The 70,627-nt window shown below is 48.0% G+C and overlaps 2 protein-coding genes and 1 long non-coding RNA gene across 4 annotated transcripts; all 3 read right to left on the bottom strand.

Moving 5' to 3' along the window:
* Window positions 1-9,980: 9,980 nt before the first annotated feature.
* LOC116497559 (solute carrier family 2, facilitated glucose transporter member 5-like) lies at window positions 9,981-26,025 on the bottom strand. 2 transcript variants are annotated; one of them, XM_032201378.1, is made up of 12 exons: window positions 24,898-26,025; window positions 18,320-18,418; window positions 17,681-17,841; window positions 17,072-17,196; window positions 14,923-15,075; window positions 14,710-14,835; window positions 14,281-14,468; window positions 13,836-13,946; window positions 13,533-13,634; window positions 13,057-13,132; window positions 11,888-12,015; window positions 9,981-11,263 (listed from the first exon to the last, which is right to left on the bottom strand). In XM_032201378.1, exons 1-12 carry the CDS (start codon window positions 24,952-24,954, stop codon window positions 11,027-11,029), a joined length of 1,563 nt encoding a protein of 520 aa, XP_032057269.1. In that variant the 5' UTR covers window positions 24,955-26,025; the 3' UTR covers window positions 9,981-11,026. The 2 variants fall into 2 exon arrangements, with proteins under 2 accessions (XP_032057269.1, XP_032057268.1); XM_032201377.1 differs by lacking the exon at window positions 24,898-26,025 and adding an exon at window positions 19,969-21,596.
* A 1,169-nt stretch (window positions 26,026-27,194) lies between these two features.
* Window positions 27,195-39,518, bottom strand: GPR157 (G protein-coupled receptor 157). The gene is made up of 5 exons (XM_032201379.1): window positions 39,031-39,518; window positions 32,910-33,123; window positions 30,848-31,039; window positions 30,113-30,376; window positions 27,195-28,080 (listed from the first exon to the last, which is right to left on the bottom strand). The coding sequence occupies exons 1-4, from the start codon at window positions 39,405-39,407 to the stop codon at window positions 30,155-30,157; spliced, it is 1,005 nt and encodes a 334-aa protein (XP_032057270.1). The 5' UTR covers window positions 39,408-39,518; the 3' UTR covers window positions 27,195-28,080; window positions 30,113-30,154.
* Window positions 39,519-45,344: 5,826 nt separating this feature from the next.
* On the bottom strand, window positions 45,345-48,593 carry LOC116497701. Its single transcript, XR_004254127.1, has 4 exons — window positions 48,536-48,593; window positions 46,608-46,706; window positions 45,821-46,027; window positions 45,345-45,417 (listed from the first exon to the last, which is right to left on the bottom strand). It is a non-coding gene; the product is annotated as an uncharacterized LOC116497701 (long non-coding RNA).
* Between the last annotated feature and the right edge of the window lie 22,034 nt (window positions 48,594-70,627).

Genomic DNA, 70,627 nt, shown 5'->3' with positions numbered 1-70,627 from the left:
TTTGCAGTCTTGGCCATCATTTTGAAGTGAACACAATTTTACTCTTTTGCTGTGGATACTTACTTGAACTTAGTCTTTAAATGAACATGGTCCTTCTCAGTCAGTCTCCTATTATTGAAGAATTTCTGTGCTTCCTTTAGAATACAAAGGAGGCTGTGTGCTATTCTATTTCTTGCCTTTTAGTTCAGCCTCAGGAAATTCTTCATAACAAGTGTGACCCCTTTTACTTTCTTACTTTCTTATGCGTGCTGTCACTTTATTTTTTCCTGGCAGATAGTGTGCTAATCCAGCTGGGAGACTGGTATTTGACTTGGCAGCTGGTCTCGTGAGCAGGCTTTTCACGCAATTGGATTTTCAGGGAAAATTGATTTTGTAAACCTGCCATTACTCTGGGCATCCTAGGGGTCAGCCCCAAGCCTTCTGAAATCTGTACCTGGGGTTCTTTCACTTGGCCTCAGTGGTCCTTTTGGAATAGTGCTTGGTATGCAAAGGGATTGCGCGATCCCGGGTCAGAAAGTGCCTGCTTTCAGTGGGCAGGAGGTAGGCTTCAAGTTTGGAGGAAGTAATAATGCAATTATTTGTAACCCTCTTTCCTTTGACCACTAAATTAGGCTTTCTTCAGAGCCCAGCCTGGGGTTCTGTGGCTCAGTTCGTCTGCCAGGGAAGTGATTCAAGCATGAAAGTTTGGTGAGAGGAGCACCTGCCACAGCAGGTTCCTTAGAGCAGGCTGCCCAGGTAGGTGCCCACATGGGCCTAAGATACTGAAGAGTTTTTTTTTAAAAAAAAATCTGGTCTAAATAAAATAACTTGTATTTCCTTGTCGTGTGTACTGGGTGGGGTAAAGACCTATTACTTAGCATTTTCTCCAGTTTATTTACCCTCTGAACAAGAGGATGAAGTTGTTTAACCACTGCATCTTAACTTTGCTTTTTGTTTTTTTTATCTGAATTCCAGTCTCCATTGTTAATTAGCACCCCTTTTGCAAAGTCTTTCTCTATCCAGGAAAGGTGGTTTGTTGTTTTTTTTCTGGTACAAATGCTCTTTCCTCCCTCTACTGGCAAAACTGAACTCAGTCCTAGGAATTTGTTGCTGATGGGTTTTGTCAGGCCTGTTTATTTATAATTTACTTTCCCAACATGATCTGCAGTCTTTGAGTGGCATTTTCCCCTGGAGTGCATTTTGTGGCATGTCTAGAGCTTTTTCCTTTGCTCCTTCCCTCGTGATTCTTCCATATTCCAGCGCGGAAGTATCTGTTTTAAGCAGACTTTCTAAAGCTCTTCACTTGGAAGTGTGGCCAAAACTCCTAATTTTACAGACAGCACGAGACTCTGGGAGCAGAGGTAGAGAGATAGCTTGTCTAAAGGCAGAGTCAGGAAAATAACCCATTGCTCCTTTGATTTTGTTCCCATTAGTCCATTCTTTTCCCATGATTTCGGGGGGACGGGTCCCTCCACAAACAGATCACAAGTGTTGAACGTAAGCAGAGCAACAAAGGAAATATCCCCACAATCCAGGGAAGTGATTCTTACTCCTTATGGACACCTTTTTATCTGTACATTAAGAAAAAAATCTCCCTCATTTAATTTCTGAAATTCTACCCACTCTGGGGTGGGAGCTGGGCTGCTGAGCTCCTAACTGGGGTCAGGAAGATGTCTCTTTGGTAACACGAGGTCAGGCCAGCACAGGCGCTTCTGTAAGCTGCAGCTTCAAAGTGACACTTTAGCAAAGCATTCTGTTTTCTTTGCCAGCTGCAGCAGCCCCTTAAAAAAGGGGAAAAAAAAAAAAAAAAGGGAGAAAAAGGGGCAAAATGTCAGAGAAACAAGGGCCAGCTTTGGAAGGAAGATGAAAAAGGATCTCACGTTTGAATCCACACAGCCTTTGCTGGCTTCACCCATGGGCTGGGGCTTACCAGGACTAGCTGCTTTTTGCCCTTCATAACAAGGCAGCTGAAAATCTTTACTCAGCCAGCGGGCTGAGCTCTGTTGGAAGAGGTTTTCACCTAATTTGTGAACACGCTGATGGCCGGGTTGAAGCTCACCTGTCTGCTTCACCTCCATCTACTCAGGAGCGATGCTGTGGCTGCTGGTTCCTGAGGCACTTCAGTGCCATCTCCAGCACCAGCACGCTCATGGGAGGTTTTATTTCCAACCCTTAGCACAGGCTGATGTGATTGAAGTGCAGACAAGGGACAAAGCCTGTCCCCGATGCCACCCGTGCAGGCAGGGTGACAGACGGCTGCAGGGGCTGGTTCCTGATGCCTGTTCACACCCTCGTGTGCTGCTGTCTGGAATCCGGGTGTGCAAACAGCTCTAAACCCCTGAAATTTCTCCCTCAGCTAATTTCAAGGCTTATTTACCCAACTGGATCCACACGGATTACGGAGTGCATTGCAGGGGAAGTTTGGTTAGCTCAGTCCTGCCACAGTTCAGTGCAGCTGTCAGGATAAATGACTTTTTTTGGGGAGAGAAGGAGAAATATGCATTTGCTTAATTAACTCAATACTACAGCAGTTCCCAAACATTAAACACACACTGCACAAACCACCAAACCAGGAAAGGCCTTCTATGGCTGGTATTTCTTGGCCAATTCATAGGTTGGGACACATTTTCAAGGAAATCAAGTGTCTGATGGTGTATAGAGCAACTACAGAAACCCACGAGAGCCTTCAGACATCTGACACCTCTTAGCCTCTGATGGGAATTCCTGTAAGTGTTCCAAAAATCAGGGCTTCAAGATCTTGCATCCTGCCTGCGTCTTTTAGCAGAGTAAATAGCATTTCAGAGCTCTGATTTTTCCACAGGTTTCAAATCTCACACACAAACCCAGGTTTTCAGAGATGAGGGAAGGTGTTGAAAGCTAAACACCTTGAAATCCTAGACCAGCGGGTGTGGAGCTTCTTGAAATCTGGCCTCAGGAGCCAAGTGTCTACAATTCTGACTTCTAATAAGACTGGGAAAGCCCAGCACTTTGGAAAACTGGTCCCTAAACTCTGTGTGTCTTGGATCATTTGTGCAGAGTGCCCCCACAAAATATCCCTGTGGCATTGTTAGCTACAGCTTTTGATGGGTGAAGAGCAGGGCAGGATGGGTGCTGGAGGGACCAGACCAGGAGAAAATTGGTATTTATGCCTCCTGAGGGTTTTTAAAGAAATGTGCTCTCCTCTTTGGTCCTGCAGGTGCAGCGAGAGATGCGTGTCCCAGCTGCCCCACTGCGCCTGCTGCTGCTACTGTGCTTGCTGCTCTCACACCGTGCACTGGACGTACAAAGGTAACAAAAATGAGGCTGCTTTGGGATCACTGCTGCCTGCCAACTTGCTGAGATGCTCTCATTCTGCAGAGGCAACACTCAGCTGGACACTGCTTTTGTTCGTGAGAGGTCTCCAGCAAGCAGCTAATTTATTCCCCTTTATTGATGACTGCGTATCTTGGAACTGGTTTTCCCCAGTGCCACCTCTTTGTGCTCCCCTATGCAGTGAGGACACATGGTCAGGGCTGGCAGACCCAAAAGGTTTGAACAACAGGGAAAATCTTTGCAATGTCTTAGAATAAAAGCTGCCCTTTGGATGATCCTGAAAGGAAAACCTTTAAACACTGCTTGTCCATTATTTTATTGTCGCATCCTATTCAGAACAGGTCACCAAAAAAAAGTGCTCCTCTGTGTATTTATAGACCTTGTGAAACTTTATTTGATTTGTAATTGTTTCAGGAGCTTGTTTGCAGAATTTTCTGAAGTAAATGGCAGTTCTTTTACACTCTTCAGTGGGCTGGGACTCAGGCTGAAGGAAAGGCTGTTGCTGAGTGGATGCAGTCCTGCAATTAGCCCACCAAGCGGTTTGCAGAAGTCCTTGCTGGATTTCCTTCTGCCCTTTCCTAAGCCCTCCATATTTATTCAATGTCAGGAAATAAAATGCCTGCAAACTTTAATTGCTTAAATGAAATAAAAAGAAAAGAGTTGGCAAATGGTAACAAATCCCCAGCTGTGGCTGATTGTAATAATTAGAAAATTAGGGAGCTGATGAAATAGCTTTGATCTACTTTCTTTTTAAAACACTCACCTCTCCTCCCAGACCATCTCTGCATGGTTTGCACTCAGCAAATATAAACAGCCACGTGCTGGTTATTCCTCAGCTCTAGCTTTGTTCGTCTCAGACGAGTCTCCGTTGATCAATATATTGCAGTTTGAGGGAGGGATGTAAGCAGAATAAAAGGTTTCCATAGTGGCTGTCTGTCACAGCCATGACAGAGATAGCATCAAGATTTCTACTTAACCTCAAAGTCTTAAATATAGCACTATGGAGAGCACAAATAGCCTTGATGGGTTCAAGCAGCAATTAGCAGTTTCAGCAGCACTCAGACCTTGCAGGAAAGATGCAAATTGGGGTTAAGAGGTTTTAAAGCCATTGGAAAAAGGACAGTATCCAGCATGCCAGGTGTCCTCTGCATTTGCTTCCTCCATGGACAGGCACAGGAGGTGGGTGCAGAGGGCTCTTACTGCAATGCAGGTCTCATGTTTTGCAGCACAGTTGTCCTGCAGACAAAATAATGTATATTTTCAGACTGCTGAGCTAGCAGCAGCTCCTGCCCCATCCTAATGACCTGGTTTGCTTCTCTTCTGCAGAGGGCGAGCTGGATGAAGAGCACCGGGGGCAAACACCAGTTTCCCATCGACATCCAGAGGAAGAAAGAGGTGCACAACCCCCAGCTGCTGCAGCTGGAGCTAAGTGGTTACAACGAGCCCTTGCAGGGGGACTTCAAAATGACCAACAACGGCCATTCAGGTGAGGCTGGGGGGAGCCTGTTTATCTCCTGCCTAAAAAGAGGAGCTCGTTTCTGGCAAAGGAGCAGACATACAGCTCATACAGCCCCCTTCAGCCCCATTTTGCAGGCTTCAGTGGTCCCTGACCCACAGCACGGTGCATGCACCATCCCTCATCATGCAGCATCAGGACCCCCTGTGCTGCTGCCATGACCGTGGGCGATGCTGGCAGCAAAGCCAAACCTCACATTTTTGAAGTGCAGATGTTGGTAACGGTAGGGCTGGCCTGAAACCCCAGCCTTTTGCCCACACCTCTTTGTTAGCACCCTGCACCATCCCACAGTGCATTTATTGGAGGAAATACAGACCTGAGAGCATCCTGCTTTTAAGTTGTAAGGCAAGCTGTGGTCTGTCTTCTGGAGGGTTTGTCTGGGCAGCGCAGCATGCACTCATCACTGGAGTATAAAGGAGATTTTAAGAGTTCAGATATGTATTTTCCCAGCACAGGCAGGGTGCAGGAACACCTTCCACGTGTCTATCTCTGCACCCTGCCATTATCACATATCCCCCCACCAAGTCAAGGCCAGTGCCACCAGTGGGGGTGAATGAGCCAGCATTGCCTTAGGGGTAGAAAGTATTTTTTTCTTCGCTGGCTGGGCAGTTGCCCTGAGAGGATGTCAAACTCATGCCATGGCAGGAATAGATTATTGGGTTTAGCTGATTGAAATGCTGTTCACAGACAATGTCCTTTTTGTTTTCTGAACTTGACACACTTGGCCATCTCACTTCATTCTGCTCTCCTGGTTGTGCTGTTTTCCCCAATCACACAGAAAAGCTTTTCAGAAACCCATATGTAAACCAGAGAAATAAGAATTAGTTACATTTCTGCAAGATATTTTCTGTTAGACATTGAAAAGGGATGAAAGGCAGCAGGAGCATGACAGATCAGCTCCTTTTTCAGCAGACTTGACAGCTGCAGGACTGTAGGAGCAAGTGACATTCGAGGCATACCAACTCCTCTCTGCATTCACAAAATGCATCTTTTGCCCCTGTGTAGTGAGAACGAGAAGTGATGGGATGGGAGAACCGTAGCTCAGCAGTGAGCTGGCAGCTGATGGTTGGTTAGCTGAAGTCACACAAGGCAGAGGAGGAGCCCTCCTTACGGCCCTCAGGAAGGGAAGCTGAAGCACAGCCCAAGTTAAACACCTTGCCTTCAGCCGCACAGCCTCAGAGCAGGGCTTCTCCTTTACGAGGTCCTGGATGCTCCTGCTGCAGGTAATGAATTACCTAAATAATTCATCAGCTGCTGCTGCTGGGGTAATGCTTGTAGACTACAGATGAGCAGCGAGAGAAGAATTTCCCAATAAGTGCTGCAGGGGGATGAGTATTTTCAAGGCATTTGGAACATGAAGAGCCTGGTTGCTCTCTAATCCCCCACGCCAGTCCTTTCTTCTCTCTGCAGCAGGGAGAAAGGAATATAGAGCAAGAACAAGGAACTGAAGCGATGAGAGACGCCCTAAAGGAGGTCAGCAAATGGATTAATCCACGGGGAATCTCTGCTCGAGCTCTCAGGTGCTGAAGAACAAGTTTCTCACCTAAGAAACCAGCTGCACTTTTGGCACCTGATGTGCAGCATCCATTAACTCCTTACCTCAACCCCTTGGAGGCCGGAGGTGGGAGAAGACCCCGGCCCCGTGTGCTGTTCCCCTGCTGAACCCACATTGTGAGGCCACAAGGCAGGTCCAGCTCAGAGCAGTAACTCTCTCCCCCCTTTACATGGAGATCCAGGGCAAGAAGCAGAAGGAAGCTGGGCTGTTAGCAGCAAAGCAATTACACAAAATGCCTTTTGGAAGATTTAACCTTCCCCTAGACTCAGAACACATCTCACTGGCTGTGTTTTGCAGAAGGTAGAAGCCATAATGAGGTACTTGAGGCAAATAATCCTAATTATGGAAGGCAGTCAGCAGGGATCTTACATAAAAAAGTAAGGTAGGTGTTTATTTCTCACTGTAGATGCTTTGGGATATCACAGGGAAACAGGTTCTCATCTTGTCTGGCTGTCAACACTTTACAAACAAAAGAAACTCTCTCCTCTAACCCAAGCTCTGACTACTGAATCACACGGTGCTACCTTTAGCAATGAGAGTTGCTATTTTATTTTACAACATGCTCTGGGCTTTCACTAGGATGAAGCAATTCTCCATTTTAAGCCCTAAATTCAGCATATTTATTACCCTAATATATAATCTGTGGCAGTACACCAGCAGGAAGACCAATGTTTCATAGCCCTGGTGTGAATGCTCCCAGCAAAGCGAGACAAAGGGCTCTGTCTCTCAACCCCCCCAGCTCAAACGCAGCTATTTCAGATTTGCAGGGCTCTGGCCCAGCATGCCCGTCCCTAACAGCCACAGAGCCCAGAACATGGAAAATGATGGCAAAGGGTTAGGTGAGGCTGGTTGCTTTGTTATTTCTGACCCCCTCCTCTTCTCCGTGGAAATAACGAGATGAACAAACGCATGCAGAGCCCTGCAAGATGTGATGTGCGGTGCCAGGCACAAGCATTAAACCATTTTTATAGGTGCCTAAGGAAAAACCCAGAGCTGCCCAGCTGGGAAAAACGCTGCAGAATCAGCTCTGCACTCACTAAATACTCACATAAATACTTTTTGGTGGGGAAGGCACTAGTGGGCGCTTGTGAGAAAGCAGCAAGCCACAGAACACTTACATCTGTGCATACCACCGAGTCAGCGTTAAAATAACTTCTTTCAGGCACAATATCTTCACCATGACTTAGCTGATAAGAGCCTCAACAGGCTCTTCCCTTCCCTTGCTAATGCTCAGCAAGAGACCCTGCAGGGTCCCCCTGCCACAAGCTGCTGGGTTTAACCCTGAGCACTTCTAGGCCAAAGCACTGACCCTGCTGCTTTAAAACAAAGCTTTTCCCCAAACCTCCTACAAACCAGAAAGCAGGAGAGCTGCCACGTGCAGGTCCTGGCTTTTGGTAAGTCCAGCTGTCTGATTGCTCTAGAACAATGTGCCAGCCAGAAGAGCTCAGCCTCAGACTGGAGCAGATCCAGACGCAGCTCCAGGACATGAAGAAAGAGTCGCTGAATGGAGTGAGCCACGTGGGTAAGAAACATGTCTATTCCCAGGTCCAGCTTACCTTCCAAGGATGACGAGCCCATGCCTGCTGTTCTCCATGGCCTAAATTGTTAACAGGTTTGGTATTGACATATACAAGTAGAATTTTGTTCCATATCAAGGCCAATTGGAGGAGTTCCATGAGCTGCGATATCATTACATCTAGCCCCAATCTAGTTACTCTCACAGCAATCGCAGCTTTGTCCTGCAACATGTAAGCACATTTTTACAAACAGGGAGGATTTTAAGCTCACTGTTCCCCCAGGGTAAATAATTGTCTCCATTTTATAGAAGATGAGAACAAAGAAAGAGAGGGGAAAAGTGGTTTTCCCAAAGCAGTTTGGTGTCAGAGCTGAGCTTTTCATCATTTCAAGCCGCTCTGCTGTTGGTACGACGTGCCAGGAACTGTGGCTTGAGACAGCAAAGGCTGCTAAGCCCTGCCAGCTCCTGTGGGTGCACTCTGTAGGGTTTGGGCTGATTTATAAACAAGTAAAAAATGTAACAGCTGGCTTTTTGGTTATTTCAGGTATTAAATCCAGCACTTTCCCAGCTTTCTACTTCCCCGTGGAAAACATTGAGAGCTTTGTGACTGTTCATCCCCTCCATGAGATGTCTCTCCAAGCCTTCACCTTATGCTTCTGGACAAAAGCCCAGCACGTTGGCAGTCAGACTGTTCTTTCCTACTCCATGCAGGAGAGGGATAATGAGCTAGTGCTGACCGTGGGCACAGATGTGGGGCTGTGGATAGGAGGCCACTTCACCAGCTTCCCCCTGTACCACAAGGCACAGGAATGGCAAAGGCAGGAATGGCTGGAATGGCAAATTTATGGCTCAACGGAGCTGCCGATAAAGCAAAGAGCATCCAGAAAAGGCAGGTGAGCCAGGCTGGAGGGACACTTGTACTTGGGAAGGACAGAGACACTCTTCTTGGGGCCTTCTCCAACAGATTTGCAGGGTGGATGATGCATGTGAACCTGCAGATGTCATAGCATGGGGAGAAACCTCCATGACCCTCTTGGGAGGAGTGGTTCTGGAGTCGGACACCAGCTGTCAGTGACCCTCCCACACCCCCCTTTAAAAAAAAAAAAAAAAGGAAACAAAAGAATGCAAACAACTTGCTAGAGAAAATGAGAAAGGAAGTTTGCTCCATTTATTTGTTTTAGATTAATTGCTTGTTTCTCCTTCTGCTTGCTCTAGGTTCACTAGGCACCTTGCTTAGTTTTTCCAAGTAGGCATAGAGGGGCAAAGCCTCCATCAATCAGTAGGATAAAGGCAAAAAACAGAGAGCAACTCAGCACAGTCCAATGCCTTGCATCATCACATCCCTCCTAGGAGTCTGGTGTAGGGCCCCATACACAGAGCTCCTCATATGCCAAAGTGCCACTCTGGTTAGAGGAACCCCTTTCTCAGGTAAAACTGCTTTCACATCCTTCACCTCAACTCCGTTTCTCACCATCTTCCCTGCATGCATCCTTTATTCCTATTTTCACCACCAAACCACCACCCCTTCCAACGCAGAGGTATCAGACAGTGAAGGGTGCACAAAGGACAGCGCGGCTCCTACACGGTCATTGCGCTTTGCTCAGTGATGTGTCCTTTTTGTAAATTGATGGTGAGACTGAGTGTGGAAGCAGCTTCTTTCTCAACACGTACACATCACAAGACAAGACTGAGGGCATGTAGGACACTCGTCTCCTGGGGTTAAAGACGTACGTCATGGGAAGGATTATTGCCAGCATCAACACCAAGTCCGTGCCAGGCTGTTGAACAATTCTGCTTTTCTCCATGCACAGGGCAGCAACCTTGCACAACAATTGTGTAAATTTCCACATGTTAAGTTATGCAGCAATGAATCCTCAAACCCCTTAAATAAATACTTAAAGAAATCCTCTGTTTTTATCAGCATGCCATTTGCTTTCTTCCGTGGGCCAGCATCAGTCCTTCAGCCTCAGCTTTTGCAAACCATTTTAGCCTTTGGGTGGAGCTGTGCCCTTAGGGAACACAACAGAAGGAAACCAGTAGTAGGACCAAGCTCTAAACCCTTTGAAGACTTCTTCAAGAAGGTTCAGGTACCCAAGAGATGATTTTTTTTTTGAAAACTAACTTTAGCTTTTCACATTGAGTTTCTTAAAGACAGGTTTGACCATGCTAGGAAGCAGACCCTGCCCTCCAGTCGTTGCACAGGCATCCATCAGCCTGAGTCTGACCCCAGGAGCATGGCACCGAGGTTCTCACTGAGCTCAGGACCATCTCTGGGGAGTGAACGAGCAGCACCTGCCTCATGCCTACAGAGCATGGATCTGGGGGTCACTAAAGGATTAAGAGAGGGACTGCCACCCTTGGGCAACTGAGGTGTAAACGCCAGAGAGTGCAGTGAGCTATTTCCAAAGACTGGAGTGCTGCTGGAACAAATGGTTATCAACCAGCTGTGAATAAGCATCAGACCACTGGAGGACTCCTAACCTCAAGAATAAGGCTCGGGGAGGACTCGATGGCAACAGCTGAGGGCTGAGATGTGAGGGAGAGCCTGGTGAGCAGAGCGGGGTGAGATTGAGTGATGTGTATTCCTACTTTTATGGTCCTTTGAAGCACACAAAAGGACAGTAGGGGACAGGATCAACACTGCTATCAACCCATCTAGCAAGGCATCTCAGCACAACTGCCTCTCCCCTCAGAGAATACCAAGCACTGAAGAGCTGCCATCACTTATTCTGGACCCTCAGCTACATGAAGGAGGAATCTGGTGCACTCCTTGCACGTGACTGACCAAAACCCAGCCCAGGTGCTGGTTTGTGGCACTTGTGATGTGTCAGGACGTGAGGGACATACATCGTACTGCGGCATCAGTTCCTTGATGGCAGGAACTGAGCTGGCTGCGGGCATTGCCCTTTCCTTGCGACAAATAACCAGGAATGGGGAATTTTCCTCAGCAGTGCTGTGCCGTGAAGCAGGGCGGTCCTGCTAATCACTCACAATGAGAACACTCTTTAAGACACAATAATGGCTTATTTAGAAACTCTTGCTGTAGGAAGTGTGCAGAAAGTCTGGATGAAAGATCAGTATCAAGCCACATTCTCCCACTGAGCAGGTCCTGAAAAGTGCCTGGGCCAGGCCAAACGTTGGTTTGTGTTCACAGATTGGAGCTATTGGAGATTTCTTTCTTCTCTGCCTGCCCAGCTTGGATAGTGTGGATATCCATGAGCTCTTCTTTCTCCGTCTGAATCTCCACCTTGTTCCTCTTGGCCATGATCTTGTTAATTTCCATGAAGGTTTTGTTCTTCGTCTCAGGAACAACAAAGAAGATGTAAACCATGGTGACGAGGCATATGGCACAGAAAATGAGGAAGCTGTAGGCTCCAAGTCCAGCCTAGAGCAAGAAAAGAAGACTGAGCAAAGGCCAGGACAAAACCCCAGATGTATACATGACATGATTTGGACATGCTGAACCCTGTATCACCTATGAAAGGCAACCACAGTGGTGTGCACGTACTTTAAGTTGAGCAACTGGAAGCTAGGGGTGGTTCTGGATTCTGTCTCCTGATATCACCGCCATGGATTTAGTGGAAAAGGTCTGCTACATAAATCAAAGTAAACTCATCAGCTCCCCCTGCACAGGCTAAAATCAATCAGTTTATGGGTCGCAACTACTTGGGATCAGTCTGAACGGGTGACCTGCAGGTGGCTTTCTGAGACATCCACCCCGCTATGGAAAATGGGGAATTTGCTGTCTTTTCTATGGCCCTGAATTGAGAATCAGACATTCATATGGAAAAATAACGTTATTTTAAAGCATTGCCCAACAGATGTGACCAAAGAATTGCTGATTAACATCACTTTGTTGCCCTTTATCTGTAATACCCCTAATCCTGCTTGCAGGTACTGGCAACCAACCTGGGCAGGCACAGTGCCCAGGCTTAAAAAGGCTCTCTGTAGGAACAGGGGTGAAGATACTAATTTTAAGCTGAAGGCCTGTCCCATCCCCTGCTCTTACCTCCATGTAGAGGAACAAGAGCCCCACAGCGAAGTTGCACAGCCAGTGCACGGACCCACCGACCATGAAGGCAGCCGGCCGGGATGACTGCAGGAACATCTCGGTGATCATCACAAAGGGGATCGGGCCTGGAAGAGAGTCGCATATTTGTAAATCCCAAAGGCAATCCCTCACTCTGAATTCCTAGATTACATCGCTTATGTCAGTAGCTTACTAAACAAGTTGTGTTTAGAAACGTCTGATAAATCCAAGAGGGAAATCAAACAAAAAGCAGGGCAGCTGGCTGACTTGCCTAAGCTCACACACAGCAGTCAGCCTCTTCGCTCTCCTATGGCTTTAACCACGAAAAAATTGTCAAGACTGATAAATGTGAAATGCATCTCCAGAGAGCATCCTACAAGCAGCATCTAAGCAAAGCAGTGCTTCTTAAAAATAGAAAAAAAAAAAAAAAAAAAAACAACACAGCATATGCAGGTGCTGGGAAAACAGGTGCTAGTGGAACAAGCCGCCAGGCTCGCTCACAGCACTGCCCCCTCTGTGAGGTGAGGGAGCAGGTACAGATAACGTTATCACAACAGGGGTCAGCATACATGGAGAAAAGAGAGGTTAAATGTAATTCCATCTACTAGTGAAACCTCAACAGGAGTCTCCAAACTGCATTGCTGCATCCACCAAGGACCTGGCCAGGCTTTCCACACTGAACAGGCAACTCGACTGCTTTCAGAAGCTGTCAGATCAGGCAACAGCCTTTCCAATATCCTCATCTACAACACCAACTCCTGGCTGCAAAGTGACCTGTAGTGCCACACATGTACTTCGAGTTGTTCTAATTCAATTTGTTGCCCATGGATGCAAGCATGCAGAATCTCTGCCCAGCCGCTGGGACTCGGCATCTCAGCACAGCTTTGCTCCGGATCTAACGGGTGCATCCCAGGTATGATGAGCACAATCATGCCTTGCTTTTCCTCTTGAAAGCTGGATGCTCCCCTGCCCGTGGACAGAGCCCGCTGAAGCATAAATCGAGCTGACTGTCAGCAAGGTGCATGGCTGCACAGGGGAAATGCAATCTCCCCTGGATCAGCCCCACAAAGCTTTTGATGTGAAGTTCAGCATAATACTTGACTTAAACCAAATTGCGGAGGAGACTGGGCAAGATTATGTGTACTTACTGGCTCCAATAGCGTGTCCGATGATGTAAAGAATGACACACACTATGCTGAGGTAAGACATCCAGGAGACGGTGTTCTGTGAAGGATTTAATCACAGGTTAGAGCCGGGTCCTGCCTGGAAGTCAGCAACACACTCAAGGCACTATTCACAGTGAGATTTGAAGGATTTTCTAAAGCAGTGTCCTCCTCTGTTCCCAGCTATGCCCCCACAGACATACCTAGCCACTAAGCACGTGGTCCATGTAGGATCTTTGCTTCCAACAGATGGATGCAAAGGTATGAACACGATGTGCTGGGAGAGGTATCCAGCCAAGCAGGACTGTAGCTCTTGTTGGGTTTACTTTAGGCAGATCTACAAGTACTGAGATCTTCGGTACTGCCCCCCTCCCAGAGTGCAGAAACCAGTCCAAAACACACCAAGGGTTTGTTCCCCAGTAAGTCCCAGGCCAGGCCTACCGAGCCCCTCAGCCACACACCTGGAGGTTGAGCGCCAAGGTCAGCACCGCACAGGAGCCACAGCACAAGCCAAAGCCAGCGAGGAGAAGGATTCTCCTCCCTAAGGACTCCACGATGAAAACCTGGAAGAGACAGAAAGGGATGAGAGACCAGATCCCTGGGGCACAGCACTTCATTCCAGCAAATTTTATTAAGGTGGTATTTAGCAAGGGACCATGCAGAACACGTACTGCACGAAGCATCTCATGGTGTAAGTGACAACCTCGGTCACACATCGTGAGAGCGGACAAGTGAGAACCCAAAGAGCCCCAGCAGACACTTACAGCGAGGCAAGTCATGACGACGTTGATGGCACCTATGGACACGGTGACATACTGCACGTTATTGGTTTCCACACCTGCTGACTGGAAGATCCTGTCTGCGTAGTAGAAGACCTGCGGCAAAAACCACAGTTGTGTTTATATGTGGCCAAAGGCAGAGCACAACAACCCCATCTGGGCTCCTTCTACCTCCTGGAACTGGTGCACAGGAACCCCCAAATTATTTCAGAACTGGAGATGTTGGTGTTTAAATCCAGGAACAAGCATCTTACTCCAAAAATATCCAAACCATCCTTGCAGGATGCTGGACTCTGGACCACGTGTGTGCTTGGCTTGGCACTGGCCCAGGTGAACTTCCCATAACATCTTACAGAACCAATGTCCCTGATGAAGGGGGTATTTGTGTATCTCATCCCGTTACTGCTCACCCCTCTGCCTCCCCACTCACCGCATTAACCCCCGAGAGCTGCTGGCCCATCATCATGACAACAATAGAGATGAGCTGCCAGCGCAAGCCCCTGAAGGCGCAGAGGGTGAGTACAGACATCTGTCCTTCTTCCTTTTCTGACTGGTCTTCAAGGCGCATTTCTTCTATCTCATCATCCACATCATCCCAGCCTCTCAGTCTCTGCAGGGCTAGTTGGGAGAGGAAGGTGAGTTACGGACTCCAGAAAGCTTCCCTGCTTCCAAGCACAGCAGCACAACACAAACAAAGGGATTCAAATAAACAGAAAAAGAAGCAAGAATCCCATCCACCAGCAACACATCAGTGAATAATTTCACACTCTCCTGCTTCATTGTTGGCTGCTGGCAGCCACATCCCACAGCCAGACCTATCCCATTCCACCTCCCCTTCCAGTAAAGGATGGTGCTGTACCTTGTCGTGCTTGCTCTTCGTTGCCCTTCTGTATCAGCAGATATCTGGGACTTTCAGGGAAAAAGGGCAATGTGAGGAGCTGAATTACTGATGGGATCCCCGTGAGCCCCAGCAGCACAGGCCAGCCTGCAACAAACGTGACAAGATGCTAATGACTGGGAGGAATCTTTCCCCAGCAGAGCCCATAGAAAACTTCCCAAGCCAGGATTTTACCTTCAGCATTCCCAAGGATGCTGTTGAGACCAAGGATCTGAGCTATGAGGATCCCAATGGTGATGAAAAGCTGGGGCACAACCCCAATGGCACCTCTCAGATTTTTGGGGGCCATTTCTCCCAGGAACATGGGAACCACGTTGGAGGCCAGACCTGGTAGGTAGAGAGCAATGTTAGTTATGCAGCTTCCCGACCTCAGCACGCTGAGCAAAGTGTTTTTAGGAGCCTGAGAAGGCTGAGAGGAGCTCGCCTACAGAGCTGGCAGACAATGTGGGGGCTCTCAGTGTCCCTTCTTCACCTTCCTTAAAGCAGCTCCCTCCCAACACGGGGTGCAGAGGACTTCCACAGAAGACACGCAGAGAAACTGGGCGTGCTGCTTCCCATTTGGAATCACAATCAAAAGGTAAGGGAGGAATTGCCACTTGCTTTCAGCAAGAAATCAGTACTCAAACAAGCTGATGCAAGGGTGGCGGGATGGGACCCTTACTTGCTCCTAGAAATTCACAACTCCATTAATTGCTCTGTAACAGTTGGCAGAGAGCATTGATGGGCTGAGATTTCTCCTACAGGTAGCATGCTGGAGCAGGTATTCCTGTTCTACCAGCACACTGAGGACAGGTTGTTTTACAGAGCACAACATTGTTAGCTGTAGTAACCCCTGCGAGCTGCCAGCTCCCATACTTCGGCTGTAAATCTTGGCATGTAAACCCTAAAGTCTTGAAGTCAAATGACCAAACCGCTCTTATCTTCCATTGCTAACAAAGTTCCTAGCATTCACACACTTGGGGCTAGAAAGGAGTTCAAGATGTTATCTGAAGGCCAAAAGGCATAGAAAAAAAGAATACTAACACAACTAGAAAACATTGTAAAACTGAATTCAGGAGGTGGAGTGTCTGATGTTGCCACTACAACCATCCTTAAAAAAAAAAAAAAATCAAAAAAAACATGCTAGCAGTTACTTGTAGTCTGGTGCATTCAATTAATGGTGGCTTTTTAACTGTTCAAAGCTATGCTGATCAAGCCCTGCCACAGAGGGGCTCTCGATGCTGCTCCCAGCACCAAAGCTGCCCCTTTTGCTGGGAGGAACCATGCCTGGATCCTGAGAGAGCCCGAAGCTGGCTTGGTCCAGCAGCTTCCCTTCCCTCCCCATATGCAGCTTCCCCACTGCAAGGTCAGGACAGCCAGTCCTAACTCTTCTGTCAGCAATAACTAGCTGAAAGGAGGGATCCCTCTTTGCAGATCCCTCTGTAGCAACTCGGAAAAGCAAAGCTAAGAGCAGCTGACAGGCTTACAAGAGTGAAAAGTCAAAACAAAACCAGCCAGACCAGACATTTCCTGCCTTACCTCACTGGTTGCAATCGCGTGTTATAGATAGCATTGTTTTCCTGTGCCAGTTTGTTTTCTCACTTTATCCACAGAGGATATCCAAACTCACTAATAAATCATGGAGCACGTCAGCCTCGCTAAGCCAAAGCCAATTACTCAGGTCCGAATGTTGTCAGGACACTTATCAGCCTGCCTTGGCAGGAGCCCAGCACAGCAGCACGTGGGGCACCAGCCCTTTGACACTTCCTTGGTCCACGTTACTGCAGCTCCAGCACCTCACAGCCGTCCCCTGGGCTCCCCAAGAGCCTTGCAGTAAATCCTGTGGCCCTGCACCCTTTACCCTCGCTCAAATATTTATTTTCCCCTGCAAGAAGGACAACCAGTTCCAGGAATGGATCTGGCATTGTCTTCCATGACTTGGGCTTGGAAGGATTACTCTGTTTTTTATTATGTTTAAAAAGAAAAAAAAGAAAGTGCCAGCCTATCTGCTTTAAGATGTCTGGGAAAACTGATTATCAGCAGCAGGTTTCCTGGCTGATGGTGCCCCGGAGCCAAGCAGACGCTGCCTGTGGAAGGCAGCTGCAGCTACAGACACCTCCTCTGTGCAGCCCAAACCCCAGCCCCACTGCCCTTGCCTATTAGAGGTCTCTGATGCTTCTGCAAACTGCAGATGAGAACCATTATTCAAGCAAGTGCAGAACTGCTATGCAATCGTATGGCTAAAATATGCTACCTGTGAAGCCATCTATTGGGGAAAAAAACCTTTACATAGCCAAGAATATCATATTGTTGCTCTCCTTTCATCATCCAACCTCTCACTTACCAGCATAAATCCCCATGATCACACGTGAAAGGATGATTACTTCGAAGGTTTTGGCTATCTCTGAGGTTCCCATAAGGATTGCAGCAGCAATGGAGAAAAGGTTGTTTATCAGCAGGGTGCCCTTTCTGCAAAATCATGGAGAGACAGACAGAAATCAGCTTATTTTGCTAAGGAAGCTGCTGGGCCAATATCAGATAGACCCTCCCCTGGATTACACTGCCCAAAACTCAAAGGACTTGCCATCCCAAAGACTAGCCAAAGAGAAAATGGGGATTGTCTCATTTTCCCTGCAGGGAATGAAGAGCAAGCTCAGGAAACCTGAGCAGCCGGGGCTGGAGCTGCACCCAGCTCCCAGGGCTTTCCCCATGGCTGTCCACCTGGCTCAGGTCCCAGGGTGGCCTTGACCATCCCCAAACCATATCAGCTCTTCTACTGGTGAGACACCACGTTCCCAAGCTGCTAATCACCACCCCATCTGCTTTAGGACCAGGGTGGCGTGATGCAACTGAGCTTCTGATGAGCTTGGCGAGCTGCAGGGACCGGTGAGACCAGCCTTATCTGAACCCAGCGAGCTGCCCCAGGAGGGCGTTCCCCACCTCTGTCACGTACCGGCCGCAGTTGTTGACCAGAGGCCCCACCATGAGGGACCCAAAGAAGCCACCCAGAGGGTACATGGACACGGTGAGAGACCAGAGCAGCGTCTGGAAGTTCTTGTCCATGAAGACCCCATGCCTGTCCGTGTAGGTTTGGTTGTAGAAGTCTTGCATGTACTGGAACGAAACGCAGAGCAGGGTTAGCGGTATGCAAAGCATCTGTGTTGTGAAAGCACAGATCAATCAGTGTCAAACAATCAATGCCATAAAACCTTAAACAAATGCCTTGATAAAACCAGAATGGCTGAGCTGGAAATCAAATGCAAGAGAGGGTTGCAACGGAGAAGCCTGGATTAGATAAAAGTTAACGCAACTTATCCTGCCTTGTTAGATTTAACACAAATTCAGCTGCCTGGCTGGAATTGTCTGCTTCCTAGAAGGGAAGACATTCCTCGTGCCCCATCACTGCTGGGCACAGAGCCCTACCAGCCACGTTACAGCCTTAACACACCCACTGCCAGGTGGTTCAATGTGGGGAGCAGTGTGAGCACCTTAGACAATGGGCATCTGCCCACAAAACACCTGTGATCTAGTTCCTCTTCCACTTCACTGTTTATAAACCTTCTCCTAGGTCATGGTCCGCAGTCCAACCTACCGGGGCTGGAGAATTGATCACAGACACGTTGTAGCCGTACTGGAAAGATGATCCGAAGGCAGAGATCAGCGTTACCAGCGCAAGTGAAAGCGTCATTTTCTGCAGAGAGAACACACAAAGAGCACCTCAGAATCAGGTTTGGCTTTCAGGCATAGATGTCCCTCTGTAAAAATACAGCAAGACCTTCAAGACCTGCCTTCTGTGTTTTTGGCTTCGTGTTACCCTACAAAGAAAGCCCAACGGGTTGTTTTTGTTGTAACTCACTTTGTTCTGCCTGATTTGCACATAATCATTACAGTAATTCACTCTACCGCCCTTTCCCAGCATTGATGGATCATGTGGATGATAAATAATTTTGATGTTATCGTGCTTAAAACACCACCCCGCAGGGAAAAAAAAGATATTGCATGCAATTATTCTTTTTTTGCAACATGCAAATTGGTTAGTGACATAAAGCAGGATGCTGGCATAGGAAGCTTTAAGAAGATGGGGTTTTGCATGAAGTGGCAAAAATCCTTTTCCTGGTCATTTGCTCTGCTTTCACAGGCTGGATCGCTCTGCCCCCCATGTTTCAGGATCGAGCTGGTTATCCAAACACCACCGAAGCCAATGACAGTTTGGCCAAGTAACTCGGTGAGGGCTTGGCAGCCAAACAGAAGGGCAAAATCACCACCCCGAGCAGAATTGCACACCAGCCACGTCCGTACACACACAGTCCTCAGGGTTACCAGCCATGCAAGCTTTCCGCAGCAATTTAGTTGTAATTCCATCCTTTGGCTGGAGACGGCCCTACGTTATTGACTAAGCTGTTTGTTTTTTTTGTTTTATAGCTCACTAATGTGTCTCATATCTGCTGCAGCAATAAAACTGCTTTTCGTTCAGATGCATACCATTTTCTGGCAACATTTGCAGGTTTTTAAATGTCCCAGCACTCAGCCCAGCTCCTGCACGGGGGATCTGACATGGCCCTAACCATGACAGCTATGTCCAAATAGCTGCCAGTGCTCCTTGTAGCCCCCAAATTCTCCAGAAGCTCTAGCAGCTCCCCTGCAGAGATCTGCACGTTAAGGGACTGCAGGAGACTGAAACTCAAGGCAGGGTCAGGAGAAAGCTGAGGCTTCCAGCAACACTTTCTAGTACCAGACTGTTGACTCTTGCAACAGCAGTGAAAAGCAGACTGCCTTGCTGTCATTAAACAAATCCCCAGAGCTCAGAAGAGCCGCTTATGTTAATTATACACATGCCGCGCTTTTAGGAAAGCCCCTGGCATGCAGGAGCACCGTGTTGTGCAAGAACCTACGGACGCACTGCTGCGGGAGGCAGCCCAATCCAGAAATATCCACAGCCTGAAAATGATCAGAAAGTAGGATAGAAAACTTGCAAGAGTAAGATAGAGACGTGCACAGAAAGGGAATCTCACCCCAAAGTTGCACAATAAAGGTTGGCTGCAACAAGTGAGTTAGGGGGGCAGTGCTACGCTGCAGAAAAACTGGGTTTGGGAACGTAAACATCCCTGCTCTGCCTCCAAGACCAGCTGTGGCTACGTAGCCCAACAGATCCCTTCTTCTTCCACCACAAACCCTCGCTTCTCCAAACCCGCTGTGCATCTCCAGGGGAGGCAGCAGTGGAAGCAGAGTCTGCTCACTTACCCCCTTCGTGCCTTCCTCCGAGTTGGAGCTCTCCTGCTTATCCTTGTTTGGCTCCATGTTGGGCTTTGAACCACAGATGCTGAGTACGGACTTTTATAGCCAAAACAGATGACACGGGATGGAAACGCCCTGCCTGGACAGAAAATCCCTCCCGTGACTTTCAAGGAAGTATCCAATCCACGGCCAGCAACATCAGCCCAAGCCCGAGCTGGCTACTGGGTTTCCAGTCCTGTGCGTCTCCTTGTTGTCTCCTCTCCCTTCCCTCATTCAAGTCTGTCACCGCTCTCAGGTGTTCCTGTGCCAGCTCCAGACTCAAAATAGAGCCCAGCTACAGGGGAAGCATCCTCATGTGCCCAATGAGGAGGAGCAGGCTTATCACCAGAGCTGCTGGAGCTGTTCGCTGCAGCACAGGTATGTGGAACAGATGGGGCTGTGGCAGGAGAGCTGCTGCTGCTCCACGCTGCACCTCCAGCACAATCGGAGCTGCACCGCTGCCTGGTGACCACATTCCAGAAAAAAAAAGGGGTGTTCCATGGGAGCAGGGCCCCTAAAGGGCTTCTGCTGTAGGACAGTGATAAACCTGGACTGCACATCTACCCCTGAGCAGAAACACCGCGCCTGGTCCCACCCCAACACAGCCCAGCTCCCTCGGGGCACTCCTGCAGGTTGCAGATTTTTCCTTCTCGGGCTTATTTCTGACAGTGCACAGAACATGCTGTTTGTACAGCAAAGCGTGTTAGTTTTCTTTCTACACACAAGGTGTAGCACGCTGCTGGCTTAGCATTAAAACCACTTACACGAGGAGGCTACTTAGAACAGCACAGGACTGAATTAATGATTAACTACAATTTCTACAGTTGATCAGCAAAATGCAAAGTTCACAGATACCCCAGGCAGCCAGAGCAACTGGAACCAAACCGCGTTGTTATTGGTCTTGCTTTCTTCATCACCCAGATCAAAAAAAAAATGCACCTCTTGAGTCAGAGGTGTTCATGCGACCTGCATGCATGCCTCGAGTGGCCGCAGCCTCCCTCCTGTGCGGTGAAGTCATCGCACACAGAACCTATACTCAGCATTTTTTTTTCTCTTTTGCATGTCCTTGAATGTCTTTTTTGCACCCATTAGTAATTTTTCCCAGGAAGAAGCTTTGCAGGGCAAAGACCATTTGATAGAAATAGAACAGCAAGATGACAGCTGCTGATAGATTTGGCTTTTTCCACATCCTCAACCCCAACCCTCAAGGGATTGTCTTTGGTTTTTAAAATAGCTTTGTTACTATTTACTCTGAAAAACTACCTAATTAGTCTAAGTCGTGGCCTCAAAGAAAGTAAATGCAGTAAGAGCTTAACATCTAGAAGCATCTATAACACTGACAGGTGAAATTCAGTGAGGTAATCCAATTCATGAGCCACAATGCAAATAATATTAAAAAAAAAAATAAATCACAGAGAAACAAGGATTGAAAGAGAGATGGGAAGAAATACCTTCAGCAACTGGTTAATGCAGAGACCTGAGGGGAGAGCAGGAATGGATTCAGAGAGAACAATGCTGCAGGTTCTCGTTGAGCATCACAAGAACCTGCATCCTGCAGCCACCTCTGCCAGAGGAATCCTGGTCAGGACCAGAAGTAGAACACCTTTAAGCGTGTTACTGCGTTAGGTCAGAGGTTGGACTCGATGATCTTGAGGTCTCTTCCAACCTAGAAATTCTGTGATTCTGTGATTCTGTGCAATTTTGGAAGTGCAAACACTGCTCAGTGATCCAGAGTGAGCACGGTAAAGCACTGCGGTGAGTAACATCACGGTTAGCCAGGGCTGGTAATTGCTTTAGCTCATTAGAGAACAAGACGAGAGAAAACATTGAAGAATTCCACATTAAAACTTGGATTTGTGGGCAACATGAACACGCGAGGAGAGCACAAAGGCTTCTTCTCTGCATTACTGGATGACACAGGAGGTCGCTATGGGAAGCTCATGCAGCCATCCAATTTCTGCAGATACCCCAAACTATGTGGATGCCACCAGGTGTGCTGCCCTTCCTCGAGCCCCAAAATTTTGTCTTCCAGGAGCTCCGCACACAACAAGGCAGCCAGGGCAATGCCCGCACAGCGAGGGTGAAGAACGACGCCAGGCACTGGCATCAGGAACATTCAGTTTTACACAAACCTTGGCTGATTCCAGTTAAAAATCACAGGTAATCATTATAAAAACAAAACAACCCATTACCACTGAACAGTGGCTGAATAGCACTGGCTGCTACTTAAATACATCATTTCATATTTTTTGGTAGGGCAAGAAAAATCGAAGGCAGCTAAATAGATACTTTTCCTTTCTTTTCTTTTTTTTTTTCTCCCCATGCCCAAAAGAGCAGATTGCAGGTTCTTCCTTCTCAGGTTTATTTCTGACAGTGCACAGAACATGTCATTTTTACAGCAAATCGTATTAGTTTTCTTTCCACACACGGTGTACCATGCTGCCAGCTAAGTATTAACCACCTACACGAGGAGGCTACTTTGAACAGCACAGGACTTAGTTAACAATTAACTACAATCCCTAAAGTTTATCAGCAAAACGCAAAGTTCATAGATACCCCTGGCAGCAAGAACAACTAGAACAAAACCAAGTTGTTATTGGTCTGTCTTCAGCACCCAGCTTAAAAAATGCATCTCTTGAGTCAGAGGTGTTCACGCGACCTGCATGCATGCCTCAAGTGGCCGCAGCCTCCCTCCTGGGTGGTGAAGTCACCCTACACTCAGCATTTTGTTGGGTTTTTAAGTCCTTGAATACCTTTCACTTTTTTTTTTTATATGAGGTATTGTAAAAGATGAGATGAATCAGAGCAGAAAGTGCTGGTTAGGAATGGTCCAGCTGCTCAGATGATGCTGGTCAGGTTCCCACTGTGCTTCCACGATTACTTGCTGCAGCTACTGATATGAACGCTACGATGCTGTTGGCAGTAGGAATTGATCTGTGTAGCCCTTTGCAGGGGCGGACACACTAACTAGGTGTCAGCTCAAACTGCAAGCACAGCTTGCAAAGCTTGTCGTAAGAAAAATTGGCAAGAGAGCCTGCCCTAAAAATAGGAAGGGGAACAGAGCCCTGCTACTTCGGGACAGTGTGACTCGGTCCCTAGACTTGCTGTCATTTGTCCCTTCCTGTTTTTTTTTTGTAAGCCAACAACCTAAAGACACTGTTTGCTTGAAGATTGTGGTAAATTGGAACCCACAGGACCCACATAGCCCACTCAGTAGTTTTCTGATGGAAACTATTCTCAGTGGCTCACATCCCAAAAGCTTGCTCCTGCATCATGGCCCTACATATCCCTTGGGGGCCTTAATTGAACAGAGATGCAAACCAGAATATTCATTAGCTCAAAGACTCTCATCCTGCCTCAGCATTCCCGTTGAGGGATTGCAGCTAGCTGGCACCAACAGGGATACTTGGAGCTAACTCAGCTTTTCACGTTACCTTCAAAACCCTTCAAAGTACCCCAAAATAAATGGGACAGGTTATAGCTCACTCATAGATCTTGGGTCAGAAGAGGGAAAAAGCTTCATAGGTGACTCGCTCTGCCCCACAGGTGGGGAATTTTGAAGGACAAGCTTCTCATGAAAAATCTCTGCTTTTTGAAGCTAGTGTCATTCTTCTGGGAGCTCTTGGCAGGCAGGCAGCCACTCCAATATCCAGTGATCATATGAAAGAAGACATCTGTCACGGTTTATAAACTCTTTCCCCGAGTTTGAAGAAATAACCTTGTTATAGACAGAAATCAAACAGGACACGTATTTGCCATCAGAAATCCTTCATCAGAGAATAAATATTTGCTTATGACAGTAGAGCACTTTGAATATTTGCCAATCACAGCAGGAGTCTGGCAACAACCTCCCTGAGGTGGTAATTGGCCCTGAGCTTGGGAGATATCAATGAAGGAGGACAGGATTGTGAACAAACTTCTCCTTGAACTTTCGCAGTAATTGCAGGGAAATAACTATTGCCTCCAACCGCTCAGATCCCGTTGGACTTGAACAAAGAGCAGAGCCAACTTCACAGGAATTTTACAGGCACTTTTCTCATTTCAGCTGCCGCACATATTAAGCTTCTTACATCTGCTAGAGCACGGAGTGCGTTTGCCTGGAGGCATTAACCCAGCTTTGTTATCTTCTCTCCTCTGCACTTGTCCACTGCACAATGAGCTCCCATGCAAGTATGCAGAGAACTATTTACGACCAGCTCGACTGTCTGCGCTCAGAGCTGGATCCTACAGAGCCCTGCCACCTTTGGCAAGAGGGGGCAAGCATAATTTAGAGGTGAGGCTTCGTTTCCAGGAGAGTAAATCTGCTGGAGACAGATGCAGCTGAGTGCATCAGCAGTGAGCAGTGGAAAAGCTGTGGTTAGGTTAGGGGCTGGTGATGCTGCTGATGGCAGTGCCTGCGGTAAGGAGCCTCATTAGCAGACACCCCGCAGCACAACACGCCCAGGGACTGATACTGGCAGCCTTTTCACCTGCTCCTTGGGAAGGAACTGCATGTGTAGCAAGGCTAAATCAATATCAAACGCAGCCCTGAGCTACCACTGGCGAGACTGTAATTTAGGTAACAAGTGATTTGCCTGCAGACGAGTTGTATACAGGCAGTGCTTTATTAGCTGCGTCCATGGCTTCCAGGCAATTAAGCAAGAGGCAGACATGGCAGCCTGAATGCCTACCCAGGGTGCTGGATTAAACAGGCACATCCTGCAGATAAACACTGACACACAAGAAGCTCTGCAACTCAGAGGTAATCAAGACCCTGTTTCTGCTGCACAAAGGTAATCCCAGGTAGCATCCTTCTTTCTTTTCCACAGCTACTGTCAAAGGCCATCTCAGAAGAGCCACAATCACCCACACATCCCCCAAATAAGCACAGAGGAGCAGGCAGGTCTGTAAACTTACCGTGTCACGCCCTGATAAGTTGGACTGGGAGCTGTCCGGTCCTTTCTCCATTGGCATGGCTGTGAGATGCAGCAGATGCTTTGGGAAGTGTCAGAATGCTTCGACATTAAAGCTCCACCTGCACTTTGTTCAGCAGAAGCACCCGACCATTCAAAATACCCCCGCTGCCCTCTTGGACCTCAGTGGGTTCACTTTTCCGTGCAGGACAGAAGTATTGACCATGCCAGCCGAGACCTGCCTTTTGCCAGCTCACGCCACCCTGCATCGATTCCTGTGGTTCCCTGTGGTTTTTCACAGGCTACAAGACTTGGGGAATTCATTCAGCCCAGCACAAGAGACATCTTGCTGCTTCTGAGTAGCAGAAGTGATTTGTACAATGCAAATGTTCGCTTTGGCAGCATTAGAGCACTCAGGTCTCATCTCCAGAACAGTTCTTCCTCTTGAGGAGAGGAGATAGTAGTGACACAGCCAGAAATTAGTTTTCCAAGTTCTTCTGCTTTTAGCAACAAGAGATTCATCCTCTGCTTGGAAGCAGATGGTTCATTAAACCCACAAGCTCCAGGTTTCCCAAAGTGAAAGGCTGCCTAAACCCTCCCACACTACAGAACCCCTGGCTCACTCCTGGAGCCAGGGATCACCTTGCACAATTAGACTCATGTCTTGTGAAGAGAAGAAAAGGAAAGGAGGAATGGTATTTTGCAATGACCAAACCAGTGCCAGCAGATGAATGCAACGGTGAGGGGTGAACTCACTCCTGCCTCAGGAAGCAGTGTGGGCAAGCACCCTGCAGCCACTACAGCTTTTTGTTCTTTATTCCCCTCATTTCAAAGCTTGTTCTCTCATTCCATCCGATCTGTCCCTGCATCCCACACCTGCCTCCTCCACACTGACCGCTCTCCTCCACTCTGAGGGTTGATTGCAAACTAGTCCTTAAAATTTTGTTTAAGTGTTTTTTGTCCTCCCCTTCCAACCACCTCAAGTCGCTTTCATCTTTCCTGCCCGGTTGCCCTTCAGCTCTTTCTGTTTAACAAGCTCTGCTCTTTGCAGCCCCAACTTTTCTTTCTTCCCCTCCTTTGGCTCCACTCCTACGGTCCGTAACAGGCAGCCAGCACCCTCCCCACAGCTCTTTCCATCTTGACATCCTTCAAACCTCTGTGAGCTCCAAAGCCCCCCCAGGATGGTTGCTGGAAGCCAGCACACGGCTCCTGCCCTTCGTTCTGCCCCAACCCCAGGTCCATGCACTGGAGCACACTGAGCACAGGAGCTCCAAGGGGCAAAAAGACATCGCAGTATAGAGGATAAACTAAAAGACAACCCTTGACATACAAGATAACTTTTTTTCAAAGGCTTGCAATGCAGACACAAGGCAGGGCGTTGATGCAACCCCCCTGACAGAGCAGCCAAAATACCTCAAGGGGTTTTCAGTCACTTCTAACGCTGCAGAACAAACACCTTTCCCTCTGCTTGCTCTCTGCAGCATCCAGGCTCGTTTCCTCGCCTGCCGTGCAGCAGGCCTCCAGCAGAGAACATTTTAGGATCAACCACTCAAATTTGGGGCACAGCTATAAGCCACAGAGCAGCAGATACCTCACATGGGAAGCATTGTGCAATCAATCAGTAACACAGACTGTTGCTCAATCAGTTCTGAATATAGCCATGGGCCAGCACCACTCCTTGCTCCAGGGTCCCGGCTGCTTCTAGCTCTGTAAAATGGCCAAAGTTTTAATCTGAGTAAAGTTCATTCACAGCTGTGAATGCACGGCGACTTACACAGCACTACTATTGTCAGACTGCCCATTTTTTCCATAAAGACTTGAATTTTCTCTATTTGGGCAAGCCCTGGGAAAGCTCCAGCCGTGCCCAGCATTAGTCCCACCTACCTTACAGCGTGGCCTCATCTGGAGAAAAATCAGTCGGTAATCTCACGATTAGGTAACATTTGTAATCTCACACAGCTGAAGCACCACAGCCTGTAAGGTCAACAGAATTTATGGGAAACAAGTCCCACACACTATTTTTTCCACAGATCATAGCAATAAGCTGGGGGAACTGAACATAATGTATAACAGTGAACAGGTTTGCTCAGACTGATTAAAGGTTTACATTTCTATATGTATAAAATGATAGGAAGAGATATTCATTTACGTATCAGTAGAAGAGATTTGTCTTCTGACACATGCCTTGGCCAGCCTTTACGCCAGACACACAAGAAACCTGAAGACTGACCTTGCAACAGCCCCTCACCCAAATCCTTCAAAGGCACCGAGAGGCCCGTCACAACATGCTTGAACAACATCTCGGTAAAGAAACGGAACTTTATTTTGTAGAAGTTGGAGAAAATATTTAAAAAAAAAGAACAAACAAAAAACACAAGCAAGGGAGGAGCTGTAAATAAATTAACGCAGTATCTTCAACCAACAAACTGTCCCCTCCCTGGCCCTGATACAATTCTCCCGGGACAAACACTCCCAGGACAGGAGCAGGCCGTGGGATGTGCTATGGCAGAGGCTGGCTGGAGGCCAGCACGAGGCCAGCACGTGCCAGGCACCCTCCTGTGGACGGTGAGGGCCGTCCTCGCTGGAGGCTGGGCTGCTGAGCCCAGGTGCCCCTCGGCGCCAGGAGTCTGCGGAATTGAGATATCCCCAGGAGGCAAAAAGCATGCAGCCGCCACGCACCCTGGTGATGATGATGACCCCTGACCACCAGGGAGGAATAAAACGTGAAGAGGAACCATCCATTGCCACCAAACAAATGAGTCTGCACGCCGTCATCCGTATTCAAGTGAAAAATGGGAGCCAGGTCAGAGCTCCCTGGGAGGCCTCACACCTCAGGACTGAAACCCGTGCCCAGGACAGTCCCATCCAGCAGCTACTAAAGTTTCCCTATCCCCCTATTTGTTGACCCCAGAACTCACAACAACATCTTTGCCCTGTCAGACAGAAAAGCAAAACCCCAAACAGTTTTAAAATTTATGGTGGAAGGAGAGGAGAAGGAGGGAAGAAATCCAGGAGGCTGGAGCGCAGCCAAACAGCATCTTCCAGAAGATCCTGAGCGAAGTTCAGGACCACCGCAGCTGCGATCTGCACGCCCAGGACTGGGACATCTTCATTTTCCTCGGCCACTCCAGCGGTGCTTCTCCCCAGCCTTTAGCTCCCTCTGTGGGACTCTGGGGTGATCCTGCACCTGCATGACATGAAGCACAGTTAAAATCCCGAACCGTCCCCTTCTTCCTGCACCAGGGTGCACAGGTTTGCTCTGGGGCAGGACAAGAGGCCTGCTGCAGCCTGAGCTGCAAGGGGCATCGCCCTGCAGAAGCTGAAAACAGGCATGGGGGGAAAACAGGCTCAGAATCAAACTTCTCCAGCCCATGCCCAACAGGGAAGGCTTCAGACCTCTTCCCAGACAGCTGATGCTGCAGGGAGCGCTGCGTTCCTACACATCATGCCAAGACTGGAGGGGACCTGCCAGGAGCAGCCACGCATTTCTGCAGCCCACCGCAGACCCTTCCTCTCCCATTATCCCATCCCTGCTTCTATTTAGGCTGTGATCAGCTGCAGCGTTAGAAACTAAAGACACTTCTAGGAACCTCTCCGTTGCCTGTTTTTACTTCCCTGGCCTTGGCTGCATGAAAGCTTCTGTCAGAGATTTTCCACTTGTATCAGCACAGGTGCTGTTGCCAATAGCTGATCTTCACAAACCAGCATGCTTCCCCGAACCCCGAGGAGCAGGGAATGTTATTCTGTCAAGCTGCACATTGTTCCAAAAGCATTTCTCAGCACTCTGCTGTTATGGAAAAAGGGAAATTGAGAACAAGGAGTCTTTTTTGATTTTGTTTGCTTTGCTTTCCCCTGCTCCTTCAGCCAAGTTGGTGACATTACTACCATCTCTTCAGGGGTGGCTCTAAAAAAATGAATGCAGCACAATTCTAAGTCTTGTAACATTTAAGATTTACTATCCTGCCTTTCTGCAAGAACAGTTTTTAATATAGCTCCTCTTTCAAAGCCACATGGGGTTAACATGAGGTTGAGCTACCAAGGTTGCTACTTAGCTGTTAGAAGTTTTAAAAGAAAAAAAACTTCTGAAAGCAGGCAAAACTTCTTGAAGTCATCTATACCAGAGATAAAAGATGCTTGCATCTAGCCTTCAAAGGCTCTGGGGATGCTAAAGAACTGAGCCCCTCTCCAGCCCCATGAAATGGGCTAACGAGCCCTTGAGGACTCCACCTTCCCAAGCCTACACAGCTCTTGTACAAGAGGGCTCAGATGTATTCATATCTTAATGAAGTTATTTCCTGAAGTGAAGACTTGGCATTAAGAGGACTCGCCTCTGCCTAGTCCCATGAGGTCACTGTACCATGCAGTTTGTTCTGCATGTTGTTAAGGTGACTAAAATTAAAGTAGTATGAGCAGGTTTGGAACAGCTGGGTGCCTGGAGCAGTGGGAGCCTGGCAGCTGCTGTCCCTCCCCAAGGAATTCCTGAGCTTTCTGCTCTTTCTGAAAAACCTTGTTATACAGATTAAAAAGAATTGTTTATTGATTTTTAAAAAATCTGCCTGATTTTTTTTTTTTTTCCTCTCAGGCTTTGTGGTCTGGGAGGACCAAACCAGAAATATGTGAGAGCTGACCAAAGACCTACAGTACATCCCCTCAAGCCTCCTCTCCAGGCTGCAGCTGTTCCAAACTTGCTCTTACCAGTTTAATTACTACCTTTAGCTACACAAGAGTGCTATCAGAATCTGCCTCAGGCAGAAGCCCACACAGAGCCCCGGCCCCAAATACTTCTGTTTGGATTTAATCCGAAACTTCTGCATGTTCTTCAGTTATCACTCATTAGGTCAAGCCCAAGGAATCAAGACACTTACACAGACGAAATCAAGTGCATCACCCAGTGTCAAACCTTGTACCTCAAGCCACAAAGAACTGATGCCAAGGTTGGGCTCCTGCAGATTTCTTACATAAACCTGCATGAGTCACCAAGCCCCAGTCCCCTGTTGCTATAAATGGCAGCAGGGATTGGATTATGATACCAGGAACACTTTGGGCACTAAATGCATCTGAACTGCGCAGTACTGAAGACATGCACATGTCATCCCTGCAGTCAGACAGGGAACCCACACAACAGGAGCAGACTCCTACCCCGCAGGGGAGCCCTTCCACCCCAACTGCAGCTCCCCAGTTCTTGCACTGGGTCCCAAAGTGGTGTAAATGCAGCTTACCCAGAGAGATGAGGTCAGTGCAGAGCCGTGGGCAGCGCAGGCTCAGGTGCTGGAAAGCAGAGGTTTTGTCCGCTCGGGGTCTGGCACATCCTCGCTCCCAGCAGGGTCTGGGCGCTGCCGGGTGCTGCTCGACCTTGTTGAAGGCCAACCCGAGTCATCATAGCGGCAACAGCACAGAGAGGAGAGCAGCCGAGCCCGGACCACGCGCGTACAGAGGACGAACATAATGCAGTTGGCACCTCCTTGGAACGTGTTCCCGATCCCCTGCACGGGGGCAAGAAAGGAATTAATCAGTGCTGTTTGTACCAACACTCCCCCCCATCCAAAACAGCAAACATCAGGTGAGACCAGCTGTAGTGCTGTCAGCAACTTCCACCTAAGCGAGGGAAACAGAGGAAAAAATAGTTTCACACCCCAAAACAGCACCGGCTGCTGTTGTGCCGGTCCTACAGCCTGGTCTGGGTGTGGAGCAGGCTGCCCCTGCTCCAGGACAGGCACCCAGCTTCTCCTACAAGCAGCGTGCCTGTGGCAAACTCCCACTGCAATTATTCTCAGTGTCCGCTAGATGATGCTGGAACTGCGCTGCTGAGCATCCCAGGGAGCTGATGCTCCCGCATCGCGCATGTGTTGTGCCAGCCTGAGCTGCATCCTGGCACAGAAAGTGATGTCGAGAGCAACCAGGCTTTATCTCCCTTCCAGACCTTCCTTCTAACACGCTGCCTGGCCAATACTTACGTGCAGGACAACCAGGACTGAGTTTTGCACTGCAGGGGAGTTGCAGAGCGTCAGAATGAATCGCACAGTGCTCCAGATGCGGAGGATGATGAAGATGACAGGGATGAGAATCAGCTTTTTATCTGCTATGGAAGTCCGGGGCTGAAGCGGTGTTCTTGAGAGAATGGGACGATACTCTGAGAGCGCTGCATGCTTCCGTGGAGATGGAGGAAAGACAAAAATGTGAACAAAAAGGCTACACACTCAGGACATTGAGCTCTGGGGATTACTTCCAAAGCCAACCCAGTTTTTGCATCCTGTGGGCAGTTGATGGATGCAGTTACACAGCACTGGTCTTGAGCCACATACTGCCCTTGTTAATGCAAACATTCCTGCTAAAGCCAAGGAGTTGCAAATAAAGGAGATCCAGCCCTTCTTAGAGCTTTATTATACCCTACATTGCTGGGTCAGACAAACAAATCAGTGCTGCAGGAACCTGCTCTCCTGGTGCCTGGTTGGGCACTTTTACAGATCCAGCAATCCCTGTGCAGGACCTGGTGCTTGAGTTCTGACCATATACTGTTAGCAATGGTCTTCCATAGGTTTAACAAGGCAGCAAGCCTCTGTAACATTACAGGTAGTAAAATGTTTCTGGGATCTATGCCCTGGATAAGGGCAGTTGGACGTACAAGGCCCCGAGATCTTTCCATGCTGGAAGCTGCTGGATGGATGCAGCATCCTGGATGGGGGAGAGCAGGGCACCACAACCCATGGAGCACCTGTGGGGACACATGATCATGAATACCAGCATGGCAACGTAGGTGAAGAGATTAAATCTCAGGACAGCTCACCTGCTGAAAACTATTTCTCCTGCCACCAGGGCTACCGAGCACGCACAGCTTTCATGCAGTGTTCTCCTGGGCTCCAGTAATCCCAGGTGTGACTCCTCAGCTCTCCTTCAGAAAGACTGATATGCCCACTACATGCCTCCCCCACAGCAGATACTTCCACAGTCTCAAACCATGCCAGAACCAACCCTGCAAAACCCAAAAGTACAGCCCAAACCCAGCCTTGGCCGGCCGTTGCTCTTCCTTGGAAGCGTGGAGCCCCTAGAGGAGGGCTTCTCCAGCCCAGAAAGCCCCACGTGCTGCTGCTCCGACCCCGCTACGAGCATCGAGTGGCTCTCAGCAGGACGGGAGAGCAGAGCAGCCACGTGTCCCTGGCAGAGCAGCAGGGGGATCAGCTTTCCAGGCAGTCACGTTGCTGTCTTCAACAGCTGCTGGAACATTGAGTCCTGTCTGCCTTGTGTCTGTAGTGGTGACAGGCACGAGCAAAGCCTTCCCAGCTTCCCTTCCCTGGGTCCCTTGGGACCAGTACGGACTGTGCTGTTCTGCCAGCTTGTCTGGGGAATCCTGCCCTCACCAGAGTTGTGTTTATCCATGACTACTGCCATAGCTTCACCACAGCAAGCAGGTGTGCATGGCAACACATTCCAGAAGGACATTTCTCCGGATTTCTTTTTCTAATGCAACTAATTAGGTGTTGTTCTTTCTGCCAATGTCATAATTTAGATTTCATTTCTATTATGCAAGTATTGTCCAATATGTCTGGATTCTTTGTGCTCACAATAAACAGCAGCAAAGAACCCTCTGAGGCCTGCAAGTACAAATAGGGACTCAGAAGCAAGCTGTCATTAGCAATCCTAAAATGACTGTGGTTAGGTAAGCCAGTCCAGAGGCCAAATTCAGGCTTGGTACAAGTGGAAATGTATGGATGACTGATAAAAGCTGAATTTCGTCCTTCACACACTGTCTCAATTCCTACTGCAGGACTCACATTTCATCTCGTAACCCCTTAAGTTTTCAAGAGGCTTTTACATTCTTCTGGTGCTAAGTCATTGTGCAATGATGCTACGGGCTCCTGACTCAGCAGTACTGCTTCTCCCAGCAGTTGGACATATTTCAGCAGTTTATGAAGCAATTCCTGCCTGTGTAGCTGCTAATACATAGTGAAATCTTCAGAGTGGGAGGATACAATCCCACAGCAAGCCTGTAATGTGATCTGAAAGCAGCAAAGTACTCACCGCTCTGTTAATGTGCTTCTTGATGAGGATGTAGAGCACTGGCAAAGTCACATAGGCCAGGATCTCCCAAACTTTCCCCGTTAGCAGCATCCATAAGACCCGATCCTCTGCATCAAAGTTAACCCAGCACCAGCCCACAGAAACATTGGAGGCATCGTAGCCAATCTTCTTCAGAGCAACAGCCGCAACCGTAATGCAAAGGGGGACTCCCCAGCTGAGGAAAGAACAAGAGCAGCAAGGTTAAGCTAAGAACACACTCAATTTAGTCCCCCCAATACCCTGGGAGAAATGGGTGACAGACGAAGGGATCTTTCATTGCACAGGATGCCAATTCCTACTGCAGGATGCCAGCACTCCTGCACCAGGCCTAAGGGATGTGGCTGTGACAGGCAGGCCTCTGACAGCACCCGGTGGGAAACACAAACCCACACAGTCCCCGCTTCAATTCCCTGGGATCCACTCTAAGAACTTGGGATCTCAGTCCTGGAGGACACACAAAGGATGGGCAGGTGATGATGTGCCAACCTGAGCACCAGAAATGAGACCTGGCCTGCACATCTAGCAGGTGAGATCCAGGATTTGGCAGGCCACAGCACAGTACAATGTGCCCATCTTGCAGGAGCCAGCCATTCGAGAACAAGCTGGCACATTCATGGCTTTCAAAAAACAAGCAACCAAACCCCACACTGATTCCTACATGACACTTTGCACAGGTGACACAAAGAAATCCACGATTTCATTGCATCATTTGTGTTTTTGTAGTTGATGGTGGTGCTAGTAGTAGTGGTGGGGTTATTTTGTTGTTTTGATGGAGGTGTAGTCAATATTTTGGTAGCAAGAATCATTTCTGAAGGACCAAGGGAAAGTTTCTTCCCAAGGAAAAGCACTGGCGGTAACAGCATTAAAGCTGGGGAAGCAAAGAGGAGCCAGTTTCACATCATTTGGAGCTGTGTTTTGACATCAGCTTCTGTCCCGCCAGCAGAGGCAGATATAGGGAAGCACCTAGCAGAAAAATAACTGCGGTGACACACATGGACTAAGTCACTCAGCAGCTCGGGCTGCCCACAAAAAGCCATGAGCAAGAATCAAAAGATTCCCCCAGCCCAGATGTAAAAACACCCAGCCCCTTCCCATCGGCTGTGAATACCCAGGACTTCACAGAGCTGCCCCGGCCCACGATGTACAGCTCACACATCACCCCGTGGCTGAAACACTGGAGCTAAATCACATCACCTGCCCTTCCCACATTCACCCTCAGAAAATGTTTCTGAGGAAGCTTACGAGGGACAGTTCCTCAAAAAATGGCAAATGCCTCAGAGAGCTGAGATTGAGCTTTCAGCATGAACACGCTGCTCTCTGCAGACGCAAAGAAAAAGCCACTGCTGTACTGGTCTCAGCATCTTCCTGGTTCATACTTGTATTGCTGGTGGCCTGGAGGAGCTACAGAGAACACAGACAGGATCATGCTCCTAACATCACCTATACACACACAAAATAAGTGTAAATAGAAAGGTATAAGATACTCGGAGTCAACTGGTGGTGGTGTTTAAGGACAGCTCTGCTGCAGGGAATCCTCCTTGTGCTGTTATCAGAGCCTTCTGAACACACACCAGGCACCAACACCACCATGAAAATTCCCTCTACACCTCTCAAAACCCTCTCATTCTGGTAAAAACAGTAAAGTGGCCCAAGAACAAGGACTCTAGGCTCAGAGGTTCACATTTCAATATCTGGAAGAACTGACCACTGCGGTACGGATAAGCACTCAAGAGAACTGGCCCTTCCTTAAAGAAACCATATTAAAGGACATAAGCACAAATGAGTCCAGCACCAGCACAAAGGAAATGTATTAAGAAACTAATTTGCCTAAATAATGATCTCCACAGTGACCTGAAACTGAAAGAGAATAATACGAGGAGATCAAACTGGGTCAAATTACTAGTTATAAATATAAAAGAACAGTGTGAGGACATACAGACACATAAGGAGAGGCTACAGTATGAAGTAACAGCTCACCAGCAAGGGACCGAAAAAAAGAAGCCTTCAAGTACCTAACCAACAAAAGAAAGATTGGGGAAAAAAACTGCCACGCATCAGGAGCCTAATTTAAGCTTCAATTTTCACAGAAAAAGTGTATTGCGATCAGAAGGTTATCACAACTAACATTAAGCACAAAGGATCACAAACCCGAAGTGAAATTGGAAAGAATCTAGAAAATAATCAGACATTTCAAGGAAATTCATCAGTTCCAGCTTATTTGAAAATGTTTTAGAAAAGGGGAAAAGGAGAACTGAGATTCATGATTAAATTATTTTTAAGAAACCCTACAGAACAGATTACCAAGGACTGGAAAATACCAATGCTTCATACTTATCTAGAAGAGCCAGAAAATAATACATTACACGCACCCAAAGCAAGTTTGAAGACTGGACTAAAAAGGATCCAAGATAGCATGAAGAGGCAGAAATTTTCCTTTGAGCCCCACGGTGTAATTATGTAGGTTGGGCCTCTCAGATCTAAATGCCATCAGTGCAGGAGATAAAAGGAGGCAATCCCATCCCTCAGGCAGATACAACTGTACTTATTTCCCTAATAGAGCACCCAGCAATCTATTAATACAAATTTATCCAATCCAGCACATCACTCCAGATCAACACAAGCTCTGCATTTATATGAGGTAAGGCAAGGACTCACGCTGGGCTGGTTTTCTTGTCCTCAGTGTGCCTGAGGTCGGATTGCTTACCACCACGTTTTGATTTACTCTGGACAGGTGCTTCCTCCCCCACTGGCTCCTGCAAGCGGGGAAGATTCGCAGTTGTTGGGCTGCACAGGTCGGACAAGCAGCCATCCTCCAGCAACCTGCAGGTGCTTCCTGATGGGAACTGGAATTTTTACTCTTCAAGAGAAATATCAGGCTTCTGGGGATCCAAGCCAACTTGAGGAAAGAGCTTCGAGCACATCCTGTAGCGCAACCCCAGACCAAATATACGACCAGTTTAATTTCTGCATTTTCTTACCCAAACATTAACTGAGTCTGTAGTATGCTAGTACCAAGCCACTGGTACTATACAAAGACTTCTCCCAGAGAATTTAAGAGCCGAGGCAGCAGCAACCAGGTAGCGTCCCTTGGCTTGGCCTTACCACCTACAGCTTTTTCTGAACGAGGAGACAAAACCACAGCAAAATCTAAGAGCTCCCTGCACCTCATAGGGAAGGCTTAGGGACTTCAACTGTCCTGTTCTGAAGTGTATTACTGGCACTGACACAGTCGTGACAGCACAGATGTATGATACAATAAATTATACATGGAAGGGTCTCAAGTGTTCCATATAGGTATATATATGCTTACAAGCATCTGCACAGCCCTTTCATGAAATGCAAACACTTCAGAGGTCGACAGCAACCACTATCGAAGACAAAGCAAGAAGCAATCCCAAGGTGGGATCTGGCCCACTCCTTGCCCTGATTTTGGATCAGCTGCTCTCGGAGCAAAGAAGCCATTGCCCAACCAAACGATGCCTGACATTCAGAAACCCAGAACAAGTGAGGTAGCCTGGAAACACTCCCAATGCCAGAACTTGCAGCTTACAAGTACTACAAATATTTTCAAAGCTAACTGCAAGCTTGTTTTCAAATCTCCTCTGAGCTCAACACACGTTTAAAAACAAACCAGGGCCCGCAGTTGCCCAGTCTAGCTCTAAAAGAGGTGCATGCGTTACCGTGACTCAACTTGGTGAGGAACAAACCCGTTCATCAGGTTTCATCCCCTGCAACGTCCTGATTTCCCTAAAAACAAAATTCCAGGTAGTAGCTTCCAACACACACTCAGCCAGGCTCTGCTGAGCTAAGGAACAGAGTCTCTGGTTATGCTCAATGTTAAACGAGCACGCCTTGCTACAAACATGTGCCCCAGATGAGCAACTGCTTGAGAGGGCTGGAAAACTTGTGCACGACCAACCCCGTCCTGCCTTCCATCCCTGCCAGACGCCTGTCTCAGCACAGCTCTTCACATGGCGTGACCATGTCAGCAACCTGTCAAGTGATAAAAGGAAAAAAAAGAAGTCCCATGTTCTTGCCTAGACAAAAATGTGTAAACTTATTTCTAAATCCTTAGAGACTCACCTATTATTTTCCCTCTTTTATTTTGCCCCCAGCTGCTCTTCTTCACCCACCCCCCGCAGCTAGTGCACACGCTAGGATCTTTCCATACGAGTTGCAAAAATGCCTGTGTGTGTAGCACAAGATTTTTCTGGCCAAAAGCAAGGCAGACACCCAGAAGGGCTTTGAAGCACTGAAAAGTATGGGGGGAGCCCCTGCCGAGCACAACATCCAGAATTTGTGCTTCTGATGGAGCTGTCAGGTAGTGACAGCAATGCAGGAAGGAGGATGTGTCAGGAGGGGCTGGGCGGAGGACAGGTCCTCACTTGTTTTCCCTGCTTTGCAGACAGGTTGTAAAGCAAGAAGACACTTTGAACACAGAATGGGAGTCACCACTTATCAAGCAGAACCTGGAAATAGGACTTAGATGAAAGCTATCTACATTGCCCTTTAAACAGGGCAAGCGGAGCTGAGCAACACCTAGAGCAGAAGATGGCATTTGATTTTGACTGCAGAGCCCTGAAAATAAACCTAGCAAATTCACCCGGAGGAAGTTGAGTTTGAACACTCCCTTCCTCTCTCGCAGCGCCACGGTGCTCTTGGGATTTGACTGCTGTGAAGGAGCGCACAGGTCAGGGCCAGCAGCAGCTCGCTGAGCCTCCCCGAGCTGCCTTCTGCACCCTGTACCCGACGAGGCTGAGCAGCATTAAACCAGGCGGAGATGTTTAAGTACAGACCGAGCTCACACTGCAAGCAATTAGCAGACAGGGAAATGACAAGTGGGGCAGGTTTGCAGCAGCTCTTTGATGCAGCCTGATGCAAACAGCACGCCCATGAAGAAGTCAGGCTCCTTGTTTCTGTTCCCTCAGCCCCGTGCAGGTCTTCAGCAGCAATTCCTCTTCTCCACAAGTCACCCAGTGCAACATCATCCTCAATTGAAAGGAAAAAAAGAAGAAAACAAGCTGCCTCCTGTCTCATCGCATCTCACTTCATCTCCTGCACCCCGTGCTGGTGTGGCTGGCCACGTGTGTGCAGGCACCTTGGGCTTGCTCGCAGGCAGACCTGAGCATCAAGCAGCAATTAAAAGAGGTGGGGCAGGATTCCTGTCCTCCCTGATTCCCTCTTAACCTTAATGTCTGTCACTGCCCCATCTTTACTTAGCTCTAACTCAATCATCTCCCAAGTCACCCTGTTGACAATAAGAGGTGACAAATATTTCACTGAGAAACAGAACAAATAAAACCCATTCCTTTGCTTGCCCTGACACTTTTTTTTCTTTTTTTAAAAAAAGAAATCTTTCCTTGTATAATTTAGTGCAAAAGCCCGGCAGCCCAGAGCACTAAGGGATCACTGTTTTGCTCGGCGTGGAGGTAAGCACATGATCACACAAGCTCAAATTGCATAATGAAGGCTTTTACTGAACATGATGTGGAAAATCAGCTCACTAACCAGCAGCAACCAAGACACTGAGCTACACTGTGGGCTGCTTTGTCTGGCTTTCAATCAAACATGCCAAAACAACCTTCAGAGCGCTTTTCTCGCAGCCTCCTCGCTTGCGGTCTGGGTTCCCCTAGGAGCGCTGGGTTACAGCAACCTGCTAGGGGAAGGGGGAGGACAAACAGAGCCCGCTGACACGGGAAATCCGGGAAACGGATCCCAAACGCGGGAGCTTGGGCAGCAGCAGGCAGGGAGTGCAAACACAAGTTTTGGGTTATTACTGCTAGGGTGTCAGAGCAGGCTGTGGAGGGGGAGAAGCCAGGATTTTAAGCCACTGGCACATTATCTTTGCAACTTAAGCAACCCGTTTTTAACTTTTCCACGTCTCTACTTCTTCCCATGGGTGCAGCGGGGGGGGGGGAAACAAGCAGGGCTGGTTAGTCCCAAAGCAGAAAAACCCCTGGTCAGAAGGAACTCGAGAAGGGCACAGCATCCCCAAGGAGCATGTGGGTGCCGTGAGCGCAGCGTGCCGCACACGGGGCACCCACGGGCTCCACGTCTCACCGGGGCGTCCGGCAGCACCCACCTCACCGCATGGAAGCAGCAGAGCAAGCCAGCCCCCGTGGGCGAGCCCCTCACGATGGTGAGGTAGAGGTAGAGGGCAATGGCCATGGTCCAGAAGAAGGAGCTGGTGTTGGAGAAGGTGGACAGGGCGCCCTGCAGCACGCAGTCCCACGACGTCCCGTCGAAGTCCCGCAGCACCCCGTAGAAGTAGGAGAGGGCTGAGAGGAGGTCGGCCAAGGAGAGGTAGAGCAGGAGCTGCCTGGGACGCGTCCGAAGCTCCGGCCACAGGGCATGGGTGCAGAGCAGGAGGCTGGAGCCCAGGCAGGACAGCAGGCAGGAGACCAGCACCACCGCCCGCTCTGCCGCGTACAGCTCCGTCGGGGGCAGCGGCCGGGGCATCGCGGGGAGCCCAAGCGAGCACCCAGCCGGCAAAAGGTCGGAGGGGAAGAGAAGGGATGGGAAAAGAAGGGAAGGGAAGGGCCGGGAGCGGCGGAGCGCCCTCCGCAGCCCCGCTGCCGCCGCCCCGCCCCGGACACCCCGGCGGCGCCCCCCCAGCCCGCAGCCGGCTCTGCTCGCAGGGAGAGGCGCACAGCTGCCGGCAGGGAAGGGGAAGGGCCGGCTCGGTGCCCTTGGGTTTATTCTCTCTCTATTTTTTTTTATTTTAAACTCTCGTCCCGAAGCCATGCTTGCTTCCTCTCCTCCGCAAGCAGAGCGCGCAGCTCGCCCGCAGCCCAGGCAGAGCCCCCCAAACTCAGCGGGACCCCCCCCGACCCCTTTTGCTTTCCTTCTCTTTACTTTTTCCTCGCTCCACAACACCCCCAGCTCACACCGTACCTCGTGGACCTGCAAGGCAGACACCCCTAAGCAGGCACAAACCGGGGTTCACTACCACGTTAAGCACATTTCGTATTTCTGTCATAAATCAACTTGGTTCACTTTGCTGAAACTTCCTTGGCTTCCCCGCAGGTAACTCATCTCTCTCAGCTTTGATTCTGGTAGCGATGTGCTCAGTTTCCAGTGGACTTCGTTGTTGGTTCAGGTGTTTTGTTCCCTAAAACAGCTTAATCCTACTTGTTCACCCTAAAACAGCTTAATCCTTCCCCCAGCAGGAGCAACAGAGGATCCCAGCTGAGCTCACAGATTTTAGCAAGGTTTATCTAACCCACAAAAGCAGGTGCCTTATCCCCCACCTAGCCTTATCCTAGGAGCCTGAAGCCATCCAACATACCCCAGAAAACCTATTCCTAACAGAAACGTCTTCTGTTTGCGCAGTGCTTTTTGCCACGGTGCTGTTTCAGTTTTACATCCCCATCTTCCAAATAGGGAAGGGGTTCCTCAACATTTTAAATCATGTATTTTTGCTACCTTATACTAAAAAAAACCACCATTTTACAACCATGTTTTTCAGGATAACCAGTACTTAACTCTATTTTTTCTGCTATTACCATTTTACTACAAACCATCTCACAGCTGCTTTTCCTCTGCTGTCCAAACCCATCCCTTCTGTCCCAGATTCACATCCAAGTACAAGCCACACCAGCACTTTCCAAGAAGTGGATGGAGCTGCAGCACATTTTAAAATCGTATTTGCTAATTCTCCTGCAACATACAGGCTTAGCATACTTCTTGGTCACCTTGATGGATCCGTCATTTGCTGTGTTAAAAGTCACTGTTTTGAAACATTCTCCTACATACCTTTTTGACCTTTAACACTCAGTTAACTTCCATCAAGCAGGCTTCTACATTTAGAAGTGCATTTAGCAGAAGTTTATTGTGGAGCCTGATGCCCTCTGTATGTTCTTTATAGGAAAAGGAAGCTGCAGCAACTTGTGTTTCCCCTGCACACAATCTGACACTAATATAGCTCTAACTAATCATTATTCCAGGCCTGCTTTAGCTACTGTCTGACCTCCCCAAAAAAAACAATTATCTTTTTTTTTTTTCTTTGGTCGAGGCTGCATTCCCACAGCTTGCTCTTATGTTTTTGGCTTCTTCCTTGTTCCTTAGTTTCCCTTCCCCCACTTTTATAGCACAAAAGAAAGGAGACAGGCTCACCCACCTAGCACAAACATCCAGAAAAACCACTTCATCTCCAGTCCCGGATCCTGAAAGTTGCTTTTTGGGAGGGAGGGAGTGTGTGTGTGTGTGACTGATGTAGCTCTACAATACAGCTTAATTCTGAAGCCTTGCAAGACAATTTATTTCCACAGCTTATGGCCTGACTTAAACTCTTTTAGAATTGGATAGCAGAGAATACCTGACTTGCAACCACAAGTTTGTAGAGCTGCGAATTTTGGTGTTGTCCAGTTTTACAGAGATACATTTTGCCCTTGGCAATCAGAAATGAATAGGACAGGCACGGGATCTCTTCCTGCTTCCTGAAAATAGGGACATGGTTAATCTGCACACACAAGTCATCATTCAGCAGCAAGGCATGCAGAGATAATGCTCCAAAACTGAGTAATAAAAGGCAGATAACTTCAAGATTTTCACTACCTTCTATTTTTTGACTTCTCCGTGTGCAAGGCATCCATCCACCGCCAGCATCTCTGTGGCATTCCTGTAATTTTGGTGTCGTTACCTTTAATCGCAGGGCAGCGGTGCAGCTGTCTGCCTGTCAGTCCCAGGGAATCCGCAGCTGTCCAGGGAACAGAAAGATCTGCAAACTGCCTAAAAATACATGACAATTCAAAGGAAGCGTTGTGCATAGCTCAGAGCAGGGAGAAGTCAAAGTCACAGGGTGGTGAAGTAACCTGCTACTTGGTGGAAGGACACAATTTCTTCTTTTTTTAGCTACTTAGAAAGCTTTCTGACACACAGGCTGCCCCCTGCATCTTACAAAACATCAGTCGAGCTGTAATGACAAATTCACTTCCACTAACCAAGATGTAGCGTACTGACTTTGCAAAAAAAGGCTTCAATAAGATTTTGGTTTGTTTTTTTAACTTCGCCTTTGCAGCTGGCCAGGAAGTTGGGCACAGTCCTCTATTAAGTGGGAACCTGGTTTATGCCTCAGGGTTTTTAAGTGATTACTAGGGGCTGAGACCCCCCACAGCCCTTCTTGCATGTCACAGCCATGATGCTGGCATAGTACTTCGTAACTCTCAATTTTGTGCCAGAGCAGGGAGACAGCTTTTGGCAGAAACAGGGAGGTGTCACGGAAAAGGTACCTGCACGCAAGTCCTGCTCCCACTCCTTCCTGCTCCTCTGGTGGGTTCAGAAGCCAGCTCTGGGTTCACCAAGGGGAGAGAAGAGTCTGAATCGCTCCACAACCATTTGGACACCTCCACATCACAGCTTCAGCACGGCAGGAGACTGACACCAGGAACAGCTGTGCGTTTCCACCACCCAGCCAACAAAATCCAAACTCCCTTCCCCACCTTTGCGTTCATTACAACAGAGCGCTGGCTGCTGACACCCAGGCAGCCTCGCCACCCACAAGAGGTCACTGCTGGTCCAGGCAGAGAAATTTTCCTATTGCCACTGCCCCGATCTGACAGATGCTCCCCATGGCTGCAGCTCTGGGGCTCCAGCCCACCACCTGCACCCCAAAACCAGCCCTGCAGCTGGGATAGGAGGTAGCAAGGAGGATGCACACAACTGCTGAAACAGGGTACACCTCTAACCCACCCACATCATGCTGTACCGGGTCTAACCAGCAACTCAATGGCTTTCCTTGAGAAATGCTTAGTCATTTCTAGCACTTTTCCACTTACATTAAAAATGCGTAGTCAGGCTGCGGAGACCGCACAAGAATTTGAGCCAACAACCCACAAAAAAAAAAGCCACCAGCAGCAAGGAGAATGTGATGCAGACAGAATGTAATTAGTTACACTGCTGGAATCCAGCCAGCACAATCAATGAATTATGTTCCCAGTGTTGGGGTAGTTTTCTTCATTTCAAATTTAAATTAGGAGATTAATATGGGATGTTCCTTCATGCTGTGGTTGCACAGATTAAAATAAAGGTATTAATATTATATATTCACAGTTGAACGCTATGCTGCAAACAATACTACATTTAAGATCTGGTCTAAGAAAAATGTAGGGACTGCATCTCTTACAGTTAGTAACAGGAAAATAGGCCAAATCATTGTATTTTGGGGGTGCAGCTTTTACACTGTACTTTGCAACAGAAAGCTCTGCCTACATCCTGCAGTTTTAACGCAGATGAGACAGGAACATAAAGGCTAATAATGAGACCCCTTAAGCAGGAGAATTCATGAAGCTTGCTGGCTTCTCTGGTCACTGAGTCAGAAACTTCTTGTTTTCACACAAGTCATTTGAAACAGATGAAGTGCAAAACAGCAGAGACAATTCTCCTTACTGGAAAGGATGTATCAGAGCCCAAGAGATTAATTCTTTCATTGATATGAGGGCACTTAACCTCTAATGTCCAGAATGCAAAGATCACCCTGAAAATGTGTAGTAAAACACCATGCCATACTCCTCACCCTCCCTCAGTGAGTACAGGCAAAATGTCTGCATTTAAACAATTCACAGATTCTCTCTTCACGTGCTGACTGCTCAGGTCCCAGCAGGCTTGTGCACAGCTTCCACAATTTGCCCAACCAAGGGGTCAGCCATGGTGACATCCCCACTGGTTTCACTTGGCATTGTGTTGTTTGCATCATATGGTTCCTTCCCAGGTAGCAAACAGCACATTTAACAAAACTATTTGAAATACATGTTCAGACAGTCACTGCCACCTTCCTGGTTTAAGCACTACCACTCCAAATTTATATACAGAACATCATTATAGACAGGAATTCAAGCCCAATGACTTTATTAACACAAGTGAAGTTGCTCAGGAATTATAGGGTGAGACAGAGCGAGGCCCATGTATTTGACCCAGCCACATTCCAGCCACTCAAACATCACTCCCACTCAGCCAACACCCAGCTCAGACAATAAGGAGCAGTGACACTGTGGGACAGGGCACTTGCACAGGATACTCAGAGGAACTCTTTGCAGCAATCTTCATGGCAATCCTTCAGTACTTGTTTTTTTTTAAGCTGTTCTTATTACCTGTAATGATTTAAGTTAAAAAGCAAAACAACTGCACCCTGTTATTCTCCCCAAAATTCTAGGGCTGATGGCTACCTTTGCTCTATGACAAATAAACCTAAAAATGAAATACATTACAAATAATAAACCTAAAAATGAAATACATACAAAAGCCAACAAAAATAGCAGTTTATCAGGAAAGCTGATGTACTAGCTCAAAACATTTGTCTCACGTCAAACACCCTTGCAAAGGCTTGAGATGAAGCTTCAGAAGACTCACAACAGAAAGATACTCTGCTCCCTTCTGGCCATCCATTACCTTCTGAGCGCAGAGCTTTGCCAGACAGTTCATAGATTTCCATGACTCCCTGCAACTGGTGCAATTATGTTTGTGTCTGGAAAAAAAGAAGGCATACAGAAGTGTGGGCAAAGTCAGTGTTGCAAAAAAAGGGTTGTAGGTGTGATGCCCCTGGATCACGACACTCAGGCAAGTCAGTGAGGGCTACAGGGCATAAAGCAAAGCCAACCTAATTTAATCAAAACTAATGAAAGCTTATCTTCTACATGAATACTGGAATTTTAAAACAACGTTTGGGTGAGGTCTTTCCCTCTTCCAAGGTGGATGTGCTCTTACATTGCCTTCTACAGAACTGATCAGATATCCTAGACTTGCTTTTTCCCCCCCCTCAAATCCTCCTCCTCTCCCTCCTACTCAGAGGATGTAAGATCAAATGTCTCATTGCATCATTAAAACCTAATTAACTCTTCCCCAGAAAGATCAGCTACATTTTTGGGCTCCTGAATGCATGTACTTGCAATACAGCTGCCGACCAGCAGCCAGGAGAAAGTGACGACAGGTGAGTTTTCCCCAAGCTGGGCTTAAAGCCAGCTTGCCATTACTCAGATGAGTTCTTCCTACAAGCAGGCTCTTCTCCCGGTACCTAATGTTGTATTTCTGCAGCATTACTAATGACAGTTGGAATTTTATTTTTTGAAAAACGCATGTGGAAAGGACAAAGGAAGAACAAAGCAACTTGCAACATGTTTATCTTTTTTTCTTCATCTCATCTCTGATGCAGTCACCACATCAAGCATCCCGCAGCATTTTTCATGTCAGCTCTCTGCTCCATCAGGCAACCCAAGCTCCAGTGAACACAGCACATCTGGGCAGCATCCCAGCCCGGATCCCCATCCACCTCTCAAGCCAGGGAGATACGAAGCAGGCCCAACAATGTGTAGCACTTCTAGGGCAGTATACTTGCTGATTGCTTCCTTAACTATTGCTCACAACAACCAGCTAAGACACTGCCAAAGAAACACTCACAGCTGGCATCGCACAAGGAGAGAAGTTAGGGTGAGCTGTTCGGTCTCCTCCTTTCTTCTCATTCACAGAAGACAAGAGTCTGGGGACAAACAAGGAGTCAATGAAGTAACTGAAGCAGCACTAAAGGAAACAGCTCTCCAGGGAGAAGAGGCTCAAACCCCTAAATTGATAGATACCCTGTTCCTTAACCCTAGTCTCAAAACTTCTAAGCATTACAAATATTAACAAGATAAACCCAGCTTACATGTCTGCAATCCTTATCTCAGATAGTTCCCAAGTTTCACACAACATTGTTCAGGCAAGACAATGGACGACTAGAGTGTTTCCAGATGCTTAATAGTTTAGGGACACAGGACTGTTTAAACTCTAGGTGGGTTCACTTGAATGCACAGCGCTGCTCTTAGGTCATGCATGGTGTTAGAAGAACTCACTGGAAACACAACCATCTGCAAAACAGAAGAAAAAAAGGAACCAATACTCACTTGTATTAAAGCCATTTGAATTTCCTATTATACATGTGGAACAGCCTGAGATGCACCAGACGTGGTGTTATCTAGCATTCCTGCAGTCCTCAGTTCCTGGAAACATGTGAACACATTGGAAGGCAGCCTTCAGGGCAAAGCAATTCCTCAACTCTTGCATCTTAGCCTCAAAAGCTGGTTATTACTCCTAGGGTCTCCTGTGCAACACTGCAATATAAAGGTAAAGCATGCTGCATGGCTAGAAGCTCACTGGCTTTCAGCAGCCTCTAACACATACATGTTCCAAGACATCTACGCCTTCCCTTCTTCCTAATGTATCTGGTTAGGAACACCAGAAATTCAAGCAAGATAGGTTTGTTTGGATAGCAAGATGGAGCACCAAGACACTAAATTCTGTCTTGTTCTCATTTCATCCTCCAACAGCTATCACAAAGCTGCCATCTTGCAAAGGAAGGCAAGAGCAACAGCTGAAAGGCAGGGATAAAAAATGCCTCCAAGTGAGAAACAGATGTCAAAATCCTGAACTCCTGGCTATTGCTGAATCTTCAGAATGGCCAGCATTTGCAGCACACGATCTTCCAGGAAAGCACACAGTAACGCAGGACAGACCTGTTGGGTTTATTGCAAGTCGCTAGATTAAGTTCAGTGGCTTCTGTTTTACAGCAGAGCAGTGGAGGTGACGGAGAGCTCAAGCCCTCTGTATGCTATCAGAGATGACTGGCAAAGGTGAAATGAAGTGCAGTAACTGCACACCAATCACACACCACGGCAGAGAACAGATACCCACCAGGCATCGTGATAACAGAACAAGGGCTCCGCTCCCTGCTTCCCAGGAGATGGCAACGATTAATTAACAAGTCACTTCTTGACTGTAAACCTTTTAACCCTGAGGAAAAAAGCAAACAATTCTAAAACATCAAAATCAAGAGTTGACAGCAGTCCCTACCTTCTTGCCCTGAAAACGCGTCCATCCCGCTCTGGAACTAGCTATCTTGTTTAAACAATAACCTAATCGTCCCTCCAACATTTCCCACCAGGATCAGAACAAAACAGACTATCTCAAAGGCAATTACCAGGTCAGGGACAAGCACAGCTACAGGAGACCAAAGTAATCAGGTACAGAAGAGGAAGAGACTACATCTCATCCTCCTCCGGGGAGGAACGAGACTGCAGAATTACCTGATCTGGGGGACTGTAAAACTTTTTTGAGCCACCAAAAATTAAGCACAACAGGGCCAGCGAAAGATGCTTTGGGGCCAGCATCTTAGACACAAATGTCTCAGGTCTAACCCATGGAGTCCTGCTCCTGGCACCCAAAGATCTCAGCTGGGGGTTGTCCTGCTATCACCAGCTTCTCCTAAGGGGATTTTCCCCTTTAGAGAAGATAACACGAGACCTGTTTCAGTTTACAGTGATCTCACTGTCACCATGCGGGTGACAAAGCAGCAGGAAACGAGTTTGGTGGATCACATAACAGTACACGGAGTTAGCCCACACAGAAAGCACTGCTATAAAAACAAGCTGATGGGTGTGGAGGACAGAAATTCTCTCCTGTTACGGAAATACTGCATTCCAAGAAAGGTAAAGAGTCCTGTCAGGTAAGATCTGCAGAAATCATTGTCATCACTGAACTATGTGATACCATAAGCTGCGTTTCACTAGACACATTTATTTCAAGTTCACTCCATGCCTTGTCATCCTCCTTTTGTCAGGGGGAGTTTTAAGCAGCAACTGACCCACTCACAAGCCTTGAGCTAGTACTTGAAGAATTACACAAGGTTTCTCTGAAGTTTGAAGCCTCTCCTGCTGGAAGCCTGATGCAAGCAGATCCTATCACTGGGGGATTCAAGTGCTTCCTGTTTTAAGGCAAAGCACAGCTGAAGCTTCGGCTGTGAAATTGGTGGGTGAAACCCAGCAACAGGAAAAAAAAATAAAACAAAAAAGATTAAATGCCAGTTTCCAAACTTCAGGAGTATCTTCTAACCTAAATCTTTCTGGATACCAGCCAGTTCAGCTGCCTATTTAAAGAAAAGCTAGGTTAAAACTAGATCAGGATGCTCACTTCTGTGCAGGCTCTTCTAATCAACCTTGCCCGCTTCTACACCACAGAATCAGAAGTTATGTCCAGCTGAGTCTGCTCTGCTTACTAGGGTGAACTGGCATGGCAGAGAAAAATCTTAAAGCTATATATAAAGTACTCTAGCAGTGGCTGCAGAACAAGAATAAATTCTGTCCATTCTCCCAAAGCTATTTGGAGTTCTTATTCTGAACCTTCAGGTAGGGGAGGAAACATTGTACTTCTCCATTGCTTCTCCAAGAAGTTTTCCTGACTTGTAAGCTAAAGGTTTCCCTTTTTAAGATAACACATTTGATAAATTGACTGATTTGTGTCCTACAATATGCAGATTTTGGGTTAGTCTCAAGTTTTCGGAACTACTGTTTTTTATTTATCTCCTACTGCAACACCTGGGGTACGCCAATGAGTTGGCCAGAAAATGCTTCTAGACTGAGTCCCCGCAACGCTTATTCAGCTTTATCAGACATTTCCTGGCACTTCCTTCCCCTCCCATCCTCAAACTCCCCATAGGAAGCTGATCCCAAGTACAAGACAAACTGCTTAACAGCTACCATTTGCCTATTAAAAAAAATACACACACAGCAGAAACTTTCCTTATGAAATGCACTGATAGGACCCTAGGTAGGAGAGAGATTTACCAACTCCTTGCAGTTCTGCAGTAGGTGGTCCAGCTGGCAGTGGTGCCCAGAGTCCATCTGAGCTCCCGAGTGACCCCAGCTTCCCGATGCCAGGTCTGGGACACCGCAGGCATGGTGAGCGCCGGTCCCAGAGAGGTGCAAGCACCTGCTTCAGAATTCCAACTCGCTGCAAGCTCCGACAGTTCCGGCTTTCTGATATAGCTGCGACTCCACCCCACCTCCTGCCACCACTCCTGCAGGCCAGCCTCGCTGCTAATAAAGACATGGGACAATACCTCTGCAGTGAGTCACGAGCTGTCTGAAAGAAAGCAGAACTAAGGGAAAAAGAAGAGGCAAACGCTACCAGCTCCTTTCTGTAAAACACAATCGGACAGGCAATAATTGCACAAGATAGGTAAGCAGCAGATAAAGTGACAGGAATAAAGTAGTCCTGGCCTGCTGCATGCCTTACCCTCCTAATTTCAGCTCAGAGGAACAGTTTTTGGGGTTGCAGGCTTGGCCTTACTGCAGATGACAAGCAGAAAAGCAGTAGCTTTGTAGCCCCGGGATCACGTTGCAGACAGAAGCCAGATCTGCTCTCAGCATCTCCTTTCCACAAACCTCTCTGCACTCCAAGAAGTGCAAAACCTCTCACATATAGCAGGGAAAATTGAGGCAGCAGTCCAGGTTATTACATTACCAAGACCTACAGGACAGCTGTGTCTGTCAGCCAAAATCACCTCATCCATCAAGAAATACAGACGCAAATGCTGTAAAACACGGTGCAGTTAAGGATACTCTGAAGAAAATCTAGTGGTAACCATCTCCTCCCACACCTTAAGAAACATGACATTTAAAATCTACCACATCTCACCCAAATGAGTCTTTATTTGCAGTTCTCACCGGGCCTGGCTAATCCCACTGGCTCATGCAATATTAAATCTTCACATCAAAACAAGGTAAAGCTGTGGAATTCACATATACCTCACTGAATTTCTCTACATACTGTGCAGTGGAACCCCTCTCACCCTATCCACACACAATACCCTAGACTTGTGCCTTCCTTCATAACAGAGGCAAATAATTCATTCTTGCTTAAAGACAGACCCTACAGCAGCCTCCTGGTACCTAAAGCGGGCCTACAGGAAAACTGGAGAGGGACCCTTTATCAGGGAGTGAAGTGATGGGACAAGGGTAAGAGTTTTAGTCTCGAAACAGGTACATTTAGATTAAATATTAGGAAGAAATTCTTCACCCAGAGGGTGGTGAGGCACTGGAACAGGTTACCCAGAGGAGCTGGGGGTGCCCCATCCCTGACAGTGCCCAAGGCCAGGCTGGATGGGACTTTGAAGAACCTCATTTAGAGGCAGGTGTCCCTGCCCATGGCAGGGGGTTGGATGGGCTTTAAGGTCCCTTCCAAGCCAAACCCCTCTGTGATTCATTGCAGCTTCCCTTTGATTTCACTTTTTACATGAAGCAAAAAAGCTCACTGATTTCTGCCTTCTAGTATATCCTGTTCTTCCCCCCGCAAATAACATTTAATGAAGCTTTCATTACCTTTCTCCCCCACCTCCTCTTTCGCAAACAAGCTCTCAGAGATGAGCAACAGCCACATCTTAGCTTTGACTGCAAGCTCTTCAAAACAGTCCAGCCTCACTGATCAGAGGAGCAGCTAGCAATTGTTACCAGAAGAGCAGATCCACCTTCATGTTTCACTCATTAAACTTTCTGCATATTATCTGTCTGCTTTCCTTTAAACAATGCTCCCCCCAAAGCTTATCTAACTTAAACAAAACCCTTACAAATTGAACCTCATCACCCAAAGGCTTAAGCAGAAGCACTGTTAACAGCCGAAGTGTTCTGTTAAACCTGCTCTGCAGTCATTTGTCAAATGCAATTAACATCGGTTCTCCCTGTCTAGCATCTTCGACAAGGGCTTTAAGAAGTTGTCACTCTGGAGCTTACCCAAACAGTTCACAGCTCTGCTAGCAGCTGTGTCAGCTCCCACAGCTACATGAGCCGCATTCATCTCTGTGGAGACATGCTACAGGAGGTGTTCGACGGTGACTTGGACAAAATAGCCCTGTCCAACGCTGCTGTAGCTCCTGGCAGCGAGGTTTTTCCTTTCCCTAATGGGCTCCACTCTGCAGCAGCTAAGCACAGCAGGCTGTTCAGGGGTCTTGCTGATTCAGTACGGCAGGAGAAGCCTGGGCAGAGTCCAGTGCACCGCAGCTCTCAGGACTGCACACCACACCTAAGCGTGCATGCATGAGTCATTAACCAAGCAGTGCACAAACATTAGCCACAGATCATAAACCTGGAGTCAACAGCCATCTGCAGCCCCGTGTCTTACCCCAGGGTTGCCACTCAAAAAAGCCTGTGGCTTTACAGCCCAGATGGGCCTGGGAAAGATGAGGTTATTGAACCCAAGAACTTCCTGACCTTCCCCTCCTCTGCAATTCAATCTGCTGGGGCAGAGGGGACACTGCCAGCATGATTCACAGCAGATTTTACTGTCACAGCACTTCTGCCTTTCCTGCTTGTTAAGCTCCTCCTCTATCAGGATTTTGAGGGATCTTTAAAGAAACTCCTCCTGGACTTGCCTTTTTACTTTCTTCAGGTCTAGGCAGAGATTTGTGTATCTTTGCCTCAGGGCAAGAGGCTGAGTGTCAGAACAGGGTCTGCTGCCCTCACTGCTTCTCGCCTTGCCCAGCCACATTAGGGAAATTCAGATTTTGATGAGCACGGCCAGTCAGCTGCCCACCACAACAGCCAGAGGACTCCAGAAGAGTCCCATGCACGGGCTGCTGTTGCCATCATCCTCCGTGCTGAGAGGTGCTCCCCATGCACTGCCAAAGCATGGGGGAATAGAGAGGAGGAAGATGTGAATTTCAGGATTATTTTCAGCACATTATCTTGCCCTCCCATCTGCACAGATGCTGACACCAAGGCTGGTAAAAGGGCAGTTACCCTCAGCATGCTCCCCAGCAGCACATCCTCCCACCCCACATTTCCTCCATCCAGGGCTTAAAGGCACCGAAGCAGTGCCAGACACTGCTCCTGCATCGAGCTCTGTCCTCAGGTGGCTTCTGAGATAAACATAGCCTGCATTTAGCAACACTTGGCATGGACTATCAGGAATTAACACAGTTGCACTAAAGACCATCATCCCTTGTAAGACGCATGTCAGTCACGAATGCGCTGCAATGTTCTGTGCAGGGTATGAGTCTTGCATCTCAGCTGCTTCCCTTGTAAGGGAAATAACACCAGACACATATCGCTAACAGAGAACACCTACAGAAAGGCTCCAGTGAAAGATTCAGACTCACTTTTCAGCAGTATATTGTTATTGCTGTTCAGCAGCAAAATTGTGTACAGTAATTCTTACCAAAGCCTTCACTTGTTATCTGGGTAAAGGATTCTTGTTTCAGGCAGAAAATTGCTTCAGATGGACTGGGCTCAGTTTTGATGTCTGGTCACTGCTCCTACAATACATTCAAATGCAAATAGAAAAAAAGCACATGAACTGAAGGCTGGGGGGAGAGCCCCACAGTTGTGTAAGCCCCTTCAGCTGAGTCTGTCTGGAAACAAACAATGGCTCGTGTGTTATTAATTTGTTTCCAGTAAGAGATGGTCTGTACCAGTCACTGGAAGACTACTTGTATTTTACCTTCCAAATGCAAGAAAACACTGACGTGCCTACATAACGGACTAGCAAGTTTCTTCATATGCTCAAAAAGATCCCCAGTCACACAAGGAATCCTGCTGAGAAGTCTTCTCCACCCAGCTGTAGAGAGCAGATAGAAGTAACTTTGTTTTAATATAAAGGAGGGTTGAAATCTCACCAAGAAAGCAGTTTTATTTCTCATTTAATCAGAGTGTGAGTGCAAGGAAAAGATTTTTCAAAATCTGTACTAAAAGCAAATCCTCTAGTTCCCCCATGCTTCAAAACAAGAAAAGTGTGTGCTGTTTTCCTGGCCTGCCCTGCTGACACCCCATTCCCTTCTCATTGACAGTATGATCCTGTCACTTACATTACAAGCTTGTCCATCCATCCTCCATGATACAAAAGTTCAGAACAGAACAGAATACTGAAGAACAACTGGTCAGTTAGCAGCAATAGACAATTCATAAGCTATTGTTGCCACATGATTTTTATCAGAATAGCTAAGGAGAGATTTTCATAGTTTGAAACTCCCTACCTAAAACCTATCTGTAGTTCTGTGTTTATATAGATATTTTTGTCAGACTAAGTGAAGAATGGTAAAAAGTCCCGGAAATGCACAAAACTAGTTCTAGAGAATCTCCACATGGAGTCAAAAGGACAAAGCAAAAGCATCCCTAGCGTTTCTCCACCAAAGTCAGTGCAATTTCCCAGGCAGTGCTTTAACCTCACGTTACTGCTCCAACATCATTCATCCCTCAATTGTTTTTTTCCTTGGTGCTTCAGCTTTCCGAAGCTACTTGAAATAAGTGAACCAGCTTTCTCTTGCTGACAAGCCACTGCAATGACTGGAGTGAAGTGTGGCCACTAGAGCTGTCTGCACTCAGCATCCTTGGGTCAGGTGTAGAGGCTGCAAGAGGCAAAGAGAAAAGGAGCCTCCTACTATTTAAGAGTCCTTTGCCTCCCCCCATTTGGGATTTAGGCTGAGTAGGTCAATTCACAAAGCCAACACAGTTTCACAGTGTATGTGGCTTTGCTCGGCTTGAAGCAGAGCCCTAGATTCCCCCCTCCCAAGATACATTATACTGCTCAACTAAAAGCTCCTCAAGAAACAGGAGAGCTGCGTGGATTATGTCTCATCAGCATCCTCACCAGTACTGTCGGTGTCAGAGGGTTAACAGGACCAATCTGAAGCTCCCTGCAATTGCCTGCCTGTGTATGTCAGTCTGCACGCAATCTAACTTTGCTGAGATGATTCATCTTTAACGTTACTGGTTGCCAATGTAAGAAGCAGAGCAGTCACAAGAAAAGAATGGCAATCATAACCAAATATTACGTGTTTACTTTCAGGTCCTGCAAAATAATCCTTACCTCTAGTCTACTTAGGAAAAAAAATAAAAAGCACGTAACATAAAAGTTTTGAGGTCAATAATCACCCTCAGTAACACTCTCCCTCAGTAAGTGGAAACTCCAAAACACTGGCATTTACAGCATAAAATATTAAAACAGACGGTAAGTACGTATGAGGGGCTGAGCTATTTACAAATTCATAAATTTTATATCATAGATGGAAAAGGTAAGCATGATCCTGTCTTCAAAATACAGAGGAAAACTTCATATCTATCCACCCCACCTAAAATGCCCCTGACAGGCAGAAGGGGAAAACACCAAACCCTGGAGCCCAGGTCTGGGCTGGTGCAGACAGGGTACCTGGAATTAGCTCTAGTGGACTGGTACCGGCTTACCTCTGATCTGAAATGACTCCGGGTCTTCCTCAACTCTTACCTGAGCTAGCACTTTCAGACATGCACTCACCTCCCGTGTAACATAATCGCTACCTGGATACTGGACAACACCCCGGCAGTTTGCACAGACACCTGAAACCCCACGGCAAGCAGGTGAGGGATGCGCAGGGCACCCAGGCACAGGTACAGCCCAGCTTCACTTTGCCAGTGTTCAGGAGGCATTAACAGGGAGGAACAAAATTAGACAGCAAAATGGAGCTTTCTTCCCCCACGTATTTATCCTTTCTGTTACAAAATGAATGGAAACAACTTTTTGAGCACTGGAAATAGGACGGAGAGGATATTTTGTGCTAAGTAGAAGGGGCACAGCTGTCAGCAGCCTGCAGGCAGCATAAAGCACTTGCATAAAGCACTCAGCTTCCTTGTTCCCCCCTGTAAGTGCAGGACAAACCACAGGCAGCTCAGGCAGCTGGTCCCACACAAACTTAGCTACCTTGCCACCTGAATGCAGAGGCCAGGCAACTCCCCAGCCCCCCCTGCTTGCTCATGCCCCGTCCCCTGCTTGCTATGGAGCATCCTCAGCTTCCCCTGCATGGCTGCAGCACGCAGGCAGCACGAGCACACGGCTGCTTTTTGGGGTGCTGGATCTTCCTGTGGGATCCCTCAGACCCCAGGCACTCATCAGCATCCCCAGTACCAACCTACATGTCTGCAGGAAGGAAAGGGGCTACAGAACGGGAAACGGGAGAATTAAAGGAAACCCCCCCACACACCCCGATAACAGAGCAGCGAGGGCATTTCCTGAAAGTGCTCCCGTGTAGCCCGAGGACCTCCAGACACTAAATTCGGATTATTTTTGCCCAGACCACCACCACCACCTCCCCGCCACCCCACACAGCCACAGGCAGGCTGCACACAACAGCAGGCAGCCAGCACCGGAGGACAGACAGACAGACACAATGCACAAACACACACACCGGGCTGTGCTTACCTGAGGAAAGGAGATGGTCAGGAGCACCAAGATGTCGCAGGGCGCTGCTCTCCGGGCCTGCTGCGAGCTTTTGGGGGCAGATCCGTGATCTGGGATCCTGTGATCACACAGCTAGAGGCAGGCTCAGGCCTGGACAAGCCCAGACAAGCCCCAAGGAAGCCTCTCCCCGAGCCTGCCCTGCCTCAGCAGCCCCACACGCTGCGGCCGGGCTCTATGGGGCCAGGTGGGGCCTGGATGCCCCATGGCGGCATCGCCCATCGCCGCCGACACAGATGACACCCGTGGGCAGCGCTGCAAAGGCTGCATTTCATCTCTCTCTGGCGGGATCCCACGTGAGGAAGAATGCAGGATTTCTCCGGGATTCTCCCTGGCAAAGGAACGTAACCCACAACTTCAGTCACATCGGAGGCTCTGTTAATCAGAGGAAAAATATTGAGATGCGTGCTGTGGCAGTGACACCAGAAAGTCAGGTCTTGAAGCATGCAAACCCAGCTGTCGGGGTCCGGAGGCTTTCTTTGTGCCATCCCACCCACCCCAAATGTGCCCCCTCACCTCCAGCACCGATTTGGGCACAAGCAGGGAGGCTGTGGAAGGAGGCCCAGGCACCTCGCTCCCTCTCCCAAGCTGTGCACACACCTAATTAATAACAAGCCCTTCAGAGACAACCGCAGCAGCCTCCACCCCTCTCACATAATGCAGACTTTTTTTGAAACTCACCTTCATATCAGTGCGTGATCACATTTACTTTTCTGTATTAGGAAAGCTGCAGGGCCAGATCCTGATTTCGGGGCAGCACAAGCCCAGGAAGGCAGCAGGGCTGCTGTGAGCAACCCCATCACTTATTTCCACCTTACTCAAGCTACCAAGGTGAGCAGTCTCAAATAAGAAACAACTGAACAGCCTCTTTTCCTTAGAAGGTGAGAGAGGAGAGCTCTTTGCAGCCCAGGAAATAACATTGCTTTTCCACCCACCACCCCTCACAACCACAGCCTTATCCTTCTGCAGAGGGAGATCTTCAGCGTGATTTTCCAGAGGCTAATAAATCTCCATGCAGCACGTAATAGCTTCACCAAGATGTATATAACTATATATTGAAAAGAACTCTACCTTGTTGATTTTATCCTACTAAACACTGCTCAGAGGCACTCAGAGTCTCCCACTTCCTGATATTCAGAGCGATACAGAGGTGGACTCATTTAGTACAATTTAGCAGTATTTCAAGTCTCCAGTCAAAGATTCCCCCCCAGCCACATCCTATAAAAATAGTTCAACTCCCTCGTCTGTAACTCACTGAGACAGAGCTACTGGAAACAAAAATCAAATTAGAAAGAGCTCAGTCACTAGAAATACAGTTTATAATATGATATACAGTATAAAAAATACGTATAAGCGGAAATTGTAATTAGAGGGTCTGGAGAAATTTACCTTCAACATACATTCTAGGTCAAAGAAAATGACAGGAGCAAGAAGGATGTTTTATGAGTCTATAAACACTATCAAGATGAAGGAGGGAATTGTTCAGCTTTCAAAGAGAAAAGCCAGGCCACAAAGAACAGATCTAATAAGTCAAAGCACTAGGGTGACAAGACAGACTTGGAAAGGGAGATGAGCAGGGGGAAAAAAACATTTCATGACCACAAAAAAAGAAAGAAGTCTTAAAAGGCCACACAATTACTGTGCTCACTATAACATTAGTGGAGCTTCTTGGTTTGGAAGTGTTTTGAACGCTAAAAACATAAAACTATTTCAGATTTAAGATGATCTAGTGGAATTTCAGTGTCTGACCCAGCTGGGGTATAACTTTGATATCCAAATGATGCCTACAGAGATCACTCATGATGCAGATTTGATTGTAATTAGATCTAACGACGAATGGAGCAATTATCTCTGAGATGTGTCATGCAGCCATTTGAAGTCTGAGTTTTTGTCAGGAAATTCAAAATTTGCTGTAGTTTTGAAGAAGCTGTAGACATGATTGTAGTTGCTCAAAAAAATGCAAAGGCTTTGAGATCTCAGAAACATTCAGAGAAAGTGTGCAGTGTCCTTCGCAAGCTAAACAAAAACTTCATCAAGCTTAACTGAGCTATTACTTCCCCAACACTAGAAAATACAATGCTGCCCAGCCTCCTTGTTTGTATCTGAAAGTTAGGAAGAAAGATGGGATGTTAACTACTATGGGAACAGAAGCAGGAATAAAGTTTAGAAAACAGGCTCCAGCCTGGGTGATTACTGCTGTCCCTTAGATTCATCAGAGTCCTCTTGGCTGGAGTGATAAGGATGGGAAAACACTTCCGTTCTCAGCACAGGAAAAAGGATGAATGTAGAAGGAAAAGGAGGCTTCTGCCTGGATTATCAGGCAGAGATAACCAGTGTCTCTTTTTTTACCAAGGCTATGGTTTGCCAAAGCATCAAAACTCTGTCATTACTTACTGGCATATTCACAAAGAACAACTGACCATATCCCCAATTTGGGAAGCGCTACAAACTCCTAAGCTTCCACCAGACATCAAGGGCCCCCACTCAGCAAGAGAGTCCAGCCAGACCTGGTTTCGGTAACCCAACCAACCAAAGGTTTAAAGAAGGGAGCAATAAGTAGGTAGATGAGAAGTGGCCTGAGGGAACTGTGCTGCATAGACAGCCTGGATGAATTTCTATCCTTGTGTGCATGAAGTGACAGGCTGCAGCTCGAGAGGAGCATCCCCAGGTGCACGTCTGTGGCTGTGCCAGCTCCACACTGCACATCAGTTCTTTCGGGCTGGCCTTGTGGTAACACCACAGGTTAGGGCAGGCCTGGAAATTCTCTCTAAACACAAGGTTTGAGCCAAATGCCTGGGATTTGGCAAGCACAGGTGGGTATTCCTCTGACATACCCCAAGGAGATTAACGGCTGTAAATACACACCTATTCCCAATTACTACAGGGACAAGGGAATTCTGGGCACTGCCCAGACAGTTGAGACTTGATAGTTGAATGGAAAAATTAAACTGAACAACCTCATTAAAGGGCACATATCTGGAAGCCAACAATCCAAGGCTTCCCACAGGCATGCTGGCACCATGACTGAACAGTTTTTGAAGACAGACTGGCACCCTGCCATACAAGGGGCAACTGCTGCCTCTACACCATGTGAGCCGCCACCACTTCAGAACCATGATTACACCTAAAGTTCATTAAGGATGGGCCTCGCTGATGAAAGCTCTCCAGAGCATGGAAACAGCAACTAACAGCTGAGCTATTCTTGCTGCAGTTTCAGCCCTGCTTACTCTTGTTGAGATTTCAGGGCTCTACTGACACTTGGGGAGCACTTAAGCACATCCCACTGACAGTGCCCTTACTGCCAAACCAAGCTGCCTTCAGACATAACTTGATTACAGCGCAGGACCCTCTTCCCAGTGAGAAGCACTGGATGCTGCTGCAGCTACTGGCTGAAGGCCAACTCCAGAGACCCAGCTCAAACTAAACAGAAGATTTAACAAGACATCAGGGACTGAAATTCAGTCCCTAGCTAACAGTGGCTTATTTCATCTTCAAATCAAGGTGATTCACCTTTCTGGCATTCTGGTTCAGCCCAGCGAGCTAATAGAGTAACAGAATGAATTATTGCTGCTTAATGGTCAGATTACTTCAGTGGATCCCTTCCATCCTCAGACTCCAGGGAACTATGATCCGAATGTGGATTTGTTTAAACTCATGTCTTCAGTTATCCTTGATCACAGTATCATGCATTCATTAAAAACTTGCATTATATACAGGTATTGGAAGTAGGTTTTAATGCCAGAAGAGAAAAATATACATACACAGGGAAGTTACTTACCCTCTCTGCTGAGTGCCAACTTGTTGATCTCCATCCTACATCCAAGACATCATAGTGCACCATATTACCACTTCACCTACCAAGGGTACAATATCATCAGATAGTGTGGAGGATCACAGGAATTTCAGCGTATCCTTTAAGGTCCCAACCACTCCCCATCCACTCCCACCAACACTACCACTACGGAGACACGTTCATAGACACTAATGCAAATTGTCTGTCACAAAGCCACTAATATGTGATTTCTCTCCCCTTAAATAAACATCACTAACATACAGGTGGCAAATTCCCTGAGAAAGAGGTAAAAGAATCCAGACTTTCCCCAGATTATGTGTTTCGAGGTCTCCTTTGCAAAAGCAGCTGAGCAGCGCGGGCGAGTGCTGCTGTCCACTTGCGCCAAGCAGAGAAACCAGCTTCCTTAATTACAGCAGAGGCCTGGGAATGGACATAAATACTCTCTATACAGCAGCATTTATTGTATTCACAGCTGTATTTGTTATATAAAGAGTTTGTGCCTACTCAACAAGCCCTTTGGCCTTATCTCATGAGCATTTCCCACAGGCTAAGTGAAACATGGCTAAGCATAGCCAGAGGTCTTCATACAAACCTGACAAACCTCAATAACCTGTTTTACATCTTCCTTTGGGGAAGAAGCTTGGTTGGAGCCTAAGTCAGGAACCTTCAGCTGCAAGTAAGTGTGGAAGGCATCTAACTACAGTCATATGTTTGAACAAGTTCCCTCAGCTTAGCTCCACACGCTTCGCTTCAGAGCTGCACTTGCTGCCTGTGTGCACAAGCTCCAAGCCTGCATTCACAGTTAGCAATGAGTGTCAGCTCAGAGAGGGAGTGCTAGCCTGACTCAGGTGCCCCTTATTTGCCATAGTCTGCAAGCACAAAAGCACATTCCATCTACCATCTGAACCTGAAATGAGACAACTAGAGTCTAAGCATGTCATCCCTTCACTCTTGCAGTGATCTCACTACTAGAGTTATTACCTGTAGCAGCTAGATGGATAAGGGCTGGAGACTAAGACACATTAACCACCTGGAACTTGAACATCAGCCAAAGCAGCTCTCAGGCTGCCAGATGAATACAAGCTGTCATGGACTCACTGACTTGAAAACTCAGATAGAAGTCCAGCTCTCCTCAGCTCCTTTGCAGATAGCTTCTCCGTAAGCTGTCTTCTAGTAAGGCTGCCACAGATGCACACGCCTGTATATGCATACTTTGTAGAGGCTAATTATAGCTAATGAGATGGGGACAAAGTCCCTTCAGTTGCACAGGCATAAAGCCAGAGCGAAGTGACTGGCAGCAGTGAGCATGCTGCCACTCAGCAAGCGTGCTGCAGGCACAGCCCCCACTGCTACCCTTGAAACACTGCAAATGTGAAGTCCGCTTTAAACTGAGGAAACATTTAGTAACCCTTTCACTCTACAAAACGCATCTGTTGGGGATGTTAGAGGTCTGCTCAAAGTGAAGCTGTCTGCTACGCCGCAGCACAAAGCTAAGCTAGCATGGCAGAAAAAGCATGGGGGAGCACAATGGTCGGTTCTACTTAGACCATCACATTTCCCACAAGCTTAAAGAAACCTTTCCCACAAGCACTCCCCATCCCCATACCTTTTTGCAGAATGACAGCTAAAAAATAAAAAATATAAAAAAAAATACAGAAACTACATACAGGATTAGAAAGACCTGGGTCCTTCCTGTGGCTGCAAAATTGGTAATTCAGATTTACAATATGAATAACGGCGTGGAAAAAGCAATAGTTTGGCAACCCAATCACTGTTTACAGGTGCAGAGACAGAAAAGAGGATAAAGTAGGTGACCAGAGACTGAATTTTTACAAGGGTTTGGAGATAAAGCAAGGTTGGGAGAACTTGGTACAGTTTAAGGAACACTTAGGAGTCTCCAGAGGGAATCACACATGCACCCACAGCCTGGATACTTTCCTATGCCCTGTGCATAAAAACACATTCTTATTTGTCATTCATTGAAGAATGGAGTAGAAAACAAACAAGATGAAAAGCTTGGTGAGCTAACAGTGAGAGTCTGATATAAAAGCAAATACCTCAATTAGCTGGTTACTGAGTGGAGAAAGGCAGCCCCTAAAGAAGTCTGTGCTCTGCTTCTGTCCCTTCTAGCTCTCAGGCCATGCTTGCTTTTCTGTCACCCTGCGAGCATCATGTCCAGCCAAAGTTTTGCTTTAAGTTTTAAGTTCATGTTCCAGGTCTCTGCAAGTTTTAGCTCTATACCAACAGACAAAAAAATGCCAGCAACCATCGAGTTCTCGGTACTTTCAGGGCTAATAAATATTTTCTTAAAAAAACAAAGTTATGTAGAAAATGAACACAACTTTCAGCTACTGCCCTGGAACAAAGTGATCCTGAAACAACTTAGGTCTTCAGAACAGAGGAAAAAAGTCACACAGAACAAATACACCTGCCAGCTCTGGGTTTTCTTTTGCCTCACATTTAAGGAGAAAGTAACAAAACAAGCTGCTGGAGCTCTGGCAAGAAGAACAGAAAAGCCACGAGGAGGCAGGAGCCTGCAGAGCTCAGCGAGCCTTCCCAACCCCTGTGTTGCTGGCGGGGTGTCCTGGCTGGCAGCACTCTGGCTGTGCTCACGGTTCCACAACTGCCAGAGGCGCTGGGATTGAAGAGACGAGCAGTCAGTGAAGGTGGTAGAAGGAAATACATCTATAGATATCTCAGCATTCATTTGTGCAGGTATATTTTGCCTAAGAGGGGAGAAATATAATATTTGAGATTTCTTTTTGAAAGACCACCTTGCAGATGGTCTAATACCAGCCAGCACTGCATACCACGTGCCAATTTGCCTCCCCCATCAGTGTGCAGCAGCTCGGGTTCATTCCAGCCATGCACTGCCTCATTATACAGCTAAAAACCTCTTTGGATATCACCAGGAGCATCATCTCCCAGAAGCTCCTGGTCTCCAAGGCTGCCGGTAAACTCTCCCCCAGCACATTTTGTGGGTAATTAGTCCTTGCGACAGCCTGTGAACATTTCCCCCCTTTTTTTTTTTTTTTTTTTTTTTTTTTTCAGAAACAGGAAACGGAGGCAGAGCGATTAGCAGAAGGAACTGTACTAATTCAAGCACAGAGCAAGGGATGAAGTTCCGGGCCACCGAGCAGTGACGACTGAAGCATCTGACCTCTCAAGCTCCCCATCCACCCTGGCCTTGCTCAGACATGCACCAGTTGCAAGATCAGCATTTTCCTCCAAGATTCTTTCTCTCCCTCCTAAACTAAAGCAAGGACACACACACACAGCAGCTCGCCAGATGCTGCGCATGCCAAGGCATGCAGAGATAAGTGCCAGGTGCAGGTACACCTCAACACAGTGACAGAGTTTGCATCTTCCCTCTTAAAAAGGACTTGTGCCAGATGGACTGAGACACTGAAGTTCCCAGCCAGGCAAAAGACCAGTGCTGAAGCACTTTGACATATTCTGCTTTTCTGCAATGTAAAATCCTGTCTCTGCAGACTCAGAAGAGAAAGCTACAGAGGATGCAGCCACATTACTTCTCCAAGAAACAGACGCCTCTTCGACCAGCCTCTAATCTCCTCCAGGACCATCTCTCCTCCCTGGTGTTGCACCCATGCACGAGGGCAGGGCCTAGATGGCTCAGGGATCCTGCACAATAGCTGATGGAGCAAATGAAGAGCAGCAAGCCAGGGTCCCAGCAACAGGTAAAACAAAAAATAAAAATAAAATGTAGGATGCCAGAAGGCAGACTTCTGTCCTAAGATCATGAGAGCAGAATTGCAAGAAACTTAAGTTATTCGGTCAGCTCCCGTGGACAGGGTTAGAGCTAACTGCAGGTCTCTGAGTTCGTTAGTATTTCCACCACTTTCTCAGGGTGCACATCGATATTTGACTTACCTCCCTCAGAAAAGGAGGAGAGTAGGGTCTCCATCAATCTCCTGCATGCCTTTGCCTCTTAAAGAGATGGAAGATGCTTCCAAATTCACTCATTCAATTAATCTTTCCAAAGGCACAGACCAAGCCTAAGCTTTTGCTCTGTCAAACATCCTACAGGGACTGAATTAAGAGCAGTAGCCGAGGTGAAGGACGGAGCTTGCCGGTAGGATTAGCCGGAGCAATTACAGGTAGCAAATCCCTGCTATTCAAAGGCTTTATCGTTAAGCAGCAAGAGAAATGCCTTTCTCGGTGAGTGATTTTTTTTTTTTTTTTTTTTTTTAATTAGACGAAAGCTGACAGAGCACAGAGCAGCTGTAGGCTGCGTGCCTGTGACTCGGCGTGCTGCTGCCTCCCTCTGCCGGGGGACAGGCAGCCAGCAGCCCCCGAGGTGTCACCGCGTCCTGGGGACACATCGCCCTGCTCTCCTCCAGCAACGTCCTCCAGCAGGGCCCCTGCAGGCACCAGGGGCTGCAGCAGGATGGGTGCAGATCCAGGAGTCCTTCAGGGGCAGCAGGGAGAAGCTCACCACTTCTTTCCTACCAGTTCACAGGTAGAGGGAAAGGGTCACTTTCCTCAAGCAGTTTGAGAGCAGAGAGCTTTTTTGCCATCAAATTTTCTGTTCTCTGCATTTTTAAGATAACCAGAGCACAGGTATTAATTATTTTCTTGCATGCCTCAGAACTGTAGAGCCAACGAAGCTGCCAGCCAGGAAGGGTCCAGTTCAGGTGCCTGGCACACAGCTGCTTAAGGAGGGAAGCCCATGCAGCAGCAGCAAGCATCTCCCTTCACACACAGGGAAAGCAGTGAAAACAGACAGCTCTTCAGCCTCACCACACTTCCTCTATCGCTGCTGCAGCCCTGTGATTCCTCTTGACACAATTGCCACGGAAGAAATGCTTTTCCTAATCGGTCCTGCTCCAAATTCCCCTCCCATTCCTGCCGAGGGAAAAGCAGCTCTGAACCCATCGAGACAGCACTGCACACAGCAGTCATCAGGACCAGAACTGCAGCAAAGCTTTGGAAAGCACGCAAGCAGAGTGTCCCCATCCCTCCTGGCTGCTACTGCAGCCCCTCGGGACATAAAGAGCCCTGCTTTAAATCAAGCTGCACAGGCACATGAATACCAATGCCATGTTCACAGTTCAAGGGGCTGTTTTTAGACATTGTGCCATGCAAGTTGTTTAGACAACAAACACACCAACACTGCCAGTAACCGGGCTCTGCATTAATAGCTTTGTTACCAGAAGCACTCATCACATGTAAAGCTGAGTAAGTGTCTTAAAATAAAGAGCCTGAAAATAAACATCAGCTAAGCATTAATATCGTGAATGCTACCTACCAGCAGAAATACATTTGTCGTGTGATGTGTTCAGCTCGGGTGTTGTACAGGAACAGTCAGAATTAGCAAAATCTACCACTGCAAGTTTTCTCATAGCTAAAGTCTCATCCAAACTTTGCTTTTCCATTGATAAAAAGTTTGCTTGTGTTGCCAGAAACTCCACACAAGGTCATCTAAGCAAACGTCCCCCCACCTCTGCAATATTACGAGCATAGTATAAGGAGTTAAGCCCTTACCACACTCTCTTGCAACTCCTTCCAGAGCAAGGAGGCCAAACGCTGCTCCGCTAGCAGGTTGTGCTGCCGAGGGGTCCAGCATGGAAGCAGCACCGTAGGACAGCTCACATCTCCTTCGGGAGCACTCCAGAGCCCTCTGCAGACTGCAGCCGGCCAACAGAGCATTGGGGTCTTCTTCCACCCTTGGGTTGCTGCTCCGGGTGCAGTTCTCCTAAGAGGGGCAGAACAGATCAGCTGGTAGCATGGCCTGCAGGCTCCCACCTCCCCTGCAGCAGCCATATATTCATAGAGGTAGGGGGGGAGGCTCCGAAAAAGGCTACTACCACTTGAAGAGATTCAATCCCCAGCAGATACGACGCAAGAATTGCCATTTATCTCGCTGTTTGTCTCGGTGCAGCCCAGACACCCTGCGCATGCTGCAGCAACACGAGTCCAAGCATCACCTGCACTGCATCAGCAGTTCTCCGTTCCCCGGCTCCACGCTCATTCTCCACCAGCCCTGCTGCTACGTAACGCGCCACATCCGTCACTTCAGTCCCCAGAACCTCGTAGCATCCTGGCTCAGGCAGTTGCGGAGCAGATGCTGCAGTGGTGGCGGCTCGTCCCCCAAGTTCAGCTCACCTCCTGGAGCTTTGCTGCTTCCTCATCCTGGCTGTTACCCGAAGGGTGAAAATAAAGCCCCCGGGACATGCCTACAGGCAGGACCATCCCTCGTTGCAGTTGAAGGACATCCAGGGAAAGGACACTGCATCCTGCTCAGACACAGGGCAACGGGCTTGGCCAACTCAATTGCTAAATGACTGCGAGGGGAGCAGAGGACAGGGGTTGGCTGTCACAGTGCTGGCAGCAGCATCTTTCAGTCCCGTCCCCCCCCCCCTCCCTTCCCTGCAATGTCCTTCGCTGAAGAGTTTTCAGATAGGGCTTTTGCTGCAGTGCATCAAAGAGCGGGTGACTTGCCAGCAAACCACCAAGTGCTCCCTCCTCTCCGCTTCTCCCCCAGCTACCCAGGGCCCTGGAGCTGATATTGGGTAACTGGAGACTGACAGACTGCCTCGCCTGTCCATAGGACCGAGCCTCCGAGGAGGAGCTGGTCTCATTTGCACCACCCCTCCTTTAAACTCCTTTAAACCAGGTGTACGCAAGGATCCTGCTCGGTTTTACCCTCGGCATGCCGTAACCTCATTTACGCAGCTTCTCTGCAGAGCACTTTTGCCCTGAGGGATGCTGATTTTACTGGCTCTGTAAGAAGGCCTCAAGCCAGGATCACATCCTGAAACTCAGCCCCAGGTCCATCCCCTCAAGGCTGCAACCCGCTGTTCTAACTTACAAGCTTGTGCACAACCCAGGTTAATCCAGGGAGAGGTCTCAGTGCCCAGCCTCCTCCTGCCCTCCAGCTCAAGGACATTTGCCCCAAGCCCCTCTTTGCCTGGAGCCACCCAAAGGTTGCTCTGAAGCACAGCGAGCACCTCCAGACACTGCACGAAGGAGACACAGGCTCTTGCTGCATGCCCCGCTGCTGACAGCACTGCTGCAGTAGCCCAGCAGTGACTTCTACCCAAAGAAGTGTGTTCAGCACTATGTGTAAAGTTGCAGTCGGGCATCCCCTGGGAGCAGGGATGTGTGAGGAAGCATTTCTGAGCCTGGCAGCTCCACACAAGCCAAAGCAGCCCTTTGGGGACGACCCCAACCAGCAACTTTCCCCCTGTTCTGACAGTGACCTTCACAGCTGAAGATGTATCTCCAGCTAACCCCCCCCGTTTAATCAAAGTGCATTTAATCAGCTGACTCCCCATCTTTTAAAAAAGGTATTGACAGGTTCTGACTGGTGCTAAATTACAATCCGTGTATTTTAGGCCTCAAATTTTTCACCAACAATTCAAGGTCAACAGCTCATTCAAGGCCAAATCCATGCTCCTCTTGAATATATTCTGCTCTCAACTGAATTTTATGGGGCAGGGACATTCCACCCCCCCAGGATTCAACACAAACACTGCTGAGCCAAATGAAGGGCATCTTCAATAAGCACAACCTTTCTCAATTTTGGTCTTTAAGACGAGAACAGAGTACTTTCTGTTCATCACACGTAAGCTTTTAAGATGAGGTAAGCTTTGCCCTCAGTTTATAAACAGTTACTTGCAGCAGAATATTGATGCAAATTCAAACCCATTTAGATTTGCCAAATTTCAGTTCTTGCTCACTCAGCAGCAGGGACTCTTCCTTCTCAAAAGATCAGTTGTCTGAAAAGCAGGGGAAAGGCACAAGGAGGGCAGCCGAATGGCAAGCCTGCTGCAGCTCTGATCTCGTAGCATAATTAGAAATTCTAAGGGTTTAGCTGGAAAAATTGCATCTTAAGGACATTTATGCCCAGGCACAGAAGTAGAGGGGAAAACCATTAAGATTCCTGGCACATGGGAATTCTTGTGTTCACATGTCAGATGGGGATGGGCAGAAAGCAATTTACAGCAGCTGGTAAGGCTTTTTAATACACTGGTGCATCACATTGCACAACGGAGACAGCCAACACTTCCCTCCGCCCCCTGCATTCCCCATCGCTCCGGGTTCTGCAGTGCAAGAGCCAACTGGATGAATCTGCAGAGGTTTTGCAAGCAGCAGCCTCTCTCCCTTGCCCCACTCCAAGCCTTTCAGGTCAGTGGGAAAATGGGCAGAAGTGCTAAGTGCTTGACACAGTTATTCGGGAAGGGCAAGTGTATCTCCCTTATTCCCCACCGAAACCAGCATTACCAGTGGCTCTCCAGTTGGGGTCCAGCAGCGATTTTTACATCCCCCTTTGTAAAATACAGCGGGCCCTTCCTCACAACACTTCTATTTCTTCACTCCAACCCAGACCTCTTGGAAGGCAATAATTTACGGCAAGTTTGCTGCAGTGCCACATAATACCCGGGAAGTATATCATTAATTAGGGGGCCTGGGGGAAGAAGCACACACAGCTTGGAAATAAGCAACATTTGCACTATACCACATTTGACTTCATGGCACCATCAAGAGCAAGAGTTAAACTGTAGAAATTTCCAATTATTTAAAGGATGTGTGCTTTCTGCAGTGGGGCACCACTCAGAACCCATGACCTTCTCCTCCAAAAATACCTGCTGTCATTTGACTCAGTCTTTAACTATTGTGATACCAGCCACTGCAAACAGATGATGGGGGATTGGTATCCACAAGCAAACCACCGTTTCAGTCCCACTCATTAAGCATGTAGTAGAGCAGAGCAATCTGATGCTCTGGTAGCAATGCTGGCCTTAACCACAAAGAATTTGGTACGACAGATTTTTATGCAAGCTCATGAGCCCTAAGAGCAGGCACTGGGAATAATCTTCCTTACATTTTATAATGCCAGTACTTTCTCAAAACACTTTATGCTCCTATAAAGACACCTCTAGCAGTGGCAAATACCCCAGGCAGTCCAAAATGCTAAAACCCACTCCAGCAACGATATGGCAGTCAAAAACACAGAGCTGCTTTCCAGAAGAGAGACCAGCATTGGAGGAGGAAATGAACCACAGCAGTCTTTCACTAGCTGCAGCTGAGTTCAGATTTCCAGAAGCACAATGTAGGTACCGAGTCAGGCTTTTCACTACGCTGACTTGTTATAGTCATTCTTTTTAGGTATCTATCCTGTGCTATGCCTACAGCAATCCAGCATAAGTCTAGGGTGGTGCTCGAGGTGCTGTGAGCTCCAGCTAAGACTTATTGTGTGCTGAGGATCCCTCCCCAGGCAGGTAAAGCAAAAGCTGCTGGAGCAGCATAGGATGTAGTAGGGCAGAGCATCAAGCACACCCCCCTTCCTTTCCCCTCCTCTTGGTTCACCTTTTGCAACTTCTCCTCCCACTGCTCAGCACTGAAGGGTTTTTGCCCTTACCTTGCATTTGGCAGTATGCAATCAGTTACACTTCACCTGAATAGAAGCCCCAGTAGGATGGCTCTTCAGAACAGGGACTCGTACTTGAAAGGCACAAGCCTCAATTTGGCTCATTTTTGTCCCCTATGATCCTTATTCTCTCTATCTGGTACAGTCATCGTGCTAAGTTTGCAAGGAATCAATGCAAGCCCTTCCAATAGGCTCTCATACTGACTTCCAAAAAGCCAAATTCCAGAAAAATTAGCTGCATGTCTACAGTTCTCATGCTTTTATCACTTGTACCAACTCCAGTGAAGCCTGTTCAATTCCAGAGCACTTCACTGCTTTTTAAGTAGCAGTTTTAAAGGCAGAGAATGATCTGATTTTATGACAGATGCCCTCTCAGTGCCCATATTTTGGAACACCCCATCACTCCTTATCCCTTGGCAATTTACACCAAGCCTGATGTTAGCTCAGTTATTTTGATTTTGGTCCCATTCTACCAATTCGAGTGGTCCTTTATAAATGCCAAACTTATGCCTAAGTACTTCGCAAATGAATTGAAGTATCTTTGCTCATTAACGTGATGACATAAGGAAAACAGAAGTAACAGCCTTAGCAGGGTGCAAAAAGTGCCGGCATCGCAGCCATTTGAGGCTTTCAGTTACTTTAGCGCTTGATTTACATCATGCAAAGTTAAAGGCTTGGTCCTTACGTCATCTCTGACTCTTCTTGGGTCTTCAGGACCGAGGCCAGAGAGCTCTGATGGAAGATCTGCTGGTTTCATTGAATTTAAAAAAGCCTCTGCAGCTGAGGGTGCTGAGGGGCTTGCCTCTACCACCGGCTTGCGTTGCGTGACCTTGAGAGTTCGAGCTCTGGTCCCAGCTTCCCTCCTCTGCGACGAGGGCAACGCTCACCTTTCCTACTGATCTGGCTGACTTTTCCCAGTCCTTGTGCAAGCACAAGATAAAAAAAAAAACCACCCCAGTTATAGATCTAATCAACATAAACATACACTGCTACTCAAACAGAGCCGCAGACACCAGTAATTGCCTCTGCCCCAGCAGGGACAAGAACACCCCTCCTGTCGTCAGGAGACATCGCTAAAAAAAGGGGGAAGTCAAATATTTGGTCATTCCAGACCCGGCTAATGTCATCCAGCAGCAGCAAGGATCTGACTCGGGCTGAGCAGCTTCCCCCAATGTGGGGTATGAGCTGAAATCCAGACCTACAGGGACTTCAGCCCCGCTGACTTCACCACTATTTCAACAGATTCAGCAATTGCACAAACTGCAGTTTTTCCCCCTTGCCCCATTCATTCATTCAGTTACCAAGCCTGCGGAGTGGGCAGGAAGGCACATTTCGGTTAAAAACGTGTGTTTTTATGTATGGAAACCCCAAGTTGCCACCAACCATTCGCATCCAGGTGAATTTTTGTGCTTCGCGGCTGCGCAATCACGCCCCGCACCGCCAACACAAGCGGCGTTGGAGCCTCCAAATAAAAATAAAAATAAAAATAAAAATATAAAAAGATAAAAACACAACTTGTGCTCGGGTAGGGAGAGCAAAGGCTGCGCTGGGCATCCCCCGTTGGACTCCGGGAGGCCGTGGGAAGGCGATAGCGCCCGCGGGCTCGGGAGCGCGCACCCCGGGGGCGCGCAGGGGGAACCGAGGGGGATTCTGCGGGGAGGGGAGGTCCGAGCTCGGACAGCCCCAAAACCCACCCAGAGAGGCCGGGGGAAGCCCCCGTTGAGGCCGGGGAGGCCGCGGTCGAGGCCGGGCTCCGCAGGAGGCTAAAAGCGGAGAGCGCAGCGCCTTTAAAGCCGCAGGGGCGCATTGCTCCGCCGGCCTCCCCGGGATGCTCCCCCAAAGGGCTGGGGGAGGTGATGGTGGGGTGCCGGGGGGGTTTGGGGAGAGCTGAGAGGGGTGGAGGTGCCGGAGGGGGGGCTGCAGAAGTTTCCCTTGCCGAGGCACTGCACCAGCAGCAGCAGCAGCAGCAGCAGCAGCAGCAGCAGGTCGGCGCGTCCTGATGCGCTCCTGCAAAGGCTCTGCAGCTCAGCACAGGGCTCGGACTGCAGCACAACTGCACCAGCCCGGCGGCACCAGAGCCCAGCACCTGCCTGGACCAGCTTTCGGGAGAGAGGATGCAAAAACGCAGCTCCCGACGAGTCGTTTCAGGGGGGTGGGTTTGCCTTTTTTTGCCCCCCCCTCCTCCCCCTTCTCGGTATCGTTTTAAAAAAACAGCTCAGGAAAAAAAAAAAAAAAAAAAAAAAGACTTGGTTCTGGTTCAGCCTCCCTCATGCAGGTCCCGGGGAGAATGAAAAAGGCAGGAAGGACACAAACTGGATGAAGTTTAATTAGCAAATCTCCCACCATAAGTTGGACTCCTTTTCATCTTTTATCAATTATAAAAGACAACCCTGCGGGTGGAGGGGGGGGGGGTGGGGGGAAGGACCACAGCCTCCCTTTAAAATGCCTCCTTCCCCCAAAAAAAAAAAAAGCATGCAGAGAACAAGCTTC

Source organism: Aythya fuligula, chromosome 21 (assembly GCF_009819795.1).
Source record: "Aythya fuligula isolate bAytFul2 chromosome 21, bAytFul2.pri, whole genome shotgun sequence".
NCBI lineage: Eukaryota > Metazoa > Chordata > Aves > Anseriformes > Anatidae > Aythya > Aythya fuligula.
The sequence above is the reverse complement of the archived record's forward strand: the minus strand, read 5'-3'. Positions and strand labels throughout refer to the sequence as shown.

Bases quoted from the DNA above. Each gene is read 5' to 3' on its own strand.
- LOC116497559 (XM_032201378.1), bottom strand. From the start codon at position 24,954: ATGCCAATGGAGAAAGGACCGGACAGCTCCCAGTCCAACTTATCAGGG. The intron at 13,635-13,835 runs GTAAGTGTCTGC...TGTCTCTTCCAG, and splicing joins TCGTCATGACTTGCCTCGCT to GTTTTCATCGTGGAGTCCTT. The intron at 12,016-13,056 runs GTAAGTACACAT...ACTCTCTTCCAG, and splicing joins CGGACACGCTATTGGAGCCA to GCCCGATCCCCTTTGTGATG.
- GPR157 (XM_032201379.1), bottom strand. From the start codon at position 39,407: ATGCCCCGGCCGCTGCCCCCGACGGAGCTGTACGCGGCAGAGCGGGCG. The intron at 31,040-32,909 runs GTGAGTACTTTG...TCTCCACGGAAG, and splicing joins AGAAGCACATTAACAGAGCG to CATGCAGCGCTCTCAGAGTA. The intron at 30,377-30,847 runs GTAAGTATTGGC...GCCCCCGTGCAG, and splicing joins CAGTCCTGGTTGTCCTGCAC to GGGATCGGGAACACGTTCCA.